The following is a 72,089-nucleotide window of genomic DNA, read 5'->3' as shown; positions in this document are numbered from 1 at the left end:
AGTGTCTATCAATTAATTCTCTGAGTCCTTACATATTGGCAACTGAGATCCTTTATAGCAAAGAAACACATAGCCAAACAGCACTGGCTATAAATTATCGTTCAGTTTGGTCTCCTAAACTAAGTCCCTATCTCATTCTTGGTACCACTTAGGACCAAAAACATTACCTCATCCAATGGTATATATCAAATACACCCCCTCCTGGACAAGATCACAGAGAGATGTGACTGGCACACAGACATTGTGGAGCCACCTAACTGGTTCCCCATTAATCACCCCATCCCTTCACATGGTTTAGGAATAGTTTACAGACACATTCACAGATAAGACTAACCCGACCTCTCCCCTCTCTGGGCCTAAGTAATTTTCCCACATAAGCACGCTTATGAAAATGAATAAAACATCTTATTTATAAATGTTACCTAAATAGTTATCTTGTGGTGAAGGAGAGTCGGACCAAAATGCAGCGTGGTTAGTTCGATACATCTTTAATGAAGAAAAAACAAACACGAACAATACAAAAACAACAAACGGAATGTGAAAACCTATACAGCCTATCTGTTGACTACAAACACAGAGACAGGAACAATCACCCACGACATACTCAAAGAATATGACTGCCTAAATATGGTTCCCAATCAGAGACAACGATAATTTACATTTACATTTACATTTAAGTCATTTAGCAGACGCTCTTATCCAGAGCGACTTACAAATTGGTGCATTCACCTTATGACATCCAGTGGAACAACCACTTTACAATGGTGCATCTAAATATTTTAAGGGGGGGGGGGGTGAGAAGGATTACTTTATCCTATCCTAGGTATTCCTTAAAGAGGTGGGGTTTCAGGTGTCTCCGGAAGGTGGTGATTGACTCCGCTGTCCTGGCATCGTGAGGGAGTTTGTTCCACCATTGGGGAGCCAGAGCAGCGAACAGTTTTGACTGGGCTGAGCGGGAACTGTACTTCCTCAGTGGTAGGGAGGTGAGCAGGCCAGAGGTGGATGAACGCAGTGCCCTTATTTGGGTGTAGGGCCTGATCAGAGCCTGGAGGTACTGAGGTACCGTTCCCCTCACAGCTCCGTAGGCAAGCACCTGACTCTGATTGAGAACCGCCTCAGGCATCCATAGAATATGCTAGACACCCCACAAAATCCCCATGACAAAAAACGCACCACAAATACCCATGTCACACCCTGGCCTGACCAAATAAATGAAGACAAACATACATTACTTCGACCAGGGCGTGACAGAACCCCCCCCCTAAGGTGCGAACTCCCGGACGCACATCAAAACAATAGGGAGGGTCCGGGTGGGCGTCTGTCCATGGTGGCGGCTCCGGCTCGGGACATGGACCCCACTCCATTAATGTCTTAGTTCCTCCCCCTCGCATCCTAGGATAGTCCACCCTCGCCGCCGACCATGGCCTAGTAGTCCTCACCCAGAACCCCACTGGACTGAGGGGCAGCTCGGGACTGAGGGGAAGTTCGGGACTGAGGGGAAGCTCGGCACTGAGGGGAAGCTCGGCACTGAGGGGAAGCTCGGCACTGAGGGGAAGCTCGGCACTGAGGGGAAGCTCAGCACTGAGAGGAAGCTCAGCACTGAGAGGAAGATCATGGCTGACTGGCGGATCCTGGCTGACTGGCGGATCCTGGCTGACTGGTGATTCTAGCTGCTCTGGCTGCTCCATGCAGACTGGCAGCTCTGGCTGCTCCATGCAGACTGGCAGCTCTATGCAGACTGGCAGCTCTGGCTGCTCCATGCAAACTGGCAGCTCTGGCTGCTCTATGCAGACTGGCAGCTCCATGCAGACTGGCAGCTCTGGCTGCTCCATGCAGACTGGCAGCTCTATGCAGACTGGCAGCTCTGGCTGCTCCATGCAAACTGGCAGCTCTGGCTGCTCTATACAGACTGGCAGCTCTATGCAGACTGGCAGCTCTGGCTGCTCCATGCAAACTGGCAGCTCTGGCTGCTCTATGCAGACTGGCTGCTCCATGCAGACTGGCTGCTCCATGCAGACTGACAGCTCTGGCTGCTCCATGCAGACTGACAGCTCAGGCTGCTCCATGCAGACTGACAGCTCAGGCTGCTCCATGCAGACTGACAGCTCAGGCTGCTCCATGCAGGCTGGCAGCTCAGGCTGCTCCATGCAGGCTGGCAGCTCTGGCTGCTCCATGCAGGCTGGCAGCTCTGGCTGCACTGAACAGGCAGGAGACTCCAGCAGCGCTGTAGAGGAGGAAGGCTCTGGCTGCGCTGAACAGGCGGGAGACTCCGGCAGCACAGGAGAGGAGGAAGGCTCTGGCTGCGCTAAACAGGCGGGAGACTCCAGCAGCGCTGTAGAGGAGGAAGGCTCTGGCTGCGCTGAACAGGCGGGAGGCTCCGGCAGCGCTGTAGAGGAGGAAGGCTCTGGCTGCGCTAAACTAGCAGGAGACTCCAGCAGCGCTGGAGAGGAGGAAGGCTCTGGCTGCGCTAAACAGGCGAGGTGCACTGAAGGCCTGGTGCGTGGTGCTGGCACTGGTGGTACTGGACCGAGGACACGCACAGGAAGCCTGGTGCGGGGAGCTGCCACCGGAGGACTGGTGTGTGAAGGTGGCACAGGATGGACCGGACCGTGAAGGCGTACTGGAGAGCCTGAGAGCATGACTGGCACAGGACATGCAAGTCTAGGTAGGTACACAGGAGGCCTAGTGTATGAGGCTGGCACAATTTTCACCAGCCGACTAACACGCACCTCAGGACGAGTATGGAGCTCTGACCCAGGTGCCATTAAATCCCCGACACGCTCCGTCGGGCGAATATCGTATTTAAAGCACCAAACTAGCAACTCCCTCATAACTCTCTACTCCACTTTCCCCATTAACTCCTTCACAGTCTCTGCTTCACTCACCTCCAACACCGGCTCTGGTTCTGGTCTCCTCCTTGGCTCCTCACGATAAACAGGGGGAGTTGGCTCAGGTCTGAACCCTGACTCTGCCACACTCTCCCTGAGCCCCTCCCCCAATAAATTTTTGGGGCTGACTCTCGATCTTCCGTCCGCGCCGCCATGCTTGCTTCGCCAACTCCATTCTCCGATAACCTGCTTCGCACTGCTCCAGCGAATCCCAGGCGGGCTCCGGCACTCTCTCTGGGTCGACCGCCCACCTGTCTATTTCCTCCCAATCAGTGTAGTCCCGATATTGTTGCTCCTGCTCCGCTGTTGCTTCTCCTCATACCAGCGCCTTTCAGCTCTCTCCGCCTCCAGTTCTTCTTTGGGGCGGCGATATTCTTCAGGCTGATCCCAGGGTCCTTCTCCGAACAATTCATCCTCCCATGTCCATTCCTCTCTTTGTTGCTTCTGCTGTCGTTGCCTGTCACCACGCTGCTTGGTCCTGGTGTGGTGGGTGATTCTGTAACGGTTCTCTTGTGGTGAAGGAGAGTCGGACCAAAATGCAGCGTGGTTAGTTCGATACATCTTTAATGAAGAAAAAACAAACACGAACAATACAAAAACAACAAACGGAATGTGAAAGCTATACAGCCTATCTGGTGATTACAAACACAGAGACAGGAACAATCACCCACGACATACTCAAAGAATATGGCTGCCTAAATATGGTTCCCAATCAGAGACAACGATAATCACCTGACTCTGATTGAGAACCGCTTCAGGCAGCCATAGACTATGCTAGACACCCCACAAAAACCCCATGACAAAAACACACCACAAATACCCATGTCACACCCTGGCCTGACCAAATAAATGAAGACAAACATACATTACTTCGACCAGGGCGTGACAGTTGTTGTCTGTGTCACACTGCTTTGATTTATCTTGGCCAGGTCGCAGTTGCAAATGAGAACTTGTTCTCAACTAGCCTACCTGGTTAAATAAAGGTGAAATAAAAAAAATAAACCTGTACATACAAAATGTACACACATTTTTTTATATATATTTAAAAGATAAAAGGTATCAAAGGAACAGTTACTAAATACCTCAATTTATTTCAGCATTAATGCAGTGTTTCAACTCACACTAACGCTGTCAATGTCTGCCACCATGGTTCGACATCTGCACAAAAACACCCAGGACCACAGACGGACTATATAAAATGCTTACTTGGAGGTGATGGTTGAGTGCACTGCTCGTTACCTGGACAGTAATGTAATCAGGGAAAATAATGAGGGGATCATATTGGCTTTAGTTTGTTTTATGAACTAAGATTAACTCTGGGAGAGAAAATACGAAGGAGACATGGGGTTAGAGGGTAAATGTTTAGTTACTATTCACCTCTCTCTGTCCTCTTGTATGAGCTCTCTATATTCCTCTCTCTCTCTCTATTTTCCCACCTTTAAAATTTGAATTTTTCATCTGTAGTGTTATGCAGGTGAGTGAGGACCCAAAAGTGACTTAACAGAAACTGAGTTTATTAATGTCCAAACAGGGAAAACATAATCCTCAATCTTTACAGGAGATGTCCAAACAGGGAAAACATAAATCCTCTAGTTGTAGAGGAGAATTGCAGGACTAGCGGCAACAGACTGCAGGTCCCTTCAGGTAGGCGCGGGCCGTAGAGGACAGAGACACCTGCTCACACGCAGCATCTGATGAAAAGGCAAAACACGACAGGACGGAACAAGGGCAAAGCAAACAAGAATCCGACAAGGACAGAAGCAGAAACAGAGAGAGAAATAGAGACCTAATCAGAGGGCAAAATAGGGGACAGGTGTGAGAGAGTAAACGAGGTCGTTAGGAGAATGAGGAACAGCTGGGAGCAGGAACGGAACGATAGAGAGAGAGAGGGATAGAGAGAGAGAAAGAAACCTAATACGACCAGCAGGGGGAAACGAAGAGAAGAGAAAGCACAGGGACAAGACATGACAATACAATACATGACATGTAGGGTGCACTCTTAGAAAAGAAGCTGCTATATAGAACATAAAATAGTTCTACCTGGAACCAAAAATGGTTCTACCTAGATCCAAAAAAGGTTATCCTAGGGGCACAGCCAAAGAACTCTTTCGGAACCCTTTTTTAAATAAGAGTGTAGTAATGGAACGTTCAACCATGTATTGCCCTGACCAAAAGAAGTCCTTCTGCCCAGATGTTTGTCCTCCGCTGCCATCTTACCTGGAGGAGAGCCTGGTCGGCCCTCCTGAAGACCACCTCCAGGTATCGATGACAAGCAGATCGCCATCGGACCCCGGCTCCCCGGTATCATCTCGGGCAGAAGGATGGCTGTCCACCCGGGATCTGCCCTGGGTGGAGTCTTGCAAACTGTCGGTCCTTTCCCCATCTCCAAGATCATTATCCAAAGAACTCTTTTGGAGTCCTTTTTTTCTAAGAGTGTAGTAACAGAGTGGTAATGGAACGTTCAACCATGTATTTCGCTGACCAAAAGGGTTTTTAACTAATCTCTTGCTTTCTCAATTACAGCCACACAAACCACAAAATAAGTCATCTGTGCAGTATATGACGCACACACCCACCCACAAATAGAAACACCCCTTACAGGGAGGTTTCCTAGAAACACAATTATAACACACACACACACACACACACACACACACACACACACACACACACACACACACACACACACACACACACACACACACACACACACACACACACACACACACACACACACACACACACACACACACACACACACACACACACACACACACACACACACAGATGTGTATTTGCTGACTCCCTCGTCTTCTACACAATGGAAAAGACACCAAAAGACAAAATACAAGCCAGGATAGCTCTGCTCTTTACAGGCATAGTATGCAAAGTTCCCTCCCCCAAGCCACAAGTCTTACTCAGCTATTTATATGAGTGTTGGAGAGGGCTGTGTATTATGTATTGATGTTGGATGACTAAGGATGTGTCCCAAATGGCCCCTTATTCATTTTAGTATCAGGTATCAAGGTAAGACCCAGATGTAGGCCGCGTCGAAGTAACAATGTTTATCACAACAACAGGGGCAAAGGTACACAACGACAGGGAGGCTCAGGGTCAGGTCAGGCAGAGGTCGGTGTTCCAGAGGTAGGGCAAAGGTACGGGACGGCAGGCAGGGTCAGGGTCAGGCAGAGTAGTCAGGCAGGTGGGTACAGGATCAGGACAGGCAAGAGTCAAAAACCAGGAGGATGAGAAAAGAGAGACTAGGGTAAAGCAGGAGCTGACACAAAAACGCTGGTGGGCTTGACAAACAAGACGAACTGGCAACAGACAAACAGAGAACACAGGTATAAAAACACAGGGACTAATAGGGAAGATGGGCGACACCTGGAAGGGGGTGGAGACGATTACAAAGACAGGTGAAACCGATCAGGGTGTGACACATTATAGTGCAATACTTTTGACTAGGGCCCATAGGGCTCTGGTCGAATGTAGTACACTATATGGAGAATAGGGTGCCATTTGGGACAGACTTTGGAGAGCATGTCCACCCTCCGCCCCATACTAAGTGGATAAGCCAGACAGACAGACAGACAGACAGACAGACAGACAGACAGACAGACAGACAGACAGACAGACAGACAGACAGACAGACAGACAGACAGACAGACAGACAGACAGACAGACAGACAGACAGACAGACAGACAGACAGACAGACAGACAGACAGACAGACAGACAGACCATTACACAGTCATACCCCACCCCACCCATCTTCCCTCAAACCACGGTCCACACACTGGCAACCCCCAAAACTAATCATGTGTCATCAGTGACTCTACACACAGCCTCATACTTACCACCAGCCCACAGTCTGCTCTGAGAAATGTATGTATATATTTGTGTGTAGTGTGTATGTTAAGATAACTTTTCAAGTACAGTTGAAGTCGGAGGTTTTACATCCCCTAAGCCAAATGCATTTAAACTCAGTTTTTCACAATTCCTGACATTTAATCATAGTAAAAAATCCCTGTCTTGGGTCAGTTAGGATCAACACTTTATTTTAAGAATGTGAAATGTCTGAATATTAGAGAAAATTATTTATTTCAGCTTTTATTTGGGTCAAATGTTTTGACTAGTCTTAAACATGCTTTCCACAATAAGTTGTGTGAATTTCTGGCCCATTCCTCCTGACAGAGCTGGTGTAACTGAGTTGTAAGCCTCCTTGCTCGCACACGCTTTTTCAGTTCTGCCACCTCTATGTGAAATGTACCAGCCGCTCCTGAGGCAAAGCACCACCACAACATGATGCTGCCACCCCCGTGTTTCACGCTTGGGATGGTGTTCTTCAGCTTGCAAGACTCCCCCTTTTTCCTCCAAACATAACGATGGTCATTATGGCCAAACAGTTCTATTTTTGTTTAATCAGACCAGAGGACATTTCTCCAAAAGTACGATCTTTGTCCCCATGTGCAGCTGCAAACTGTAGACTGGCTTTTTTTATGGTGGTTTTGGAGCAGTGGCTTCTTCTTCCTTGCTGAGCGGCCTTTCAAGGTTATGTTGATATATGGACTAATTTTACTGTGGATATAGATACTTTTGTACTTGTTTCCTCCAGCATCTTCACAAGGTCCTTTGGTGTCATTCTGGGATTTGCACCTTTCGCACCAAAGTACATTCATCTCTAGGAGACAGAATGTGTCTCCTTCCTGAGCAGAATGACGGCTGCGTGGTCCCATACTATTGTTTGTACAGATGAACGTGGTACCTTTAGGCGTTTGGAAATTGCTCCCAAGGATGAGCCAGACTTGTGGAGGTCTACAATTTATTTTCTGAGGTCTTGGCTGATTTCTTTTGATTTTCCCATGATGTCAAGCAAAGAGGCACTGAGTTTGAAGGTAGGCCTTGAAATACATCCACAGGAACACCTCCAATTGACTCAAATGATGTCAATTAGCCTATCAGAAGTTTCTAAAGCCATGGCATAAATTTCTGAAATTTTCCAATCTGTTTAAAGGCACAGTCAGCTTCGTGTATGTTAACTTCTGACCCACTGAATTTGTGATATAGTGAATTATAAGTGAAATAATCTGTCTTAAACCATTTTTGGGAAAAATGACTTCCCAAAACTATAGTTTGTTATTCACAAAAAATGTATGGCGTGGTTGAAAAATTAGTTTTAATGACTCCAACCTAAGTGTAAAGTTAAAAGTTACATTGTATCTATTAACAAAACTGGAGGCTTTCATTTGGATGAAAGAAATCGAATATTTAGGATGGGACTATTGGTAGCAATTGTAAATCCCACCAAAAATGATTTGTTCGATTAAGCTTATAGCTTAAGCCTCGCCCAAGTGGGTCTCAATCCAACTGATTTAGTCTAGGTAAAAAAAAACAATAATACTTATCTTGGTTTGAAATAAAAGATTTATTGGTTGTGGAAGCATAACGCAATACAATACAAAGATAAGTAATGTGTGCCGTCTGAACAAGTATTTGTTCATATAGTCCATTCATTCACAACAAGAGGCCAGTCTTTACGGGGTACTAAGCACAAACCATACCTGTGTATGCTAACTCCACAAGGTTATGGCTTAAGCCATGCCTGCTTCTCTAATCATGTATCTAATCATGTGTGTGTGTGTGTGTGTGTGTGTGTGTGTGTGTGTGTGTGTGTGTGTGTGTGTGTGTGTGTGTGTGTGTGTGTGTGTGTGTGTGTGTGTGTGTGTGTGTGTGTGTGTGTGTGTGTGTGTGTGTGTGTGTGTGTGTGTGTGTGTGTGTGTGTGAAGGCAACCTAAACAGTGATCTATGTCAAATAATGTATGAGAAATGTCTATGTAAAACGTATGTATGTGTAGCAGAAAAGCTGTAAAAAACAAACAAGATATGTGTCCTCGGAAGATGGGAGTAGTTGATGGGTTAATAAAACATTTAAAAAACTGATCTCACCAGATGTTTCTTCAGTTTGGGGATGAGTTTGGAGAGAATTTGATCGTGGTGCGCCTGGAAGCGCTGCAGTTTGGGAAACACAGGAATAAGGAAACCTTAGAGGGAGAAGGGGAGGGGAAGTGTATGATTCGACTGCTTTATTGACTTGAGGCGCAGTCACCTTTCTGTGAAATACAACATGTCCTCTCTGTGGCAGGTCATAATGCCATGACTGTTTGGACAGACTAAAACAGCAGTATGGATAGAAGGGAGACATAGGGACCAATCCTACCCTGAGATACACATATGCAACCCAAACTTTACTGAGACCCCCTTTTGACACATGACTAACCAGATTTACAGCACATTTCTCAAAATTCATTAGCGTGGTTAAGCAGTAGTGGTAAACAACAACAAAACACTTTAATTCTTTAATATTTAAAAAGCGAGAGGGTAGAATAAGAGAAAAAGGCAGAGGACAAAGGAGAGAGTGAGAGAGAGTTAGAGTAAGAGTGAGAGTTAAAGTGCGAGTTAGAGTGGAATGGAAAGGAACCTGTCGGAAATGGACACAGGGCTCAGGGGTCTGCATGTCCTGTCTTGGTGTTGACCTCTGACATCTAGGGTCCTTAGGATCAGAGTCAGTACCAGAGCTGACAGGTGACGGAAGTATCTGGGCCAAAACAAAGCTTCTCTCGCATGGAGAGACCCATGGACCAAACAGACCTGGACTGAAACCGCTATTAAATAACATCTCCATCTGTGTTCATCAAACTATAAAACAGATGATTTTCCAACAAGGCACTTTTCTAGGCTTAAGTATCTGTTGCAATCTCTCAGAGTGAGACATCTGTGTGATTTACATTTCCTGACATCCAGAGGTTGAAGTACGTGTCTTCAAATAAACGAATCACTAGAAGATTGTTAATCGCCGTTTTAATAGAGGCTCCAACTGAAATTACAACACGTTACATTTACACACCAATCCTACCTTGTGTCTTTCTCAAAAAACACCACACATAGTGACTTCATATCCATTTGCCTTACAAAAGCACCGTAAGGATGTTTCAATTGTGTCACAGACACGAGGCAAAACGATGGGCTTGTAATCAATCACATAACAGTAGGGCTAAGACTAGCCTGCTGGCCTTACGGGGTCAATGGGAACATTCGCCTGAGCTATTCAGGAGGGATATCACACCTGGCACAAATGATTGTCTCGTTCTATTTTTCCTGCTGAGGGGTGCCCTATACCTGCTCCCAGAGGGGAGTAATTCAAAGTCCAGGTACGGGGGGTGGCTTGGGTCGAAAATTATTTTTTGAGGGCCCTGACCTTAAAGATCTCAACCAGGCCTGTCTGTTTGACTCCAAGTACGTTGATTGCTGTGGTAATAATCCTTCTCAGCATGTTTCTCTGGCTGACAGTGACATTGCCAAACCAACAAACAATACAAAAAGTTCAAATACTCTCAATAAAATATTTGTAGAACAGAGTCAGTATAGTACAGTCTATATTAAAAGAACCCAACTGTTGTAGAAAGTACAGTCTGTTGGCTCTTTTTGTAGATCAGGTCTGTACATTTACTCCACTGAAGCTTATTGTCCAAAAAAACACCCAGATATTGATATTCCTCTACGATTTCTATATTCTGACCTCTGATAGATGTTGCAGAGGTCGGCGTTGTACGCTTCCTGAAGTCTATGCACATCTCTTTGGTCTTGTTGGTATTGAGGACCAAGTGTTATTCCTCACACCACTCCACAAAGTCATACATACAGGTGCATGGCAACTTCCTGGCTGCGGAGAGGTCGTCTGACCTCTGACCTCCTCGCATAGCGTCTAAATAACCCTGTGTCGTCTCTGTCTGTCTGGTTTGTATTAACATTAAAGTTATTACACATCAAATCAAATCAAATCAAATTTTATTTGTCACATACACATGGTTAGCAGATGTTAATGCGAGTGTAGCGAAATGCTTGTGCTTCTAGTTCCGACAATGCAGTGATAACCAACAAGTAATCTAACTAACAATTCCAAAACTACTGTCTTATACACAGTGTAAGGGGATAAGGAACATGTACATAAGGATATATGAATGAGTGATGGTACAGAGCAGCATACAGTAGATGGTATCGAGTACAGTATATACATATGAGATGAGTATGTAGACAAAGTAAACAAAGTGGCATAGTTAAAGTGGCTAGTGATACATGTGTTACATAAGGATGCAGTCGATGTTGTAGAGTACAGTATATACATATGTATATGAGATGAATAATGTAGGGTAAGTAACATTATATAAGGTAGCATTGTTTAAAGTGGCTAGTGATATATTTACATCATTTCCCATCAATTCCCATTATTAAAATGGCTGGAGTTGGGTCAGTGTCAATGACAGTGTGTTGGCAGCAGCCACTCAATGTTAGTGGTGGCTATTTAACAGTCTGATGGCCTTGAGATAGAAGCTGTTTTTCAGTCTCTCGGTCCCAGCTTTGATGCACCTGTACTGACCTCGCCTTCTGGATGATAGCGGGGTGAACAGGCAGTTGAGACAAACTCCGAATGAGTCAACTGTGTGCAACTAAGAGACTGCTGGTTTTTCACACATTGTCCTTGTTTTGGGCAAAAACATTTATATATTTGACTCATCCGGGAAACCAGCTTGATAAAGTATAATATTGGATAACATCGTCCATATCCACGGACGCACAGGGTCCAGACATCCTGAGCCCTATTCAACACAAACCATTGACCGGGTTTCCAGGTTAGTCAAAAATACATGTTTAATCCTGCCCAAACCAGAAGCCGTGTGAATGTATAAATGGATGCGCTGCACTCTGTAAGGAAATGAGGCATTATAATAACTAGGAAGTCGAAAAACAGTTTTCCCCGGGCATTAGGCAAAAAAACAAACATTTTCCCCCGCCCAAAACAGAGACTGTGTGTGTGAAACACAAGCATTTGACTTTCTCTTCACGCTGTGGACCGAGGATGTAGCTTCCCAGTTAACACAAGCCAGGACCGTACTCAAAGAGAGTAGTCAATACTATAAAGGGATAACCTCTACTCTGGAATTACAACGAGGCATACAAGATGATACATCTAGAGATGCTATGGTGCAAGAGGCAGTACGAGCCTGCTGCTACAGAGATCTGAGAGGTGGCGAAGGAGGAGGATGAGATATCAAGCTGTGTGTGTATGGATAGCGCAGAGAAAGAGAGTATGCTGAGAACGGGATTCTCTTGTGAGAGGAAGCACCTTCTCTAGTTTGACAGTGAGAATCTACCATGTCGGATTTATTGTCACAAAGTTTATGGGTTAGGTACTGTCCTTTGGCATGGTCGTTTGATCATATTAAGTGTAGGTTGGGATGTATCTAAAATTGACAGGGGGACTAGAGAGACAGAAAGAGAGAATACTAGACATCAATCTCCCTCCATCCTCTCCTAGATCTGTTCATGACTGTAGTAACAGCACCTGCCAACCTACCAATATCACAGTAACATTAAACCTGACTTTCTCCCATAAAAGAGCAATAATCAACACCCAATGTGTGTTTTAATTAACAGTTCTTTCAAGCTTTGGCACAGCCCAGAGAGCCATAAACCCATGCCCCAGTATGAATGAAGAATGCGGGCCTCTAGCCGTGTATGTAGTGTTTACAGTAGTGGTTCCCAACCATGGGTACTAGGACCCCTGGGGGTAGCTATCCAGGGTGTATCACATCCGGCCGTAATTGGGAGTCCCATTGGGCGGCACACAATTGGCCCAGTGTCGTTCGGGTTTGGCCGGGGTAGGCCGACATTGTAAATAAGAATTTGTTCTTAACTGACTTGCCTAGTTAAATAAAAAAAATATGACAATATGAGATGACTCATGAGACCATAGGCTTACTGGTCAAATGCTTATGAGGGGGTATTTACTTACTTACTGGCTTTATTGTCCCAATGGGGAAGTTTTGTTGCAGTGTCATGTACATGTTTAAAGTGGCGTTTAAATACAAAACAAAACTGACAATACAACTTTCATAACAGTTCCATACCAATAAAAAAACTTTTTTTTTAAGAAAAAAAGACTAGCCTGCTGAGTCAATAGGAACATTAGCCAGAGCTCTTTTGGAGGGATATCACACCTGGCACAAATTATTGTCTAGTTCTGTTTTTCCTGCTGAGGGGTGCCCTATACCTGCGCCCAGAGGGGAGTAGTTCAAAGTCCGGGTACTTGGGTCTAAAATGATTTTGTGAGCCTTGCGGAGGGCCCTGACCTTAAAGATCTCATCCAGGCCTGTCTGTTTGACTCCAAGTACCTTGCTTGCTGTGGTGATAATCCTTCTCAGCATATTTCTCTGGCTGACAGTGACATTGCCAAACCAACAAACAATACAAAAAGTTGAAATACTCTCAAAATATTTGTAGAACAGAGTCAGTATAGTACAGTCTATATTAAAAGAACCCAACTGTTGTAGAAAGTACAGTCTCTGTTGGCTCTTTTTGTAGATCAGGTCTGTACATTTACTCCACTGAAGCTTATTGTCCAAGAGGACACCCAGGTATTTGTATTCCTCTACAATCTCTATATTCTGACCTCTGATAGATGTTGCAGAGGTAGGTGTTGTACACTTCCTGAAAACTATGCACATCTCTTTGGTCTTGTTGGTATTGAGGACCAAGTGTGATTCCACACACCACTCTACAAAGTCATCTAGGACCGGGCCATGATGTTCCTCGTCATCATGCAACAGGCTGATCAAGGCAGTGTCATCAGCGAACTTAAACAAGGTGTCTGTCAGGATGGGAACTAGTACAACTATTAGTGTACAAGATGTACAGGAGTGGGGAAAAAACACATCCCTGCGGAGAGCCTGTGTTGTATTGCATATGTCCAACACACGGGGACCTATTTTGACTCGCTATAGCGAGCAAGCATTTTAGCCAGGTAGCCCAGAACAACAAAAACTAAAAGCGTGTACTGTATGACCGTTTCGGCATCATGAAAGAGAGGAAGATGTCCTTGGCGTTTCTCTACAAGTAGGGTGAGTCAACGTGTTTTTTCTACTTACACACACACACACACAACACAAATCAGTACCATGGACAGCAAAATTATATTTAGTTTACGTTGATTGGACTAACTTGTTTTTGGAATCTTTCAGACTAATAAGCATAGGTGGTTTAATGATGTTGAAATGTTGAAGATGAAATGGTCCTGGAATAGAGGAGGCAGCACCTATTCTCTTTGCTACTTTTGGTAACTCCACAGTGTTCTAAATCAATAGTTGTTTAGTAGTCTGAAAATGATGGAAATGTTAACTTGATTGACCATGCTGTAGTTTATGTAACCAGTGGTGTAAAGTACTTAGGTAAAAATACTTTAAAGTACTACTTAAGTAGATTATTAGGGTATCTGAAAATAATGTAATTTTTACTCCATACACAACTGTTTGTTACATGCAATATGCTCTCCAGTTTTGTGATGAAACAAAGGTGTGGTTGTCTTCTTATTGTCTCAGCTTTTGGCCTCTATATCACTGTGGCAATGCATATGAACTAACAGGTTATGGAGCCAAAAACGGAATTATCACAACACATACAGTTGAAGTTGAAGTCGGAAGTTTACATACACTTAGGTTGGAGTCATTAAAACTAGTTTTTCAACCACTCCACACATTCCTCGTTGACACACCATACTTTTGGCAAGTCGGTTAGAACATCTAAGTCATTTTTCAAACAATTGTTTACAGACAGATTATTTCACTTATAATTTGAGGGGTTCTAAATGCTTTAATATTTAATAATTTCCTAATTCATATTCATTATACAAAACCATAAGCAAATAGGTAAACTATGAACTATTTAGTCATATCATAGTTTACCTATTTGCTTATGGTTTTGCCTACACCTAGTGACCTGCTTTTTAAATTATATGAACAAAAAATATTCAATTTGATTTGGAATAAAGCCAGACACAATTAAAAGGGCCTATTTGTATAACGAATATGAATTAGGAAATTATTAAATATTAAAGCATTTAGAACCCCTCGACAACATTCCGCTGAAAAGGCAGCGCAAAATATTTTTTTTTGCGCGAAAAGTTTTTTTTTAAATATGTAACTTTTACACATGAAGGATAAACCTCTTGTTAATTGACCCATCGTGTCCGATTGAAAAAATGCTTTACAGCGAATGCACAACATATTAGGTAATAGCCAAGTCAAAAAAACACACAGCCATTTTCCCAGCCATAGATAGGAGTCACAAAAAGCAGAAATATAGATAAAATGAATCACTAACCTTTGATGATCCTCATCAGATGACACTCATAGGACATCATGTTCCACAATACACATATTTTTGTTCGATAATGTGCATATTTATATAAAAAAATCTCAGTTTACATTGGCGCCTTACGTGCAGTAATGTTTTGATTCCAAAACATCCGGAATACTCATAATAAACATTGATAAAAGATACAAGTGTTATTCACATAATTAAAGATAGAGTTCACCTTAATGCAACCGCTGTGTCAGATTTAAAAAAAACTTCACGGAAAAATCATAATCTGAGAATGGCGCTCAGAGCCCAATCCAGTCAGAGAAATATCAGCCATTTTGGAGTCAACAGAAGTTAGAAATAACACACCTTTGATGATCTTCATCAGAAGGCACTCCCAGGAATCCCAGCTCGACAATAAATGACTGATTTGTCCAATTAAGTTCCCTAAAGTCCATCATTTATGTCCAAATAGCCACTTGTTGTTAGCGTGTTTAGCCCAGTAATCCATCTTCATGAGGCGCAGGCACTTCATCCAGACAAAAACTTGAAAAGTACCGTTACAGTCCTTTATAAACATGTCAAACGATGTATGGAATCAATCGTTAGGATCAATAATGTTCCAACCGGAGAATTCCTTTGTCTTGGAACGAGAGGTAACTCGAACGAGAGGTAACTCTGTCGGGCGCGCGCATCATGAGACCGAGGCTCTCTACCAGACCACTGACTCAGAGGTCTCATGAGCTCCTCCTTTATAGTAGAATCCTCAAACCAGTTTCTAAAGACGGTTGACATCTAGTGGAAGCCCTAGGAAGTGCAACCTCATCCATATCTCAATGTGTATTTGATAGGCCAAGCTTTGAAAAACTACAAACCTCAGATGTCCCACTTCCTGGTTGGATTTTTATCAAGTTTTCGCCTGCCATATGAGTTCTGTTATACTCACAGACATCATTCAAACAGTGTTTTCTATCCAATACTAATAATAATATGCATATCTTAGCATCTGGGACAGAGTAGGAGGCAGTTCACTCTGGGCACGCTATTCATCCAGAAGTGAAAATGCCTATCCCAAAAAGTTTATGAAGGAAAGAAATTACACAAATTAACTGTTAAGAAGGCACCCCTGTTAATTTAAATGCATTCCAGGTGACTACCTCATGAAGCTGGTTGAGAGAATGCCAAGAGTGCAAAGTTGTCATCAAGACAAAGGCTGGCTACTTGAAGAATCTCAAAAAGAAAATATATTTTGATTTGTTTAACACCAGTTTGGATACTACACGATTCCATATGAGTTATTTCATAGTTTTGATGTCTTCAGTATCATTCTAAAATGTATAAAATAGTTCCAAAAAAATAAACACTTGAATGAGTAGGTAACTTTTGACCGGTAGTGTATGTGTTAATAATATTCTACTATAAAAAAGAGGTTCCCAACCAGGGTTACTAGGACCCCTGTTGGTACTTAGCATATCACATGTGGTACTTGAGAAGACTCATGAAACCATAGGCCTACTGGTAAAATGCACATGAGGGGGAACTTCAGGGGTACTCCGGGCAGAGCAAAATTTAATTGGTGGTACAGCAACTGAAAAAGTTTGGGAACCACAAAACGAAAACACTCCTGCATACCATCACATGTAGGTTGATTTGAAGATCGTACTCAACACAGATGTAACATTTTGGTTCTCGACAAAGAGACAAAGAGGGAAACAATAACCATTTAGAAAACGTGCTGTATTTGACAAATCATTATTGAACAGTCTCAGGGGATCATAGCATAGATTACACACTAATTATAACCACATATGTTTGGCTTTGACTGTCAACACCTTACAAAATAAGGCATATCAATGTACAAACATGAATTTAGAACTCATACAAAACCTTTCTTCCTTAGCCTGTTTTTCTGTGGATAAAGAGCAAAGTGCAAGACATTACCATTGAAATTGCTGTAGACCTATGCAGGTAAATAAACACTGGGCTTCTGCAGTGGAGCACTCGGTCCATTTATTTAACAACACTCTTATGATTGATGATTATAATATTTCGGCTTATGATGAAACTTTATCTTCGTTTAACCAACCAACGTGCCAGTGGACAAATTAAATGCTATACGCAAATTGATCACTAGATGTCAGTAAAGTAAGAAAATCAATTGGTGCTCTAGTACAATCGACCACTAACCATTTTGAAAAATGTTAAGGGCTACTTCAACATCATAATTAGGCTATTTACTACTACAGCATCTCTATAGCCAGTATTTAAAACTTCAGTGTGTTTCTTCTACAACACAATGAGTACAAATATCAACACATGCTCTTCTTACAAATACAAATAATCTTTATAATATATTACAGCAAAGATCCAATATTCTGAAAATACATTTTGCTAGGTCAATAATAAGCCAAGAAAACACAAAACATGTTTTCATTTTAAGCTTAAACATAACAAAAATAGAAAATGAGATTTAAATATGAATTATTATTGCTAAATGACAAGTCACACATATCCCCAATTGCCTTCACCTATGCTGTTTTTGTTGTTGTTGTGGATGACCAGTACAAAATCCATCTACACTAGGCATTCAGCTAAAATATCAAACATTTGGCCTCAAGTGACCTCAATTAATGGACTAAGAAATGCGTCCCCCTGCAGCCTTGTGAAGTACTGAACACCTGGTATACTGATATTAGGCTGGGATTCAATCCTGTTGCAGATTTGGACAATGCACAAATTAAAGTTCATTTCAGATTTCAATGTGGCACCGTCATAGGATGCCACCTTTCCAACAAGTCAGTTCATCACATTTCTGCCCTGCTAGAGCTGCCCCAGTCAACTGTAAGTGCTGTTATTGTGAAGTGGAAACATCTATGAACAACTACGTCTCAGTCGTGATGTGGTAGGCCACACAAGCTCACAGAACAGGACTGCCAAGTGCTGAAGTGTATAGCGCGTAAAAAATATTTAATATATCAAACACTCAATACCGAGTTCCAAACTGCCTCTGGAAGCAACATCAGCACAATAACTGTTCATCAGGAGCTTCATGAAACGGGTTTCCATGGCCGAGCAGCCGCACACATGCCTAAAATCACCACGTGCAATGCCAAGCGTTGGCTGTGGTGTGAAACTTGCCACCATTGGACTCTGGAACAGTGGAAATGCATTATCTGGAGTGATGAATCACGCTTCACCATCCGGCAGTCTGACGGACTAATCTGGTTTTGGCGGATGCCAGGAGAAATCTTACCTGCCCAAATGCATAGTGCCAACTGTAAAGTTTGGTGGAGGAGGATTAATGTTTCGGCCTATATTTCATGGTTTGTGCTCGGCCCCTTAGTTCCAGTGAAGGGAAATCATAACGCTACAGCATACAATGACATTCTAGATGATTCTGTGCTTCCAACGATGTGGCAACAGTTTGGGGGAGACCCTTTCCTGTTTCAGCATGACAATAACCCTTCGAAAAAAGTGAGGTCCATACAGAAATGGTTTGTCAAGATCGGTGTGGAAGAATTTGACTGGCCTGCACAGAGCCCTGACCTCAAACCCATCAAACATCTCTGGGTTGAATTGGAACACTGACTGCGAGCCATGGCTAACCGCCAAACATCAGTGCTCTTATGGCTGAAGGGAAGCAAGTCCCCGCAGCAATGTTCCAACATACACTGCTCAAAAAAATAAAGGGAACACTAAAATAACACATCCTAGACCTGAATGAATGAAATATTCTTAATGAATACTTTTTTCATTACATGATCAATGGAAATCAAATTTATCAACCCATGGAGGTCTGGATTTGGAGTTACACTCAAAATTAAAGTGGAAAACCACACTACAGGCTGATCCAACTTTGATGTAATGTCCTTAAAACAAGTCAAAATTAGGCTCAGTAGTGTGTGTGGCCTCCACGTACCTGTATGACCTCCCTACAACGCCTGGGCATGCTCCTGATGAGGTGGTGGATGGTCTCCTGAGGGATCTCCTCCCAGACCTGGACTAAAGCATCCGCCAACTCCTGGTCAGTCTGTGGTGCAAAGTGGCGTTGGTGGATGGAGCGAGACATGATGTCCCAGATGTGCTCAATTGGATTCAGGTCTGGGGAACGGGCGGGCCAGTCCATAGCATCAATGCCTTCCTCTTGCAGGAACTGCTGACACACTCCAGCCACATGAGGTCTAGCATTGTCTTGCATTAGGAGGAACCCAGGGCCAACCGTACCAGCATATGATCTCACAAGGGGTCTGAGGATCTCATCTCGGTACCTGGAGGGCTGTGCGGCCCCCCAAAGAAATGCCACCCCACACCATGAATGACTCACCGCCAAACTGGTCATGCTGGAGGATGTTGCAGGCAGCAGAACATTCTCCTCGGCATCTCCAGACTCTGTCACGTCTGTCACGTGCTCAGTGTGAACCTGCTTTCATCTGTGAAGAGCACAGGGCACCAGTGGCGAATTTGCCAATCTTGGTGTTCTCTGGCAAATGCCAAACGTCCTGCACGGTGTTGGGCTGTAAGTACAACCCCCACCTGTGGATGTCGGGCCCTCATACCACCCTCATGGAGTCTGTTTCTGACCGTTTGAGCAGACACATGCACATTTGTGGCCTGCTGGAGGTCATTTTGCAGGGCTCCTCCTTGCACAAAGGCGCAGGTAGCGGTCCTGCTGCTGGGTTGTTGCCCTCCTACGGCCTCCTCCACGTCTCCTGATGTACTGGCCTGTCTCCTGGTAGCGCCTCCATGCTCTGGACACTACGCTGACAGACACAGCAAACCTTCTTGCCATAGCTCGCATTGATGTCCCATCCTGGATGAGCTGCACTACCTGAGCCACTTGTGTGGGTTGTAGACTCCATCTCATGCTACCACTAGAGTGAAAGCACCGCCAGCATTCAAAAGTGACCAAAACATCAGCCAGGAAGCATAGGAACTGAGAAGTGGTCCGTGGTCCCCACCTGCAGAACCACTCCTTTATTTGGGGTGTCTTGCTAATTGCCTATAATTTCCACCTGTTGTCTATTCCATTTGCACAACAGCATGTGAAATGTATTGTCAATCATTGTTGCTTCCTAAGTGGACAGTTTGATTTCACAGAAGTGTGATTGACTTGGAGTTACATTGTGTTGTTTAAGTGTTCCCTTTATTTTTTTGAGCAGTGTATATTGGAAAGCCTTCCCAGAAGAGTGGAGGCTGTTTTAGCAGCAAAGGGGGGACCAACTCCATATTTATTTAATGCCCATGATTTTGGAATGAGGTGGTCGACAAGCAGGTGTCCACATACAAATATAAAACTATACTAAAATAAGACTATATTAGAAAATATTTTACAGAGGCTATCTAAGCAAACATTATGTCCATTGTTAAAATATTACAAAACTACTCAAATTAAGTAAGCTGTAATGCTTTCACTATGATGGGACAGAATGTGGCACTGTCCCTTGGAACTCCACTATGGCAGCTTCTCCTACAACATGACACAATTTTTCTGCAATGTCTGTTTTGTAGACAACATGGGGGGACTTAGAATGCTTTGCAATGCTCTAGAATCTAACTGGCCCTTCTGGCTCTCCTTTGTCTCCTGTCTGGGCCCTGTGTTTAGGCAGAGCCAAGGCCTGCTCCAGAAGCCTGGCCAGGTACCCATCCTCCGCTCTCTCCCCCACCCCCACCGATAGGCTCTCACTCTCACATAGGCCGCCGGGAAGCCTGGGCTAAGGTTGCTGACTGAGTCCGGGGGACCCTGCAGGGTGGCTGTGGAGGGCTAAGGGATAAAGGGGCAACTGGGGGAGTCAGGGTCGGCTCCTCCATGGGGATTTGTGGAGGTGTGTTTGTACCCTGTTGAACTACGGCCTGTGTCTCTGGTAAAGCCACTGGACCAGATGAGCTCTTAACACTTATTTCTTTGTGGAGTGGCATAAGAATGGCAGGCTGTCCCATAACATTGTGCTCATTGCTCCCTGGTGGCTCATAAGGTGGTGGCCCAGCCCCAGCCTGGGGAAGCCCATCGGGGGTCACTTGAGCTTGGATGGTGTGGATGAGAATGGGGTCTGGAGATGGAAGAGGGACTTCCTCATCTTCCTCTTCCTCCCTATTTAGAGCTTCCTTGTCCTTCCTCGCCTCCTTAGAGGGGCTGTTGTCTTGGGAGATGACATCTGGCTGGTGGGTGATGATGTGGAGACCCAGAGGCCCTGCTCCTGGTCGTTTGGTTCCCGGGTCAGAGGTGACTCCCCTGGGGGGCTTGAGAGGGGTGAGCAGAACAGGTAGCTCCAAACCCAGGACCTTCCGTGGCAGTTCCTCTGGCTTGGCTAGAAATAAAACACAGGAACATTAAAACTGAGGTAAATTATAGGAACTATGCTTTGCTTTACAGTTCTGTTTCAGTTGGTAATTAAGTGTTTACCTGGTTTATGCTTAAACATTAAATGGTAATTAAGGGTACCATCTTTCAAAAATACCCCACAACTAACTGACCAGTATCAAATGGTCATTATATGACCTAATTTCTTTCCACAAGGGAAAGCTCAGTCACAAGCCCTCATGAGATGATTGACCTCTGCATTTTCTACTGATGTTAAATTGTTAGCCTTGTCCAACAGCACATAAATCAGCTAAGCAGTGTGCTACCTGGGGGTGGAAGGTCCAGCTTCATCTTCCGTAGTTCCGCCATGGAGGCCTGCAGCTGATCGATGATGACGTCATCGCTGTAGAGGAACGACAGGCCGATCTTGTCCTGAAGGAACTCTCTCAGGTCCTCCAGATTCATCTTCAGGAGACGCTCTGATGACACACAGATACAGCAAACAGGACAGGAGTCAACATCATTGGAATTATAGCTGCTCTAACAGAGACACAAGCAATATTGTATTAGCAAAGACTTATGTAATGAGTAGCTAATAGCTAATAGGCTAAAGTAGCTAAAAGGCTACTTGTTCAAGGTAGATGCACTCCTTACTCTTAAATATTCTAAGGATTGTGTAGGACATGGCGGTAAGGATTGTCTCTCCTTCCAGAATGTAGATGTCCCACAGACGTAGAGTCAGGGTGAACGGGGTCTATGAAGAGAGGGGAAAAAAGATCTGACTTCCAAGAAACATCATTTCCCATTCAAAAAGCGGTAAAACTATTCTTGAAATCAGAAGTCATGAGTTCACACACTATACATTAGTAAGATTGTTTTCCTGTGGTGGGCCCCAGCGGGACTGAGAAGCGCTGACAGCAGCTTGTCTCTCTCCAAACTACCAGAGCCACAGGATTGTGTGTATGAACAGAGTCGAGGACACACTGAGTAGTTATTAAGCCTCGTGATTATGCATATGTTATGTTCCCTTTATACGCAGTTAACAATGCTGATAAATAAGTAAGTAAGTAAGTTCACCCTGCTTGGAGTTGTAATCATGTGAAATTAATGAACGTCCATGAATACAATTGCAATTCTGCTATTTGAAGTTATTATTGTTGGTGAATATGGGGCTCACAGCATCAATTATTTGTCTACTTTCTCCTCTGCTGAAAGTTATAATATGCCAATCGTTTGTCAGCAATCCCAGATCCCATATTGTACCTTTAAGAAGAAGAGTTCTTGGTTGTCACGGGCCAATAAAAAGGAAGAATGATTTAAATCGTCTAAAAATGGCAACGGTCCTTTAAAACACACTTTCTCTCACCCTGTCAATGAAACACTGCAGGAACCATTTAGTGCTGTAGATCCCACAGGACATCTGTTCCCTGTCCTAGAGAGAGAGAGGGAGGGAGGGATGGAGGGAGAGAAAAAAAAGAGAGAGGGGATGGAGGAAGAAAGAGGGAGAGAAAGGAGAAAGAGATGGAAGACGGGTAGAAAGAACGACGATCAGTTCTACACAGTAACACGCATTTCAATGTAACTATATGCAATTACTGTAATAATCTCACTATTATGAAACATAATGCCATTACGTAGTGTGTGTGTGTGTGTGTGTTTTTGTGTGTGAAGGCAACCTAAACAGTGATCTACGTCAAATAATGTATGAAAAATGCCTATGTAAAATGTCTATGTAAAACGTATGTGTGTGTAGCAGAAAAGCTGTAAAAAACAAACAAGATAAGTGTCCTCGGAAGAGGGGGGGGGGGGTAGTCGATGGGTTAATAAAACATTTTAAAAAATGATCTAACCAGATGTTTCTTCAGTTTGGGGATGAGTTTGGAGAGAATTTGATCGTGGTGCGCCTGGAAGCGCTGCAGTTTGGGAAACCCAGGAATGAAGAAACCTTAGAGAGAGGAGAGGGGAAGTGTATGATTCGACTGCTTTATTAACTTGTGTAAACACACAGGTACATCTTGTGGCTAGAACTCCATAACAGAATGTGCTGACTAGTCAATTCCATATCTTTATTAAGATTTGATTACATATTCATATATTATTCCACTGGTAATGTAGCTGATTCCTATCATTGATTGTTCGGACCACCATGCATGACATATCTGATTGGTTGAATCAATGTTTACAGGGTATCTTATTGGTCAGCTCACCGTGCATGGCATGCTTCTGATTGGTCAGTAGCTGTGACAGGGCCCAGAAGGCGTCTTCCTCATTCATGTACATCAGCAGCAAGGCGGCGACCTGGCTCATGCCCTGGCAGTAACTCACCTCCTATAGGGTCAGAGGTTAGAGGTCCAACAAAGTAACATTGATCACCAGGCTAAATTTGTCCTGATGTAGGTTTCGTCCCCTTAAAGTTGGAGGCAGCTCAGTTGTCACTAGTTTTAGTGTTAAAAAGCAGTTAATTTCTGAACATTCGGCTGAATCCTGATGCAAACATTACATAAATATTGACATTATTTATGACTGAGGGAAGATTAAAACAAACTCACCGTGTTGTAGACCGAATAGGCAGACAGGACATGAAATAAAGACTGCTGCCTTTGTAGACGCAGAGAAGAGAGAGGGAGGTCAGTCATTCAGAGACAGAGAAGGGTAATTGCTATGGTTCAGGCAACTTTCACATCAAATCACATTTATTTATATAGCCCTTCGTACATCAGCTGATATCTCAAAGTGCTGTACAGAAACCCAGCCTAAAACCCCAAACAGCAAACAATGCAGGTGTAGAAGCACGTTGTTAACACATCATACCTTTATATACTGTACATATGTAGGATCTGAATTTGATCACTCTTTTGTTGCTGAGAATGTCCCTGCACCACAGTAAAGGCATATGAGCTTTGTGATTTAAATAAATTAACTGAAAAGATGAGGGGGGGTGCACGATCTCGAATGTTAAGTCCCAAGTTTTTTGCTCGCCTGAGTTACAATATCTCATGATAAGCTGCAGACCATACTATTTAGTAATGCAGTTTTCATCTATATTTTTCATAGCTGTCTATTTACTAATAAGTTGTGTATTTATTCCTTGTGTTATAATTATTTTCTATAATTTAAAAAAATATTTCTCTCTACATTGTTGGGAAGGGCCCGTAAGTAAGCATTTCGCTGTTAGTCTACACCTGTTGTTTCTAAAGCCTGTGACAAATTTACATTTTTATTTTATTTGTTTGGAATGACGATGAAAAAATAACATCACATTTCTAATTAGACTGCGTGCCTGTGGGTGATTCTCAACATGGAATTACACGTCCTTTTTTTACCTCAGATTGGTGATGTTAGTATATAAGTTTATGGTCAACACGATGACACAATTGCTTAAAACAGATCAATATCTTCGGTTTTGTACTGTTGATTTGGTCAAACACGCTGGGGGTCGCAGGACTTAAGAGGGCAGCTATTATTTTCTTTCTCAATCAAAGTCTCTTAATAAAAGTCACGGGCCACACATCAATACACGGACTTGACAGTCAAACTATCTCGTCAATAGCACTGTTGATAACCTATGGCGGGTCGTGATTCTTTGAACTTGTGGTTTGTTCCCTTTTGCAGCCCCCAGAAATCAATATAATGTCAAAGCATCTATAGGTTAATTCAAGATTCCGTGTGGCCTTTGCATAGTGTTTAAGTTTTAGGAATATATATGTACCGTAATTTCCGGACTATAAGCCGCTACTTTTTTCCCACGCTTTGAACCTCGCGGTTTATACAATGACGAGGCAAATTTATGGATTTTTCCCGCTTTCACAAGATTCATGCCGCCAGAAAACTGAGCACCGTCACATAATGTGACGTAAATCGAGCGCGCTCAAACTTCCCATCATTCTGATTACCGTAGTCATTTTGTCACCCTCATCATGGCAAAGACACGGAGAAATGCATATGATGCATCTTTCAAGTTGAAGGCGATCGATCTGGCTGTTGGAAAAGGAAATAGAGCTGTTGCACGGGAGCTTGGCCTTAATGAGTCAATGATAAGACGTTGGAAACAGCAGCGTGAGGAACTGACTCAGTGCAAAAAGACGACAGAAGCTTTCAGAGGGAAGAAAAGCAGATGGCCCGAACTAGAAAATGAGCTTGAAGACTGGGTCAACACACAGAGAGCAGACGGCCTGAACTAGAACATGAGCTTGAAGACTGGGTCAACACACAGAGAGCAGACGGCCTGAACTAGAACATGAGCTTGAAGACTGGGTCAACACACAGAGAGCAGAGCAACTAGAACATGAGCTTGAAGACTGGGTCAACACACAGAGAGCAGACGGCCTGAACTAGAACATGAGCTTGAAGCTGGGTCAAACACAGAGAGCTAGAAAATGAGCTTGAAGACTGGGTCAACACACAGAGAGCAGACGGCCTGAACTAGAACATGAGCTTGAAGACTGGGTCAACACACAGAGAGCAGACGGCCCGAACTAGAACATGAGCTTGAAGACTGGGTCAACACACAGAGAGCAGACGGCCCGAACTAGAAAATGAGCTTGAAGACTGGGTCAACACACAGAGAGCAGACGGCCGAGGTGTTTCAACTGAGCAGATCCGACTGAAAGCCAAAACAATCGCCACCGCAATTAATTTTGAGGATTTTAGAGGTGGACCATCGTGGTGTCTAAGATTTATGAGACGTAAGGGCCTGTCCATCAGGGTACGGACGAGTCTGTGTCAGCAGCTCCCTCCCGTCTACGAGGAAAAAGTTTCAAACTTCCGCAAATTCACTGATGCAAAGATAGAGGAGCATTCCATCGGCCCGCACGAGGTTCCTCTGACGTTTGACCTGCCTCTCACTCGGACTGTCAACAGGAAAGGCAAATCATCCGTCACGCTGAAAACAACTTAGCATGAAAAAACGCACTTCACCTGTGTTCTGAGCTGCACGGCATCGGGAGAAAAGCTTCCACCGATGTTGATTTTTAAACGCATGACGATGCCAACAGAAAAATTCCCGAGAGGAATTGTTATGAAAGTCAACAAGAAAGGATGGATGACGGAAGGCCTAATGCATGAATGACATACGGAGTGTTTACGGCAAGCGACCAGGAGGATTCTTTCACAAGAACAAGGCTTTGCTCGTGTTGGACAGCATGAGGGCCCACATACCGGTAACAGATTCTGTGAAAGAAGCCATCAAGAGGACAAACTCAATTCCAGCTGTGATTCCTGGGGGCACAACAAAGTATTTGCAGCCACTGGACATCAGTGTATTTAAGGTGGCGCTCCGTGTTCAGTGGGAGGCTTGGATGACAAGTGGGGAGAAATCCTTCACTAAAACGGGCCGCATGCGAAGAGCCACTTATGGTCAAGCCTGCCAGTGGGTCCTGACAGCGTGGAGCATTGTCAAAAAATCCACTATCATCAACGGGTTTCGAAAGGCTGGACTGCTGCGTGTTGTTGAGGGCAGTTCAGCGGGGAATTTGCCTCCGGATGAAAGTGACGAGAGCGACAATGAAAACGATCCAACATCGGATGAAGCAATTCTGAGGCTATTCAACTCCGACACCGAAGGAGATGACTTCAGTGGTTTCAGTGCACAGGAGGAGGAAGATAGTGACCAATGACTTTACTGGTAGGCTACTGTTTAATTTTTGTTACAAGCCGTGTTTCGTTAAAGCCTATTCATTTTTGTTACAAGCTGTGTTTCGTTTAAAGGCTGTGTAAAGTTAATTTGTTTCAATGTACCGGTAGGCACCTGCGGCTTATAGACATGTGCGGCTTATTTATGTACAAAATACATTTTTTTTTTTAAATCAGTTGGTGCGGTTTATATTCAGGTGTGCTTAATAGTCCAGCAATTACGGTAACTTTCAACATTCATTTCCATGGTAATTGCACGTAACTAGTGCTTTAGACTGCCTACTACTTGTGATGCTAATCTTCATAGTTATCGTAGTGAGAGTATGATGTAAAAAAAACTAACTAGCCAATGTTTGCAATGATGAGAAAAAATAATTGTTTTTCTGACTGCCTGTCTGTGTCTTGCTTGTGATATATATATATATATATATATATATATATATATATATATATATATATATATATATACATTATGTATCCAAAGTATGTAGACACCCCTTCAAATGAGTGAATTTGGCTATTTCAGCCACACCCGTTGCCGACAGGTATATAAAATCGAGCACACAGCCATGTAATCTGCATAAACAAACATTGGCAGTAGAATGGCTTTGCTGAAGAGCTCAGTGGCTTTCAACGTGTCACCGTCATAGGATGCCACCTATCCAACATGCCAGTTCATCAAATTTCTGCCCTGCAAGAGCTGTAAGTGCTGTTATTGTGAAGTGTAAACTTCTAGGAGCAACAACAGCTCAGCTGCAAAGTGGTAAGCCACACAAGCTCACCGAATGGGACCGCCGAGTGATGAAGAGCGTAGCGCATAAAAAAATAGTCTGTCCTCGGTTGCAGCACTCACTACCGACTTCCAAACTGCCTCTGAAAGCAATGTCAAGAGCTTCATGAAACGGGTTTCCATGGCCGAGCAGCCGCACACAAACAAGCCTAAGATCACCAAGCGTCGGCTGGAGTAGTGTAAAGCTCGCCACCATTGGACTCTGGAGCAGTGGAAACACATTCTCTGGAGTGATGAATCGCGCTTCAACATCTGGCAGTCCGACAAAATAATCTGGGTTTGACGGAGTGGAACGCCTTCCCAGAAGAGTGGAGGCTGTTGTAGCAGCAAAGCGGTGACCAACTCCATATTAATGCCCATGATTTTGGAATGAGATGTTCAACGAGCAGTTGTCCACATACTTTTGGTCACGTAGTGTACTCGACTAAATACATGGAATAGACTGCCTCTGTGTTGTGCTTATGTTTGCAATACTGTTACAACAGACAACAAAGACTGTATGAACATGTTGATAATGTATTTTTTGTACAGCATGAAGTTTCCCCCTCCATATCAATGAGGGGGAAGCAGCAGCGAACAGTGAGAGCTAAGTAGGCAGCAGCTACGTAAAAATCTATGTATAAATAGCACCACGAGTTCCAGAATATCCGAAACCTGAGCCACTCTAATATTAAATAGACTGGGAGATCTGATCTTAGATCAGCACTGAGACATTCAGTGGCAAGAAAAAGTATGTGAACCCTTTGGAAATACTTGGATTTCTGCATGAATTGGTCATAAAATTTGATCTGATCTTCATCTAAATCACAACAATAGACAAACAGTCTGCTTAAACTAATAACACAAACAGTTGTACATTTTGATGTCTCTATTGAACACACCGTGTAAACATTCACAGTGCAGGGTGGGAAAAGTATGTGAACCCTTGGATTTAATAACTGGTTGACCCTCCTTTGGCAGCAATAACCTACACCAAAAGTTTTCTGTAGTTGCAGATCAGACGGTCAGGAGGAATTTTGGACCATTCCTCTTTGAAAAACTGTTTCAGTTCAGCAAAATTCTTGGGATGTCTAGTGTGAATCGCTCTCTTGAGTTCATGCCACAGCATCTCAATCGGGTTGAGGTCAGCACTATGACTGTGCCACTCCAGAAGGCATATTTTCTTCTGTTGAAGCAATTCTGTTGTTGATTTACTTCTGTGTTCTGAGTCATTGTTCTGTTGCATCACTCAACTTCTGTTGAGCTTCAAATGGCGGACAGATAGCCTTACATTCTCCTGCAAAATGTATTTTTCCATTGATGATAGCAAGCTGTCCGGGCCCTAAGGCAGCAAAACAGCTCCAAACCATGATGCTCCCTTCACCATACTTTATAGTTGGGATGAGGTTTTGATGATGGTGTGCCTTTTTCTCCACACAACTCAACTCTAGTTTCATCTGTCCACAGAATATTTCACAAGTAGTGCTGTGGAACATCCAGATGCTCTTTTACGAACTTCAGACATGCAGCAATGTTTTCTTTGGACATCAGTGGCTTCTTCCGTGGTGTCCTCCCATGAACACCATTCTTGTTTAATTTTTTACGTCGTAGACGTATCGTAGACTTGTCAACAGAGATGTCAGCATGTTCCAGAGATTTCTTTAAGCATTTAGCTGACACTTGAAGATTCTTCTCAAGCTCATTGAGCATTCTGTGCTATGCTCTTGCAGTCATCTTTGCCACTCCTAGGGAGAGTAGCAACAGTGCTGAACTTTCTTCATTTATAGACAATTTGTCTTACCGTGGACTGATGATCGTCAAGGCATTTAGAGCTACTTTTGTAACCCTTTCCAGCTTTACGCACGTCAACAATTCTTAATCTTAGGTCTTCTGAGATCTCTTTTGTTTGAGGCATGGTTCACACCAGGCAATGCTTCTTGTGAATAGCAAACAAACATTTTGTGAGTGTTTTTTATAGGGCAGGGCAGCTCTAACCAACATCTCCAATCTCGTCTCAATGATTGTACTCCAGGTTAGCAGACTCTAAGGGTTTACATACTTTTTCCAACCTACACTGTGAATGTTTAAATGACGTTTCAATATAGACAAGACTATTTTGTCTGTTGTTGTGACTTAGATGAAGATCAGATCAGATTATGACCAATTTACGCAGAAATCCAGATCATTCCAAAGGGTCTCATACTTTTTCTTGCCACTGTACATGAACAGCCACACTTATGGTAGAATACAGCTGCCAACTTACTTGACTCCGAATCGATCCATGAACATGATGTGGTTTCTAAATGTCCTGTTCACGTCCAGATCTATCTGTTTGATTTCCTGGGAGAAGATTCTGGCTTGTTCCTTCATCCTCTGGAAAAGTCAATTAAAAAAAATATATACTTTAAATCCCTTGCACACTTCAAACATATTAGAAATTAGTGAACAGCAACAGTACACCGTCGTGGTAAAAAAATCTTTCACAAAATATTTTTTTCTTCTCAAAATCATAGATTCTATAGCATATAGGCAATATATCAAACGCCATAATCCCCTGTCAGTAAACCTCTGTTATTGTGTGATGTGCGTGTGATCTTTGTATCTCCATCTCAATGCCATTTGCCTGTTTTCATCCTACATACAGTAACATAATCCTCTCTCTTTTTGGAGCCGCAACCAACAATCAATCAAAAACTATGTCAAATCAAATCAAGTTTATTTGTCACCTGCGCCGAATACAAAAGGTGTAAACCTTACAGTGAAATGCTTACTAACAGGCTCTAACCAATAGTGCAAAAAAGGTATTAGGTGAACAATAGGTAAGTAAAGAAATAAAAAACAGTAAAAATACAGTGAAAAATAAGAGTAGCGAGGCTATATACAGACACTGGTTAGTCGGGCTGATTGAGTTAGTATATTAAACATGTAGATATGGTTAAAGTGGCTATGCATATATGATAGCAGTAGTGTTGGGGGAGGCACACAATGCAAATAGTCTGGGTAGCCATTCGATTACCTGTTCAGGAGTCTTATGGCTTGTGGGTAAAAACTGTTGAGAAGCCTTTTTGTCCGAGACTTGGCACTCCGGTACTGCTTGCCATGCGGTAGTAGAGAGAACAGTCTATGACTGGGGCGGCTGGGGTCTTTGGCAATTTTTAGGGCCTTCCTCTGACAATGCCTGGTGTAGAGGTCCTGGATGGCAGGCAGCTTATTCCCAGTGATGTACTGGGCCGTAAGCACTACCCTCTGTAGTGCCTTGCAGTTGGAGGCTGAGCAATAGCCATACCAGACAGTGATGCAACCAGTCAGGATGCCAAATCTTTTTAGTTTCCTGAGGGGGAATAGGCTTTGTCATACCCTCTTCATGACTGTCTTGGTGTGTTTGAACCATTCTAGTTTGTCAGTGATGTGGACAGCAAGGAACTTGAAGCTCTCAACCTGCTCCACTACAGCCCTGTCGATGAGAATGGGGGCGTGTTCGGTCCTCCTTTTCCTGTAGTGCACAATCATCTCCTTGGTCTTGGATAAGTTGAGATATAGGTTGTTATCCTGGCACCACCCGGCCAGGTCTCTGACCTCCTCCCTATAGGCTGACTCATAGTTGTCGGTAATCAGGCCTATCACTGTTGTGTCGTCTGCAAACTTAATGATGGTTTTGGAGTCGTGCATGTCAATGCAGTCGCGGGTGAACTGAGCACGCACTCCTGAGGGAATCCATTGTTGAGGATCAGCGTAGCAGATGTGTTGCTACCTACCCTCACCACCTGGGGGCGGCCCGTCAGGAAGTCCAGGATCCAGTTGCAGAGGGATGTGTTTAGTCCCAGGATCCTTAGCTTAGTGATGAGATTTGAGGGTGTTGAACGCTGAGCTGTAGTCAATGAATAGCATTCTCACATAGGTGTTCCTTTTGTCAAGGTGGGAAAGGGCAGTGTAGAGTGCAATAGAGATCGCATCATCTGTGGATCTGTTGGGGCGGTATGCAAATTGGAGTGGGTCTAGGGTTTCTGGGATACAAAGCATTATGTTTGGGGCAATCCAACACAACACATCGCTGAGTACCACTCTTCATATTTCCAAGCATGGCGGTAGCAGCATCATGTTATGGGTATGCTTGTCATTGGCAAGGCACCAATTTGTAAGTCGCTCTGGATAAGAGCGTCTGCTAAATGACTTAAATGTAAATGTAAATGTCTAGGGATTTTTTTGTTTTGGATAAAAATAAAAGGAATATAGATAAGCACAGGCAAAGCCCTAGAGGAAAACCTGGTTCAGTCTGCTTTTCAACAGACAATGGCAGACAAATCCACATTTGAGCAGGACAATAACCTAAATCGCAAGGCCAAATATACACTGGAGATACTTACCAAGACAACATTGAATGTTCCCGAGTGGCCTAGTTACAGTTTTGACTTAAATCGTCTTGAAAATCCATGGCAAGACGTGTACTGTACTGTACACCAATGATCAACAACCAACCTGACAGAGCTTGAAGAATAAAAAATAAATAATGAATGGGCAAATATTGTACAGAGACTTGCCCAGAAAGTGATACTAAGATGTATTGATCAGGGGGCTGAATACTTACGTATCTAATCAAAATATCTCAGTGTTTTATGTTCCGTTAATACTTTGACATTACAGAGAATTTTGTGTACATCGTTGACAAAAAAAAGACAATTAAATACATTTTAATCCCACACTGTAACAGGACAAAATGTGGAAAAAGTCAAGGGGTGTGAAGACATTTCTGAAGACAATCACAGGTATAGGGTATTCAGTAATGTTGAAAAATTTTCTTTTCATGAACTCTGCCCATGTAGTGAACCTGATTACTGATAGCGTAGCCTAGCACAATGACATCACTTTCCTGGGACCTGAAGTAGCAGCCTCCTTCAAATCGTAACATGGTTTAGTGGTCCTGAGTGACCACTGGCTTTAGACTGCAATGTGCTGGTTGGAGCAGGGTCTCAAATCCCACTGTTTAGAGTAGATGCTTGATGAACCAACAGTGTGTGTATGTGTGCGTGTGTGCGTGTGTGCGTGCGTGTTAGATACTGGGTACTCTCTTACCTCATACTTCCCCTCGTTCTCATTCTTCACCTTCTCCACATCTAGCATCAGGGCCCAGGCCTGGCCTCTCAGCTGTAGTGGGATACCCTTATACACACGCTTTACCATCTGAGAGGAAAGCAGTGGTACCCACAGGGGAGACAGGGGTTACACAGGGGAGACAGGGGTTAGACAGGGGGAGACAGCGGTTAGACAGGGGGAGTCAGGGGATGAACAAATGGGGGGGGGGTTGAGGCAGGAGTGTAAATGTTGAGTGAGCATTTCAGGCTAATATAAACATTTATAAACACAAGGAAAGGGTGTGTGTGTGTGTGTGTGTGTGTGTGTGTGTGTGTGTGTGTGTGTGTGTGTGTGTGTGTGTGTGTGTGTGTGTGTGTGTGTGTGTGTGTGTGTGTGTGTGTGTGTGTGTGTGTGTGTGTGTGTGTGTGTGTGTGTGTGTGTGTGTGTGTGTGTGTGAGAGAGAGACTCTCACCCTGTCACTGATCCTGTATTTATCCCATTTCTTCACCATCTTCAGCCATTTCTCAACCCTTTCAATTTCCAGGTTATTTTTCTGTCAGGGCGAAACAGAAAATACATTGTAAACTAGGTGAAATGTACATGAACAAGGCGCATTTACGCTATACAGTATAGTACAGTAATAAACACAGTACTTACAATGTTTCTTCTAAAACTACAACCAAATTAACTCCCTTCGTGGGATCATATAAAATATCACTTGACTTGAGAACCTGGTGTCCTGACCCCACTGCAATGACGGGGCATGTGCTGGTTTGTACTGCATTGACATTGAAAATTGATGAGAGTTTATCCAATTCTGCACAATGTTAAATGTGATATTAATTGAATCAATCACAACCACATGACTGGTTCTTTGGTGAGAGGAAGTGTAGCTCCCATTCCAGGAGTGAGTGAGATGCCTAAGGATCGGCTTCGCCTTAGATGGACGTGGCCCTAAGTTAGCGGGAGGGCGGCATGGATTGGCTAATACACACACACAGAGCACGCACTAAGCATTGACACACACACACACACACACACACACACACACACACACACACACACACACACACACACACACACACACACACACACACACACACACACACACACACACACACACACACACACACACACACACACACACACACACACACACACACACACACACACACACACACACACACACACACACACACACGCACACAACAGCTGCACAAGGAACATTACAACATTACACCAAAAGGTTAGTTAGTGGCTTCAATATACCGCATAACGCAAACTGTAGTGTGTCTCTTTGACCCTTTTGATGCATATGTTGCATTTCCTCCCCTTACCTTCTCCTCATGTGCACTAGGGGTTGGCAGCTCCTTGTCACTGTGTGGGGGGGGATGGACAACATCAGTCAGATTCTGCCAGTAAAGTAATGTGTACAATACTGTACACACAAACCCAGTTTGACTTACTGCAGAAATCCGAAACGGTCGGTGACTCTGTAAATACTGTAGTCTGCATCCTCCCAGGAGTCAATCACCGCCCCCTCCTGTCTGCCCTGGAATAACACACAGACAAATCAGAAACAGCACACAGCCAAGGGAAAACATGCAGTAAGTTGGCCTGTTGCTTTTAAATAGTTAATTCATGTCAGACTTTGGACCACTGGGAAAAAACACAACACATGTTGTTCTCTAGAGAACAATGCATTTGATTTTAGTACAAGCGCATCACATCGCTGTGCCTGTCTCAAAGATGATACAAATGGATGCATTGTGTCTATCTATGCTGTGTTAAATCGCGGCCATTCGAACAGAAAAATACCATTGCCATATGTACATTGTGGCGCAGATATTGCCCAAGGGGCGGAGGACAATTTTCTCTCAGGAAAAGTCAATGGACTACATAGATGTGGCTAACTATTAGAAAGCATAGAAAACAATCAGAAAGCAGGTTGTGGGCAAAGAGAGACAGGGTCTATACATTCAGCCTACAGAAACCACAGAAACCAAACCATGCCACCACAGACGAACGATCACAGCGATGGCTCCCTGAGGGTAGACTGCAAATAAATTGTGTCAAGTGTGAGAAAGTGAGGGCTAAAAAGTGTGAGAAAGTGAGGGCTAAAAAATAGGTCCTGGCGGATGTCATTTGGGGTGGAGAACGCAGAGAGAGGAAAGGGGGAGATGGATATAGTTAAACAGTGAAAGGGAGATGAGAAGGAATGTGTGGAAAGCGAGAGAGAGAGAGGGAGAGAGAGACACATGGTCAGAGAACATGCTTGGACTTTGTAATGTTCATCCATGCATACACTACCGTTCAAAAGTTTGGCGTCACTTAGAAATGTCATTGTTTTTAAAAGAAAAACACGTTTTTTTTGGTCGATAAATACAACATCAAATTGCTCAGAAATACAGTGTAGACATTGCAAATGTTGTAAATTACTATTGTAGCTGGAAACGGCAGATTTCTTATTGAATATCTACATAGGCGCACAGAGGCCCATTATCAGCAACCATCACTCCTTTGTTCCAATGGCACGTTGCATTAGCTAATCCAAGTTCATAATTTTAAAAGGCTAATTAGACTAGTTAAGTATCTGGAGCATCATTGTTTGTGGGTTCGATTATAGACTCAAAATAGCCAGAAATAAATATCTTCTGAAACTCTTGAATCTATTCTTTTTCTGAGAAATTGCCAAGAAACTGAAGATCTCGTACAACGCTGTGTACTACTCCCTTCACAGAACAGCGCAAACTCCGCACTAACCAGAATAGAAAGAGAAGTGGGAGACCCCGGTGCACAACTGAGCAAGAGGACACGTACACGTGTCTAGTTTGAGAAACAGATGCCTCACTGGCAGCTTCATTAAATAGTACCCACAAAACATCAGTCTCAACGTCAACAGTGAAGAGGTGACTCCGGGATGCTGGCCTTCTAGGCAGAGTTGCAAAGAAATAGCCATATTTCAGACTGGCCAATAAAAAGACAAATATGGGCAAAATAACACAGACACTGGACAGAGGAAGATTGGAAAAAAGTGTTATGGACAGATAAATCTAAGTTTCAGGTGTTTGGATCACAAAGAACATTCGTGAGACGCAGAAAAAATGAAAATATGCTGGAGGAATGCTTGACGCCATCTGTCAAGCATGGTGGAGGCAATGTGATGTCTGGGGTGCTTTGGTGGTGGTAAAGTGGGAGATTTGTACAGGATAAAAGGGATCATAAAGAAGGAAGGCTCTCACTCCATTTTGCAACGCCATGCCATACCCTGTGGACGGCGCTTAATTGGAGCCAATTTCCTCCAACAACAGGACAATGACCCAAAGCACAGCTCCAAACTATGCAATAACTATTTAGGGAAGAAGCAGTCAGCTGGTATTCTGTCTAGAATGGAGTGGCCAGCACAGTCACCGGATCTCAACCCTACTGAGCTGTTATGGGAGTAGCTTGACCGAATGGTACGTAAGAAGTGCCCATCAAGCCAATCCAACTTGCTTCGGGAAGCACAGGGTGAAATATTTACACATTACCTCAACAAATTGACAACTAGAATGCCAAATGTAATTGCTGCAAATGACGGATTATTTGACGAAAGCAAAGTTTGAAGGACACAATTATTATTTAATTAAAAATCATTATTTATAACCCTTGTCAACGTCTTGACTATATTTCTTATTCATCTTGCATCTCATTTCATGTATGTTTTCATGGAAAACAAGGACATTTCTAAGTGACCCCAAACATTTGAACGGCAGTGTACCTAGGTCTGGCCTGGTGGACCCATGACTGTTTCTGCAATCAACAACACCATCAGAGTACCGGCCAGTCGGAAAAAAATTTAAGGGACAATGTGGACCACCCATACTTTCAATGTAGCAACTGTTTGCTTGCAGAGGAAGACAGGAGAGAATTGGCTACTCTTAGCAAACTAGTACCGAAACTAGAATCCACGCTCGTTTACTTTTTCTTTCTCTTCTACATTTACATTTTACATTTAAGTCATTTAGCAGACGCTCTTGGAGAAAGCAGGATGTCACTCTGAATGTTTGAAGGAGTACGGGACTATAAAAATAATCATCTTGGCTCCTGGACTCTGTCCATGCATTTCAAGGCTGCATTGAGACAATGACTTATCAAAGACCCAAGACCAGCTCAATCGCTACCACTGTGTCGCTGAGTTGTCATAATGCTGCAGCAAATGTAAGTAACTTACTTCATGTCCCCCTAACTGCCCTGAATGCCTCTGTTGATCCTACATATATTGTATGCAGTAATCATGTGCCTATGAACTAGAGTTATGCTGTTAGTACTGAGGCGGTGTGCCCTAGTAGGAAGTTCACTGTGTACAGCTCACCCTGCACTATCAGCTCAAATATAAATAACATGAGCATGTCTACTTCTGATAAGCTTCCAAATAAAGCAATAAAAACAATCAAGTATCCTATAAAAGTGCTAAGAATAGCCACATTAACATATGTAGCCTCAGAAACAAGGTTCCTGAAGTCAATAACTTGCTAGTAACAGATGACGTTCATATTCTGACTGATCTGATCTCCAAACTCACTTAGATAATAACTTTGATGATACAGTGGTAGCAATACATGGTTATAACATCTACAGAAAAGACAGAAATGCCAATGGGGGTGGTGTTGCAGTCTATATTCAGAACCACATTCCTGTAAAGCTTAGAGTCTCTCAGGTTAAATACTAAAGTAAAATGACAACTTGGATGGATAATTACTGGGGATAATAGCAGACAATATTGCCACATCTTCAATCTAAGCCTTAAAGAAAGTGTGTGCCCTCAAGGCTCGAGGGAAGCAAAAGTAATTCTACGAGCCAAGAATAGTAAAGCCCACTTCACTAGCTCAAATAGCCAACCAATCAGCCCGTTGGTAAACATAGTAACATTTAAAAAAAATGTGTAACCAGATACAATGCTATTTTACAGAAAACAAATTGACACCAGACTTTCAGCACACTTATAAGGAAGGACATTCAACAAGCACAGCACTTACACAAATTATGATCAAAAGGTTTTGTTAGACTTCAGTGCAGCTTTTGACATTATCAATCAGTCTGCTGCTGAAAAAAGTATGTTACGGTTTTACATCCCCCTGCTATATTGTGAATAAAGAGTTAACTGTCTAACAGAACACAGAGGGTGTTATTTATTGGAAGCCTCTCCAACATAATCCAGGTAGAATAAGGAATTCCATAGGGCAGCTGTCTAGGCCCTTTACTTTTTTCAATCTTTACTTTGATTAAAGCCAATGTGTCTACTACAGCAACTGAAATGACTAACACTCAACAAAGAGCTGCAGTTAGTTTCAGAATGTGTGACAAGGAATAAGTTAGTTCTAAATATTTTCAAAACTAAAATAATTGTTTTTGGGACACATCATTCACTAAACCCTAAACCTCAACTAAATCCTGTAATAAATCATGTGGAAATTTAGCAAATTCAGGTGACTAAACTGCTTGGCAAAACCCTGGATTTTAAACTGTCATGGTCAAAACATGTTGATACAGTAGCTCAAATGGTGAGAAGTCTATCCATAATAAAGTGCTGCTCTGTTCTTAACAGCACTATCAACAAGGCAGGTCCTACAGGCCCTAGTTTTGTCACACCTGGACTACTGTTCAGTCATGTGGTCAGGTGCCACATTTTTTGCAGTAATGCTGCAATTAGTTGGTTGTAATTTTTGGTAAAGCAGAGATTTCCATATGTTTTAGTTAGCTGCATGTATGACATTAGTCCACCAGTCGTTTTTATGATGTAATTTACAAAGATTATACCTTTTAAAACATGTTATGTTTTTTTTAATCAATTAGTATATTTCAGTTTAACCAGAGTATTTGTTGTATTATTCGTTCTGTATTTTCTGGTGGATTAAATTGAAATTGTAACCAACTTTCTATGGCTTGTTTTAAAAATAGCGATAATTGGGAGATGTTTTCCTTATAACTGAAAGTGAGAAGTTGCAATCTGAATAAAGGGAAAAAAGGCCTTTCTTGAACATAGGCGGAGATATTCTTACTAATTTGATAGAGAACCAGTTCGGATTTAAATATAACTTTTGTATGACTGAAGCCTTTCGTGAGAGGTCTAAATGCTTTAAAATTTCATAATTTCTGCCCTCCGAATTAATATTCATTATAGTTAAATTTTGTCTGGCTTGCCGTTCCAAATAAAATGGAATATTTTTTTGTCATATCATTTAAAAACTGTTTGCTAGGTGTTGGCAAGACCATAAGCAAATAAGCAAACTCATGTCGGAAGACATGAAGTGCTTTGAAAATCTGGTCATGGCTCACATCAACAGCATCCTCCCAGAAACCCTAGACCCACTCCAATTTGCATACTTCCCCAACAGATCAACAAATCTCAATCTGACTACACACTGCCCTTTGCCACCTGGACAAAAGGAACACCTATGTGAGAATGCTGTTCATTGACTACAGCTCAGCGTTCAACACCATAGTGCCCACAAAGCTCATAACTAAGCTAAGAACCCTGGGACTAAACACCTCCCTCTTCAACTGGATCCTGGACTTTCTGATGGGCCGCACCCCAGGTGGTAAGGATAGGCAACAGTACGTCTGCCACGCTAATCCTCAAAACTGGGGCCCCTCAGGGGTGTGTACTTAGTCCCCTCCTGTACTCCCTGTTCACCCACGACTGCGTGGCCAAACACGACTCCAACACCATCATTAAGCTTGTTGACAACACAACAGTGGTAGGCCTGATCACCGACAACGATGAGACATCCTATAGGGAAGAGTTCAGAGAACTGGCAGTGTGGTGCCAGGACAACAACCTCTCCCTCAATGTGAGCAAGACAAAGGAGCTGAACGTGGACTACAGGAAAAGGAGGGCCGAACAGCCCCCTATTACCATCGACTGGGCTGTAGTGGAGCGGGTCGAGAGTTTCAAGTTCCTTGGTTTCCACATCATCAATGAACTATCATGGTCCAAACATACCAAGACAATTGTGAAGAGGGCACAAAAAAAAACATTTTCCACCTCAGGAGACTGAAAAGATTTTGCATGGGTCCCCAGATCCTCAAAAGGTTCTACAGCTACTCCATCGAGAGCATCCTGACCGGTTGCATCACCGCCGGGTATGGTAACTGCTATGCATCTGACCATAAGGCGCTACAGAGGGTAGTGCGTATGGCCCAGTACATGATTGGGGCCAAGCTTCCTGCCATCCAGGACCTATATAATAGGCGGAGTCAGAGGACAGCCCACAAAATTGTCAGAGACTCCAGTCACCCAAGTCATAAACTGTTTTCTCTGCTACCGCATGGCAAGTGGGACCGGAGCGCCAAGTCTAGGACCAAAAGGCTCCTTAATAGCTTCTACCCCCAAACCATAAGACTGCTGAATAATTAATCAAATGTCCACTGGACTATTTACATTGACTGCTCCCTCCCCTCCATTTGTTATGTACACTGCTGCTACTCACTGTTTATTATCTATTTATAGTCACTTCATTCCTACCTACATTTACAAATTACCTCAACTAACCTGTACCCCCCCTCCCGCACACTCGGTACCGGTACCCCCTGATATAGACTCGTTATTGTTATATTATTGTGTAACTTTTTCTAATTATTTACTTTAGATCTGGATGAATGAAATATTCTTATTAAATACTTTTTTCTTTACATAGTTGAATGTGCTGACAACAAAATCTCACAAAAATGATCAATGGAAATCAAATTGATCAACCCATGGAGAACTGGATTTGGAGTCACACTCAAAATTAAAGTGGAAAACCACACTACAGGCTGATCCAACTTTGATGTAATGTCCTTAATACAAGTCAAAATGAGGCTCAGTAGTGTGTGTGGCCTCCACGTGCCTGTATGACCTCCCTACAACACCTGGGCATGCTCCTGATGAGGTGGCGGATGGTCTCCTGAGGGATCTCCCCCCAGACCTGGACTAAAGCATCCGCCAACTCCTGGACCGTCTGTGGTGCAACGTGGCATTGGTGGATGGAGCGAAACATGATGTCCCAGATGTGCTCAATTGGATTCAGGTCTGGGGAACTGGCGGGCCAGTCCAAAGCATCAATGCCTTCCTCTTGCAGGAACTGCTGACACACTCCACCACATGAGGTCTAGCATTGTCTTGCATTAGGAGGAACCCAGGGCCAACAAGGGGTCTGAGGAACCCAGGGCCAACAAGGGGTCTCACAAGGGGTCTGAGGATCTCATCTCGGCACCTAATGGCAGTCAGTTTACCTCTGGCGAGCACATGGAGGGCTGTGCGGCCACCCAAAGAAATGCCACCCCACACCATGCCTGACCCACCGTCAAACCGGTCATGCTGGAGGATGTTGCAGGCAGCAGAATGTTCTCCACGGCGTCTCCAGACTGTCACGTCTGTCACATGTGCTCAGTGTGAACCTGCTTTCATCTGTGAAGAGCACAGCGTGCCAGTGGCGAATTTGCCAATCTTGGTGTTCTCTGGCAAATGCCAAATGTCCTGCACGGTGTTGGGCTGTAAGCACAACCCCCACCGGTGGACGTCGGGTCAATCAGTGTTGCTTCCTAAGTGGACAGTTTTATTTCACAGAAGTGTGATTGACTTGGAGTTACATTGTGTTGTTTAAGTGTTCCCTTTATTTTTTTGAGCAGTGTATATAAACTGTAGTCGTACTTTCTTAAAATACTTTTCAAAGTCGGCTATAAATAGCCTGGTTTCCAAATTTTTCAGAGTGTTCTATCGTTTCCAGTACTTGCCTTATATTATCTCCAATGTATCACCCATGTAAACAACCTGTCTAATTAGAATGAATAATGTCTGACAATTCCTTTTCAATTCTATGCGCTATACATTTTGCTAGAATTTTTGCACCACAACACTGAAGTGTAAGGGGGGCCTCCAATTTTTTTAAACGGACTGGATCTTTATATTTCCCACTTGTATCCTGTTTCAGTAATAATGAAATCAGACATTCTTGGTGAGTGTCTGATAATCTACCATTTATATAGGAGTGATTAAAACATGCTAATAACGGTCCTCTGAGTATATCAACAAAGGTTTGGTTTACCTCAACTGTTATGCCATCCAGCCCTGAAGTTTTCCCGGACTTAAAGGCTTTAATTGCATCAAGAAGTTCCTCCACTTTCATTTCACCATCACAAGTCTTTCTGTACGGCTGTTAATGTTACATAATTTTTTTTTAACAATCCATACCATTTGCTTTGGTTAGAGGAGATGGAGGAGACTGAAATGAAAACATACTCTTAAAGTACTTTGCTTCCACTTTCAAAATATAATTTGGTGAATCATGGGTAACTCCGTCATTTGTAACAAGTTTCAGTCAATTATTTCTGGTAGCATTTCTATGTTGAAGATTTAAAAATAATTTGGTGCATTTTTCCACATATTCCATCCAGTTTGCTTTATTAATATAATATATTCCACTTTAACTTTCTTGAATAAGTTCCTCCATTTCTTTTTGTTTTTCCTCTAACTTATGCTTATATGGTATTTTCTTTATTGCTATCTATCTGTTCTGTTAGACCTTCTATATCCTTTGTTAGTATGGACTCCTTTGACCTAAATTGCTTTTGTTTTAGAGATGAGTTGTCACGTTCGTCGTAATGATGAGACCAAGGCGCAGCATGATAAGAATACATTCTTCTTTATTTAAACGAAAAACACTAAACAAACTAACAAAATGTGCCGCTATGATAAACCGAGTGCTGACATGCAACTACACATAGACAATAACCCACAAAACCAAAATGGCAACCTAAATAGGATCCCCAATCAGAGACAACGATAAACAGCTGCCTCTGATTGGGAACCAATTCAGGCCACCATAGACCTACATTTACCTAGACAAACCACAACCCCATAGATATACAAAAAAACCTAGACAAGACATAAAACATACATACCACCCTCGTCACACCCTGACCTAACCAAAATAATAAAGAAAACAAAGATAACTAAGGTCAGGGCGTGACATGAGTACTGAATTGCATGGCCTCTAATGCCACATTTAAATGTGTCCCATACAATAAGCAGATATGCTGTACCTATGTTAGGTTGAAAAAATGCAGTTTAAAATGCATCCTCTAGATAAAAACAAGTTATTATCCAATAGGCTTTGATTGAATTTCCAATATCTTCGCCACATGGAAATTCAGTAAGGGTAATGTATATGCCAATTTTCTGATGATCCGACAGCATTCTATCCCCTATCAACACTTTTTTCACTTTTGGTGCCAACGAGAATGACACAAGAAAGAAGTCAAGACGACTAGCTTGATTGAGCCTCCGCCATATATATATCATTAGGATATTTAAGACTCCGTATATTCACTAGTTCCAATGTATTCATGACATTCATGACGTCCTGAAGAGCATGAGGGTGATATTTTGCCATGTGATTTCCTTTACGGTCCATTGAGGAATTTAAAACAGTATTATAATCTCCCACCATAATAATAGAGTATTGTATTGCTTGCAGGTGTGATCATTTATTATAAACTCAGCAAAAAAAGAAACGCCCTTTTTCTTTTCCTGTCTTTCAAAGATCATTTGTAAAAATCCAAATAACTACATAGAACTTTATTGCAAAGTGTTTAAACACTGTTTCTCATGCCTGTTCAATGAACCATGAACAATTAATGAACATGCACCTGTGGAACGCTCTTTAAGACACAAACAGCTTACACTAAAGAGGTCTTTATACTGACTCTGAAAAATATCAAAAGAAAGATGCCCAGGGTCCCTGCTCATCTGCGTGAATGTGCCTTAGGCATGCTGCAAGGAGGCATGAGGACTGCAGATGTGGCCAGGGCAAAAAATTGCAATGTCCGTACTGTGAGATGCCTAAGACAGCGCTACAGGGAGACAGGACGGACAGCTGATCGTCCTCGCAGTGGCAGACCACGTGTAACAACGCCTGCACAGGATTGGTACATCAGAACATCACACCTGCGGGACAGGTACAGGATGGCAACAACAACTGCCAGAGTTACACCAGGAACACACAATCCCTCCATCAGTGTGTCACAGCATCATCGGACTGAGCTTGTTGTCATTGCAGGCAACCTCAACGATGTGCGTTTCAGGGAAGACATGCTCCTCCCTCAAGTGGTACCCTTCCTGCAGGCTCCTCCTGACATGACCCTCCAGCATGACAATGCCACCACCAGCCATACTGATTGTTGTGTGCGTGATTTCCTGCAAGACAGGAATGTCAGTGTTCTGCCATGGTCAGCGAAGAACCCGGATCTCAATCCCATTGAGTACGTCTGGGACCGGTTGGATCGGAGTGTGAGGGCTAGGGCAATTCCCCCCCAGAAATGTCTGGGAACTTGCAGGTGCCTTGGTGGAAGAGTGGTGTAACATCTCACTGCAAGAACTGACAAATTTGGTTCAGTCCATGAGGAGGAGATGCACTGCAGTACTTAATGCAGCTGGTGGCCACACCAGATACTGACTGTTACTTTGGATTTTGATCCCCCCCCACCACCCCCCTGTTTATTCAGGGAGATATTATTCCATTTCTGTTAGTCACATGTCTGTGGAACTTGTTCAGGTTATGTCTCAGTTGTTGGATCTTGTTATGTTCATACAAATATTTACACGTTAAGTTTGCTGAAAATAAATGCAGTTGACAGTCAGAGGATGTTTCTTTTTTTGCCGAGTTTATATACAGTATTTACAAAGAAGCATGGATCATCATTATTTGAGCCATATCTGTTGATGGTCCAATAACATATTTTAGATCATCCCTCTACCTTGCTGTTTGGACAGTATCAAAATAACTGTTAATTAATATCATCACCCCTTCTGAGTTTCTTTGCCCATGGGAGAAGTATACAGTTGAAGTCGGAAGTTTACATACACCTTTGCCAAATACATTTAAATTCAGTTTTTCACAACGACATTTAATCCTAGTAAAAATGCCCTGTCGTAGATCAGTTGGGATCACCACTTTATTTTAAGAATGTGAAATGTCAGAATAATAGCAGAAAGAATGATTTATTTCAGCTTTTATTTCTTTTATCACATTCTCGGTGGGCCAGACGTTTAGTATTTGGTAGCATTTCCTTTAAATTGTTTAACTTGGGTCAAACTTTTCGGGTAGCGTTCTACAAGCTTCCCACAATAAGTTGGGTGAATTTTGGTCCATTCCTCCTGACAGAGCTGGTGTAACTGAGTCAGGTTTGTAAGCCTCCTTGCTCGCACACGTTTTTTCAGTTCTTGCCCACAAATTTTCTGTAGGATTGAGGTCAGGGTTTTGTGATGGCCACTTCAATACCTTGATTTTGTTGTCCTTAAGCCATTTTGCCACAACTTTGGAAGTAAGCTTGGGGTCATTGTTCATTTGGAAGACCCATTTTGACCAAGCTTTAACTTCGTGACTGTCTTGGGATGTTGCTTCAATATATCCACGTAATTTTCATTCTCACGATGCCATCTATTTGGTGAAATGCACCAGTCACTCCTGCAGCAAAGCATCCCCACAACATGGTGCTGCCACCCCCATGCTACACGGTTGGGATGGTGTTTTTCGGCTCGCAAGCCCCGTTTTCCTCCAAACATAACAATGGTCATTATGGCCAAACAGTTCTATTTTTGTTTTGATCAGACCAGAGGGCATTTCTCCAAAAAAGTACGATCTCTGCACCCATGTGCAGTTGCAAACCGTAGTCTGGCTTTTTTTATGGAGATTTTGGAGCAGTGGCTTCTTCCTTGCTGAGCAGCCTTTCAGGTTATGTTGATATAGGACTCGTTTCACTACACCCAAGGTAGAACCAGGACTACAATTTTTTTTCTGAGGTCTTGGCTGATTTCTTTTGATTTTCCCACGATGTCAAGCAAAGAGGCACTGAGTTTAAAGGTAGACCTTGAAATACATCCACAGTTACACCTCCAATTGACTCAAATTTTGTCAATTAGCCTATCAGAAGCTTATAAAGTCATGACATAATTTTTGTCATGTTTTGTCATTAATTATCATGTCTTGTCCCTGTGCTTCCCCTTCTATTCGTTCCCTCTGCTGGTCTTGTTAGGTTCTTTCCCTCTTTCTATCCCTCTCTCTCCCCCTCCCTCTCTCACTCTCTCGCTCTCTCTTCTCTCTATCGTTCCGTTCCTGCTCCCAGCTGTTCCTATTCCCCTAATCAATCATTTAGTCTTTCCACACCTGTTCCCGATCCTTTTCCCTGATTAGAGTCCCTATTTCTCTCCTTGTTTTCCGTTCCTGCCCCGTCGGATCCTTATCTATAATTCACCGTGCTGTGTCTATGTTTTGCCCTGTCGTGTCGTGTTTCCCTCAGATGCTGCGTGGTGAGCAGGTGTCTGAGTCTGCTAGGTTCAAGTGCCTTCCCGAGGCAACCTGCAGTTCTCGATCAAGTCTCCAGTCTGTTCTTACGAGTAGTATTATGCTTTTTGTTTTGTAAAGTTTCTTACTGGATTAAAAACTCTGTTTTCGCCAAGTCGCTTTTGGGTCCTCATTCACCTGCACAACAGAAGGATCCGACCAAGGAATGGACCCAGCGACTTCAGACGCTCGTAACACTGCCGTCGAGATCCAAGGAGCCATGCTCGGCAGACACGAGCAGGAATTGTCTGCTGCTCGCCATGCCGTGGAGAACCTGGCCGCTCAGGTTTCCGACCTCTCTGGACAGTTCCAGAGTCTTCGTCTCGTGCCACCTGTTACTTCCTGGCCTGCCGAGCCTCCAGAACCTAGGGTTAATAACCCACCTTGCTACTCCGGGCAGCCCACTGAGTGCCGCTCCTTTCTCACGCAGTGTGAGATTGTGTTCTCTCTCAACCCAACACATACTCTAGAGAGAGAGCTCGGGTTGCTTACGTCATTTCACTCCTTACTGGCCGGGCTCGAGAATGGGGCACAGCTATCTGGGAGGCAAGGGCTGATTGCTCTAACAAGTACCAGAACTTTAAAGAGGAGATGATTCGGGTTTTTGACCGTTCAGTTTTTGGTAGGGAGGCTTCTAGGGCCCTGGCTTCCCTATGCCAAGGTGATCGATCCATAACGGATTACTCTATAGAGTTTCGTACTCTTGCTGCCTCTAGTGACTGGAACGAGCCGGCGCTGCTCGCTCGTTTTCTGGAGGGACTCCACACAGTGGTCAAGGATGAGATTCTCTCTCGGGAGGTTCCTTCCAGTGTGGACTCTTTGATTGCTCTCGCCATCCGCATAGAACGACGGGTAGATCTTCGTCACCAGGCTCGTGGAAGAGAGCTCGCATCAACGGTGTTTCCCTGCTCCGCATCGCAACCATCTCCCTCCTCTGGCTCTGAGACTGAGCCCATGCAGCTGGGAGGGATTCGCATCTCGACTAAGGAGAGGGAACGGAGGATCACCAACCGCCTGTGCCTCTATTGCGGATTTGATGGACATTTTGTTAATTCATGTCCAGTAAGAGGCCAGAGCCCATCAGTAAGCGGAGGGCTACTGGTGAGCGCTACTACTCAGGTCTCTTCATCTAGATCCTGTACTACTATGTCGGTCCATCTACGCTGGACCGGTTCGGTGCTACATGCAGTGCCTTGATTGACTCTGGGGCTGAGGGTTGTTTCATGGACGAAGCATGGGTCCGGAAACATAACATTCCTTTCAGACAGTTAGACAAGCCTACGCCCATGTTTGCCTTAGATGGTAGTCATCTTCCCAGTATCAGATTTGAGACACTACCTTTAACTCTCACAGTATCTGGTAACCACAGTGAGACTATTTCTTTTTTGATTTTTCGTTCACCTTTTACACCTGTTGTTTTGGGTCATCCCTGGCTAGTATGTCATAATCCTTCTATTAATTGGTCTTGTAATTCTATCCTATCCTGGAACGTATCTTGTCATGTGAAGTGCTTAATGTCTGCCATCCCTCCCATTTCTTCTGTCCCCACTTCTCAGGAGGAACCTGGCGATTTGACAGGAGTGCCGGAGGAATATCATGATCTGCGCACGGTCTTCAGTCGGTCCCGAGCCAACTCCCTTCCTCCTCACCGGTCGTATGATTGTAGTATTGATCTCCTTCCGGGGACCACTCCTCCTCGGGGTAGACTATACTCTCTGTCGGCTCCCGAACGTAAGGCTCTCGAGGATTATTTATCTGTGTCTCTTGACGCTGGTACCATAGTGCCTTCTTCCTCTCCGGCCGGGGCGGGGTTCTTTTTTGTTAAGAAGAAGGACGGTACTCTGCTCCCCTGCGTGGATTATCGAGGGCTGAATGACATAACGGTTAAGAATCGTTATCCGCTTCCCCTTATGTCATCAGTCTTCGAGATTCTGCAGGGAGCCAGGTGCTTTACTAAGTTGGACCTTCGTAACGCTTACCATCTCGTGCGCATCAGAGAGGGGGACGAGTGGAAAACGGCGTTTAACACTCCGTTAGGGCATTTTGAGTACCGGGTTCTGCCGTTTGGTCTCGCCAATGCGCCAGCTGTTTTTCAGGCATTAGTGAATGATGTTCTGAGAGACATGCTGAACATCTTTGTTTTTGTCTATCTTGACGATATCCTGATTTTTTCACCGTCACTCGAGATTCATGTTCAGCACGTTCGGCGTGTTCTACAGCGCCTTTTAGAGAATTGTCTCTACGTAAAGGCTGAGAAGTGCTCTTTTCATGTCTCCTCCGTTACTTTTCTCGGTTCCGTTATTTCCGCTGAAGGCATTCAGATGGATTCCGCTAAGGTCCAAGCTGTCAGTGATTGGCCCGTTCCAAGGTCACGTGTCGAGTTGCAGCGCTTTTTAGGTTTCGCTAATTTCTATCGGCGTTTCATTCGTAATTTCGGTCAAGTTGCTGCCCCTCTCACAGCTCTTACTTCTGTCAAGACGTGTTTTAAGTGGTCCGGTTCCGCCCAGGGAGCTTTTGATCTTCTAAAAGAACGTTTTACGTCCGCTCCTATCCTCGTTACTCCTGACGTCACTAGACAATTCATTGTCGAGGTTGACGCTTCAGAGGTAGGCGTGGGAGCCATTCTATCCCAGCGCTTCCAGTCTGACGATAAGGTTCATCCTTGCGCTTATTTTTCTCATCGCCTGTCGCCATCTGAGCGCAACTATGATGTGGGTAACCGTGAACTGCTCGCCATCCGCTTAGCCCTAGGCGAATGGCGACAGTGGTTGGAGGGCGACCGTTCCTTTTGTCGTTTGGACAGACCATAAGAACCTTGAGTACATCCGTTCTGCCAAACGACTTAATGCCCGTCAAGCTCGTTGGGCGTTGTTTTTCGCTCGTTTCGAGTTTGTGATTTCTTACCGTCCGGGTAGCAAGAACACCAAGCCTGATGCCTTATCCCGTCTGTTTAGTTCTTCTGTGGCTTCTACTGATCCCGAGGGGATTCTTCCTTATGGGCGTGTTGTCGGGTTGACAGTCTGGGGAATTGAAAGACAGGTTAAGCAAGCATTCACGCACACTGCGTCGCGCGCTTGTCCTAGTAACCTCCTTTTCGTTCCTGTTTCCACTCGTCTGGCTGTTCTTCAGTGGGCTCACTCTGCCAAGTTAGCTGGTCATCCCGGTGTTCGAGGCACTCTTGCGTCTATTCGCCAGCGCTTTTGGTGGCCGACTCAGGAGCGTGACACGCGCCGTTTCGTGGCTGCTTGTTCGGACTGCGCGCAGACTAAGTCGGGTAACTCTCCTCCTGACGGTCGTCTCAGACCGCTCCCCATTCCTTCTCGACCATGGTCTCACATCGCCCTAGACTTCATTACCGGTCTGCCTTTGTCTGCGGGGAAGACTGTGATTCTTACGGTTGTCGATAGGTTCTCTAAGGCGGCACATTTCATTCCCCTCGCTAAACTTCCTTCCGCTAAGGAGACGGCACAAATCATTATCGAGAATGTGTTCAGAATTCATGGCCTCCCGTTAGACGCCGTTTCAGACAGAGGCCCGCAATTCACGTCACAGTTTTGGAGGGAGTTCTGTCGTTTGATTGGTGCATCCGACAGTCTCTCTTCCGGGTTTCATCCCCAGTCTAACGGTCAAGCAGAGAGGGCCAATCAGACGATTGGTCGCATACTACGCAGCCTTTCTTTCAGAAACCCTGCGTCTTGGGCAGAACAGCTCCCCTGGGCAGAATACGCTCACAACTCGCTTCCTTCGTCTGCTACCGGGTTATCTCCGTTTCTGAGTAGTCTGGGTTACCAGCCTCCTCTGTTCTCATCCCAGCTTGCCGAGTCCAGCGTTCCCTCCGCTCAAGCGTTTGTCCAACGTTGTGAGCGCACCTGGAGGAGGGTGAGGTCTGCACTTTGCCGCTACAGGGCACAGACTGTGAGAGCCGCCAATAAACGCAGGATTAAGAGTCCAAGGTATTGTTGCGGCCAGAGAGTGTGGCTTTCCACTCGCAACCTTCCTCTTACGACAGCTTCTCGTAAGTTGACTCCGCGGTTCATTGGTCCGTTCCGTGTCTCCCAGGTCGTCAATCCTGTCGCTGTGCGACTTGCTTCTTCCGCGACATCTTCGTCGCGTCCATCCTGTCTTCCATGTCTCCTGTGTCAAGCCCTTTCTTCGCACCCCGTTCGTCTTCCCTCCCCCTCCCGTCCTTGTCGAGAACGCACCTATTTACAAGGTACGTAAGATCATGGGCATGCGTTCTCGGGGACGGGGTCACCAATACTTAGTGGATTGGGAGGGTTACGGTCCTGAGGAGAGGAGTTGGGTTCCGTCTCGGGACGTGCTGGACCGTTCGCTTATTGATGATTTCCTCCGTTGCCGCCAGGGTTCCTCCTCGAGTGCGCCAGGAGGCGCTCGGTGAGTGGGGGGGTACTGTCATGTTTTGTCATTAATTATCATGTCTTGTCCCTGTGCTTCCCCTTCTATTCGTTCCCTCTGCTGGTCTTGTTAGGTTCTTTCCCTCTTTCTATCCCTCTCTCTCCCCCTCCCTCTCTCACTCTCTCGCTCTCTCTTCTCTCTATCGTTCCGTTCCTGCTCCCAGCTGTTCCTATTCCCCTAATCAATCATTTAGTCTTTCCACACCTGTTCCCGATCCTTTTCCCTGATTAGAGTCCCTATTTCTCTCCTTGTTTTCCGTTCCTGCCCCGTCGGATCCTTATCTATAATTCACCGTGCTGTGTCTATGTTTTGCCCTGTCGTGTCGTGTTTCCCTCAGATGCTGCGTGGTGAGCAGGTGTCTGAGTCTGCTAGGTTCAAGTGCCTTCCCGAGGCAACCTGCAGTTCTCGATCAAGTCTCCAGTCTGTTCTTACGAGTAGTATTATGCTTTTTGTTTTGTAAAGTTTCTTACTGGATTAAAAACTCTGTTTTCGCCAAGTCGCTTTTGGGTCCTCATTCACCTGCACAACATTTTATGTAATTTTCCAAGCTGTTTAAAGACACATTCAACATAGTGTATGTAAACTTCTGACCCACTAGAATTGTGATACAGTGAGTTATAAGTGAAATATTCTGTCTGTAAACAATTGTTGGAAAGATTACTTGTGTCCTGCACAAAGTAGCTGTCCTTACCGACTTGCCAAAACTATAGTTTGTTAACAATACATTTGTGGAGTGGTTTAAAAACAAATGTTAATGACTCCAACGTAAGTGTATGCAAACGTACAACTGTATTTCACCCTCCCCAGTCCATTTTCCACTCACATTCATCTAAAATGTTGAATGACTTTATATTCCCTCTCTTTGAGCCTGGTAAATATTGTTCTTCTTTTCTTATTATCTGCTAAGCCATTTCAATTCTAACTGGCCCTACTTATTTCACAATTTCACCATAATGAGATACAAGTTTCAAATCTATTCATCATCAACACTTTTCGTGTGCACATCTCAGTGCAAGAGGCGTCAATGCAGTCCCTGGTTCGAATCCTGGCTGCATCACATCTGGCCGTGATTGGGAGTCCCATAGGGCGGCGCACAATTGGCCTAGCGTTATCCGGGTTTGGCCGTCATTGCAAATAAGAATTTGTTCTTAACTGACTTGCTTAGTTAAATAAAGGTTAAATATATATATATATATTTATTCAATGTATTAAAAAGTACCATAGTGATTGAGTGGCTGTACCATGATATTTACATTTGCTACTAAGTAACCCTCCAATTGTTCCCCACTACTCCACCCGCCAAAGCCCCTACCGAGTTGGGTTGTCATCCCAGTGACCGGCAGACCATCCCCGTCCCCCGGATCCCTAGGCCCCTGATAAGCCAGGACCCATCATTCGAAAAGAGCACACAGTGCCACTCACAGAACAGAAGCAGATTAACAGCTAAAAGTATTTCCATCGCTCTCCCCTCAATTTGCTTTATATATATATATAGCTATTACGGAAAATATATATATATATTCAAATATCTTGTGTATCTTTAATTTCCATCATTTACAATGAATATGCGTAATAATGTCAGCATTTTGTGCAAAGGATTGTTACCTATAACCAGGATTGCCATTGCATAACATTTTTCTCAAGCAATTATTATTTTAGCAAACAAATATTGTGATTCATCCTATATTGTCCCTAACATCCTTACCCCTTTGCAACAGATGTGATGAATTGATAGAAACTACTGCACTGCTGGAGCTATGAACACAAGCATTTCGCTACACTCACAATAACATTTGCTAAATATGCGTATGTGACCAATAACATTTTATTTTATTTACATTTTGTTCAAGCTGTTTTCTAGTGACATTTATTTGGATACATCCATAACAATGAGCTAATGAGGCGCAATTTCACCTGGCATAGAAAATGTGCTCTCTCGTCAGGACGCTGCTGTTCAGAGGAGCTAGCCAACAACACAGCTAACACAATCACTTCATACTGAAACTGGAAAAATACTGCAAACTAGCTGTTATTGTTTCATTTGACCGGTTTTTCATTTATATTTATTTGTATACATATATCCATAAAACTAATGCTGATTCATGATTTCGACTGGATGAGAAAAGCTGCCTGTGCCTGTCTCATCCTGACTTCCAACTCCTGACAAGTTCATTACTATGCGACAGCTGGAGATCGAACTTGAATACTGAAACAATGTTGCAAATGTCAGAGAGACAGACAGCGAGGTTTATACAAATCTCTTCTGTTGAAAAATAAATGTTAGTCTAAAAGAAATGTAAGATAAAGTCTACATGTTTTTTATAGTGGAGATAAAGTTTATAAATTGCCTGGCTGGGCTGATGAGACAGTGGATTGTGCAGTCAGATGGAACAGAGTAAATAGGCATTTTAAAGTCATAGATTTAACTTATGGAATAGACACCGGCTGGAATGCAGTTTTAATCAATCAGCATTCAAGATTACACCCACCCATTGTATAATTAAGCTTTAAGGCATGAGGGGGTGTGGTATATGGCCAATATACCTTGGCTAAGGTTGTTCATGGAGTGAAGTGCCTGGACACACCATTAGCCGTGTGATATTAACCATATACCACAAACCTCGGAGGTGCCATATTGCTATTATAAAATGGTTACCAATGTAATTAGACCAGTAAAAATAAATGTTTTGTCATACCCGTGGTATATGGTCTGATATTCCACGGCTGTCAGCCAATCAGCATTCAGGGCTTGAACCACCCAGTTTATAAAAGTCATAACCTTGTTTGGCAAGACAACATCAAAGGGCAGCCAAGTTGTTGTTTTTGCCAAACAGAAACAGAAATGGCAACCTGACTAAGCCATCTGTACCTTACATTAAACAGAACACCCACGGTGAATTGCACTAAAGACATGGTGTCTGTACTGTCACCACCTGAGGTCTGAGACCGTGTGTGCTTCTTCTGTTCAGAAGTCAAATACCACAGTAGAATCCTACAGACAGACAGAAATCAGCTGATTTCAGTTATGCTTCAGTAGCTGAGAGAGACCATGGTGTAATTGATTGCTATGGTCTAGCTGTGGCCATTGTCACAGGTGTTGCTAAGGCCAGACAGGGTCTCCTCTACAGATGTCCGATCTTAATATGATCACCCTATTGCAGGATAACTTTCCTGCAATGCAACATATGTTTTAGTGTATTTAGGGTTTAAAAAAGGCTTCTAAAGTTTGTATTTCGTCTTTGAAATATCAGACTTAATTTTCTCTTATGTATGTATCAACCCTACAAAAATGTCCTCGTAACTTATACATTTTTTTTGTGGCTGCAGGATTATTTTCCTTCTGTAGCAAACTGGCTCAAATGCAGATCCTATGTACAGTATGTTCTCATGTCTTGTTGCCTGTGAGCTAAATTTAACTCTGTCTCATTCCTACTCGCTCTCTCTTGCTATTTCGAGTGTCAACTCTATCTCATTCGCTGTAGTTCTCCCTCCCTCGCTCTCCCTCCCTCTTGCACTTTCCGCTCTCCCTCCCTCTTGCACTTTCCAGTGTCAGTGTGTCTGCTGACACACATTCGAAGAGGGGACACTGTCAGACAGATATTGCTAGGGTAATTTGGATCGCTTGAAGGTCATGACCTCCAGTTTGTACTAAACAGACTGCATAATCTATCATTTTATAAATAACAACATACATGCACATATAGGCCTATGTAATCACTCGTACAGTATGATTGTCTTTGCCTGGCAACTGTCACTGTTTTAGCTGCATATGTGTGTCTAAATCTCCTCCATATTATATTATATAATCATTTTCTGTTACACAACAAACCACAAGCATGCTATTAGGCTTCTTCATCAACCCACACACACATTGCTTAGCAACACACATACACACATTCAAATTCGGCTTCTCTTTCTTCTCCCTCTTAGAGCGACGGTCACTCTTTTTAACAACACGCTCAAAGAAGTGCGAACTCTTCCTCCTGTGTGAACCAGATGGACAACACGCAGACAGAGAGGACATGTGGTACAGTCAGACGGGATAACTCCGTGACATGTACGGGAAGATGGAATGCATTTAAGAGTACAAATTCAGGCCAAAGTGAATTAACATCTGATCATCAAGGACGTGCATTACAAACTGCACTCGCGTCGACACAACAACAGCTCTGCTGTTTGGTTTTGACTGGTGTGGTTGATCTATTTCCTTGTTTATGGAGGTGATGGAGGTGGTGCAGTCTACCTACATAAGCAGACCAGTCTTAGACTAACTTATTCATGGATACATCAATGGCAGGCCTGGGGCAAAACAGCGCTATTGCTATGCTATGCAATGCTATGTGACTAAAATGACTCTTACTGGAACTTTGTAATCACTGATGTCTGTGAGCTTTCAAACCTTATCTAGTTCTCTAACTGGAGAGGCTTTTGTTGGACAGGGCGCTTGGGTCATTTTGGGCATCGGGTAATTGAGAAATAACTACGGTGGAAGTGCACATGGCACTTTTAGAGCTTTGAAAACAGTTTACAGCATCCTAAAACCCTCTGAACAGTGTATTGGTTGAACGCCACCCACCGTATCATATTTCAAGATGATGTCAGCGCGTTCCTCTGCTATCCACGTCTCAATGTCTTTCTTCATGTCAATATCTGAAAAGGAAAATGAAAAAAACAAACCGTGTCAAATCCGAGATGCTTTGTTTTGCATGGTTGTGGGCAATATAACAGACATGCTCTTAATTTTACAGCATGCCAGCAAGCCAACCCCAGATGTCGGTCTAACTGACTACTGGATACCCATGGGTGACGAATTTAAAACAAGAAGGTGGCTATGTCTGTAAAAAGAGGAGGTGATGTTGTTTTTGTCCATTCAGTTGGTAAATTCACTCTATTGTTGATCATAAGCCTGTAACCGTCTCCTGCCACTGTGCCTACAGAGCCCTGACCAGCATGTGTTCGCTCCTCAGCTCAGTGTTGACACAGTGTCACACTACGGCTGAATGCACTTCACATGCCTTCCGTAGTGGGATAGTTTAAAACGTGGTGGGCCACCGTGTGTGTCTATTGAGGAGGATAATAAAAAACCTAGCAAAACTTGCAGATTTGAATGGGTGGAAGGGAAACAGAACACAGTTTTGAGAAGCAGAGAGCCATGTGGATGTACAGTATGTTGGCAGTGTGTGAGGAGGACGTCAGGGTGTCTGTCTGTTCGGTGGACCTGTAATTACAAGCCCCCTGGGAACCAAGAGTCCTGCCAGTTGCCAGTGTTTGGCTGACAGCACCTGCTGTTGGGAGCTGGCTTTTAAACGTGAAAGTGTGAAATACGTCGCTGAGGGAAAGAGAAGAACGTAGAACGTTTACATTCTGTCAGGATATGTTATTGTTAGCCATCGGGGATCCTATGGGAGAAGAGATAGTCTGGTGCAAGGCAACAGCCGTGAGTTGAGGAGGAGTGAGCAATTTGGGGTCGAGGTCAGGTCAGATGAAGTGAGGAAGGACAGATGTCACGAAGTTTCTGTCTAGCAACAGAGATGCATTGGCTGTTTAGAGGTGTAGGAGAAGCCTCAGCATAGGAGAAAGGGTTAAATACCAGTGCTTGTGTGAATACGTTTTTTGTTTAATCAGCTGTATGACCCAATGGGTGAATAAACGTGGATTGAGCTTTATTAAGCGTCCATGAGTTATTTTTACTCTGTTTATTTAGAACCACTAACCCCACCTTCCTGCTCCCTTCCCCTCTCTCTCTCTCTTCACCCTCCTACACAGGAATCTACCTCACACACACAGACATCTGTGCACAATGAAATGATGTAACGCTAATCCTCCAAAAAGTATGAAGGCAACCGGTTCAAGGGTCCTCAACTGTACGTTGTGTAGGCTTGTTTGAGAACATGGATGGCCAGTGTAGGCCTACAGAAGTCTGCTTTGGTTCGAGAGGTGAATGTTGATTTCACCGCCCTCCCAACCCGTTTACAAAGCTTTCTGCCCTCACGGAGTTCACCTGTTCACACGTGGCAGAGTGTAGCATGTTTATGCCTATGCCTCTGTGGTGCTACACACCACAAGCGCAGGTTTTTGACTCAATCCATCATGTGAACAGACCACATCAGTGGGATCCCTACAGTACAAGAATGTGAATACTGTGCTCTCCAAAACAAAACAGCGGGATGGGCCTAATCCCAGTTAATCCACACTTTCTATGGGCTGCATCATTACCAGTGTCCTAGTTGCACAGATCAGTCATAATCTGGACCACAGCAGGACACATCTCATCACTATCCTTGAGGCCAGGATTACACAACCAATAGTTGTTGTTTTCCAACTAGATTGAAAGGCAGCTTCGGTAAAAAAGGAAATGTAATTCCATGACTATGGTATCTCTTAGTTTAGGTTGTGTGACTGGCTTTCAGCCACCGAGTGGAGACGTTTCCATCACGCTGTTTGCAACTACATGCAACAGGAGCATGGCACAAGTCTAATGAAAGATAACTTTATTGTTTATGGTATTCATTTTGAGGGGGCACATGTTGGACATATGTAGACCCTGCACACATCCCTCAAGCACCGGCAGTCAGGCACCGGCAGTCAGGCACCGGCAGTCAGGCACCGGCAGTCAGGCACCGGCAGTCAGGCACAGGCAGCTAGAACAGGGTCGGAGACAGTGTGGGGAGGCAACCTCTCAATGTGAGCAAGACAAAGGAGCTGATTGTGGACGAAAGGAAACGCAGCGCCCGAACAGGCCCCCATTAACATCGGGGCTGAAGTGGAGCGGGTCGAGAGTTTCATGTTCCTTGGTGTCCACATCACCCAACAAACTATCACGGTGCAGACACACCAAGACTGTTGTGAAGAGGGCACGACAACACATTTTCCCCCTCAAGGAGACTGAAAAGATTTGGCATGTGTCCGCAGATTCTCAAAACGTTATACAGCTGCACCATCGACAGCATCCTGACCGGTTGCATCACCACCTGGTTGTGGCAATTCCTTGGCATCTGGCCATAAGGTGCTACAGGGAGTACGTCACTGGGGCCGGTGCCAGAGGAAGGCCCAAAAAATGGTCAAAGACTCCAGTCACCCAGGTCATAGGCTTGGGGGTGGAAGCTGTTAAGGAGCCTCTTGCTACTAGACTTGGCGCTCTGTGCGGTAGCAGAGAGCGCCAAAGACGCTTGGCGCTCTCTTCTACCGCACAGAGCGCCAAGCCTAGTACCAAGAGGCTCCTTAACAGCTTCTACCCCCAAGCCATAAGTCTGCTGAACAATTCATCAAATGGCCACCCAGACTACTTACTTTAAAATATTTACTAAATAAACTAAAGTAAAAAAAGATATATACTGTATGTATATAAAATAGCACAATAAATGTTATTGTTACCTACATTTATTGTGCTATTTTATATACATACAGTATATATTTTTTTAAACTTTAGTTTATTTAGTAAATATTTTATTAACTATATTTCTTGAACTGCATTGTTGGCTAAGGGCTTGTAAGTAAGCATTTCACGGTATTTGGTCCATGTGACAAATGACATTTGATTTGATTTGTTCCAGCCTGGCCCTAAAACACCCAATTGAGCTAACCGTGGTCTAACCTGAGGATCAGAATTGTTTCAATCAGGTTTGTCAAAACTGGGCTGGAACAAAACCCTGCACAAACACACACACACACACACACACACACACACACACACACACACACACACACACACACACACACACACACACACACACACACACACACACACACACACACACACACACACACACACTGGGCCGTTGGAGCCAACTTAAAGGGGCAGTGCAGTTAATATAATAATAATAATATATGCCATTTAGCAGACGCTTTTATCCAAAGCGACTTACAGTCATGTGTGCATACATTCTACGTATGGGTGGTCCCGGGATCGAACCCACTACCCTGGCGTTACAAGCACCATGCTCTACCAACTGAGCTACAGAAGGACCATAGTTAAACATGATTTTTATTACACAATGTCATTTTTGTGTAAGATCAGTTTAAAAAAATACCTGGCATATCAGCCTGTTCAGGTGGGATGGAACTTTTGGACCAGATCATGACATCACAATGTGATCTGATTATATAGACCAATGACTGTGCATCTGGGTAAGGGGTGAGCTCAAGACCATCCTATCAGTCAATCAGGGCTGTGTATGTAAATATCTTAACATTTGTTTCCTAATGCCCACACGATCAGACTGAGCATTTCAATTAAGTTCAGGCAAATAAATTATAATTTTTTAAATATATTTTGGAGTTATTTTCATTCATATAAAACACACACAGTGATTTATTAGAAATACAGTAATGATTTAAAAAATACAATTACAAAGAGTGCTTTAGGGTAACACAGACAAGACTGAATGTCTAGAACGTGAATGTAGCCTAGACCAACTGAATAATTCAGTGAGGTAGAGGATGAAGCACATGTCTGCCAGACAGATGGTGGTCACTCATTGGCACAAATAAAACACAGCAGGGGAGATGACTGAAGTCTACGGCTGAAGTCTACACAGTACACCTGGAACTTCACGGTCAGCAGATACTGATGTCTGTCCAACCAGTGACCACAAGGAGAAAGACATTTGACCCTCCTGGCCTCCACTGTGTGGCCTAACATTTGGTTGGTTTTCTTTAATGGGTAAAAAGAAACGTGACAACACACCCCTCCTAACCAAAGGAACAGAGGTCTCAGTTCGGGACACATCAATATCAATATGGTTGGCTACTGATGGTCAGTAACAGCTTCACCTCTTTACCTCTGATCTTACTTTCAGAACAACAAACTCAGACGAGGGAACACAGGCGACGGTGAACCTCGCCATTATAAAGCGCTGCATGTGCTGCATACTATTCCAAGCATCTGGCTGAAACTGCCATGTGGTCAGTGGTCTGAAATCATAGCAGGCATATGGAGTTACTGAGAATGTCGCTGTTAGCAGGGCAGAGGCCGGAAGAGAGACCAGAGAGGGTTTAAGTAGCTGGTTGTGCCCCAACTGATTGACTATACATCTGGTCCAGAGGAAGTTGACCCACACACACACATACATAGATACAAAGGGAATGAGTCACGAACAGATGAACATGGACAGGAACACAAGCACATGCATGAAAAAAATAACACATAACTAATTGTGCATGACCACAACGATTGATAGCGCATATATAATATTGTGAAACAATAAAGATACTCTTTTCCAGGACTTAAAACCAAAAAAGGAAGGAAATAAGTGTTCCTGTGTATTTCACGTCGGGCAACCTATGCAAATCCATCTATTGAATCTTCTCCTAAACGGGAAATCAAGTTACTGTGGTGTTTGTTTATAACCATATTCGCCATGCTACAGAGAAAGGCTACATTGAAATCAAGGGGATTTTGCTTGTTGTGGATCAAATGTAATGACATTTATAGCTTATAATTAAAATTAATGGGGTGTTTTCAGCAGAGAATGACGAAATAGACTGTTCTGAAAAAGAAGATTAATGCAAACCTTCCATCATTCATAGGGTAAATTACAAGAAAATAGTAACTATAACTATACTTATAATGTATTTGCTATATGATCACTGTGTCAGAATTTAACTGCAAGGTTGTGGAGACGCAAAACTATAGCCTATTCAAAAGCAATACAGGCAACGCACAAAAGGCTAAACCAAACCGCACGAGTAGGTGTTGTGGCATTCATCAGCATTTTAATTGCCTATAACGTAGCTTTATGCCAGCAGGAGAATTCTACACGAGAAAACAATAAATGAAATATATAGATTATTTACCTTTTATTGTGGATATCTCTCTGCGCTATCCCTGCAGTATAAATATTATAATTCCCTCTTCTCATTATCCCGTCGCTCCTGGAATTTTAGATCCACGGGAGTTGTCACCCAAATCGCGGAATCGCAACAATAGCCGCGACGTCTACAGTGGGTACATACTGGAGCACACGGGCTACCTACTTCTAACGGGATAGTGGTTCATTTGTCACTGAACAGTCTGTGGTGGGTGCACTGAGCAGGCGCAGCAGCGTGGCATGCGTGACAGAAATATGCATGCTGTATGATGATGACTTGAAAAGGTACAATCCTCCTGCGTTACAGTCCTATTTTTACGGATCGACTCACCTCATGTACACTGCAGTGGAGGCTGATGTGAAGTATATTATGTGCTTTTGGCGCCCTCTCCTGGCTGTACTGCAGCTTTACACCAACCAAGGTGTCGTATTGTACTCCGGTGTCGAACTGAGCCCTCTAGCATGTTCTTCAGGGCTACAAAACAAGACTTTATATTATTATATTTGCGTGAATAAAGACTATAAGCATACACCCAGAGTGTTTATTAGCATCAACGATCACTATATATACCTTGTATTTTAGTCCATGGCATAATATGGCATGATGTTCAGCATACCACCGGAGTACAAAACAAGCAAGTGAGAATGATTTTATATTTTGAAAAATAAACATAAAAAAAACAAATGATTATAATTGCACACCTGGCAGGGGTACTACATAAGAATTGGTCAATGACTGATAAGGCAACCTGGTCTCAGAGCATTTCGTATTACTCTGTATGTAAAGCCGAGTCCCTCCATTAAGTATGATATGTATTAAATTTGTGGATGTCCATCACCCATTTTGTATGATATGTTTTGTATGATATGCACAAGCGTCATTATCGCGGGCACCCCATCCCTGTTTACATCCCTGTTAGTAAGCACATTTCCTTTACCAAGATAATCCATCCACCTGACAGGTGTGGCATATCAAGAAGCTGATCACTACACAGGTGCACCAGGTGCTGGGGACAATAAAAGCCACTCTAAAATGTGCCGTTTTGTCACATAACACAATGCCACAGATGTCTCAAGTTGAGGGAGCGTGCAATTGGCATGCTGAATGCAGGGATGTCCACCAGAGCTGAATGCTCTACCATAAGCCATCTCCAACGTCGTTTTAGAGAAATTGGCAGTATGTCCAACGACCGCAGACCACGTGTATGGCGTCATGTGGGCAAGCGATTTGCTGATGTCAACAATGTGAATAGAGTGCCCTATGGTGGCAGTGGGGTTATGGTATGGGCAGGCATAAGCTATGGACTATAAACACAATTGCATATTATCAATGACAATTTGAATGCACAGATATACCGTGATGAGATCCTGAGGTTCCTTGTCATGCCATTCATCCACCACCATCACCTCACGTTTCAGCATTGATAAGCGTGATGTTTCAAGGATCTGCACACAATTCCTGGAAGCTGAAAATGTCACAGTTCTTCCATGACCTGCATACTCACGAGACATGACACCCATTGAGCATGTTTGGGATCGATGTGTATGACAGAGTGTTCAAATGGGACAACATTGGGACAACATTCCACAGGCCAAAATCAACAGCAGAGCTGTTGTGAAGTTGTGGAGGAAGTGAGTTTGTGTTTATACAAGACCTACCGCCCCCACTTTCTGTCAACCAGTCATGTCAATGCGGAGCTATATGGAGCCCTCTGCATTGTTGAAGCAAATTTATGCTTGCTCTGGCTATGCATCCGGAGACTCCATATGGAGGGTTTGAGCAATTGCGGAGCTTCCGGGGGCTTGCGGAGGCCATATGGAGCTCCGTACCGCATCGCCGTGCGCCTCAATTTTTATTTGGACATGATTGGTTGACGGTAGGTGGGGGCGGGAGGTCCTGTATAAACACAAACTCACTTCCGTGACAACTTCCTTCACAACAGCTCTGCTCCTTTATTTTAAAGTATGAATTCTCTGACATCTGCGGAGGCCGTATTGCAGTAACTGCTGAATGGCCACTGTCGAAGTCAGATTGACCATGCAGAGCATTTCACAACATTTGGGAGACACATCGCAATGTGGTACGGAGCTCGATTTGGCCTCCCGAGTCTCCGCAATTGCATCACACCCTCTGTTACGGAGCCTCCGGACGCATTGCTGGAGCAAGCATGAATTGGCTATAAGAAAGAGGTTCCCGTAGCCATGGCCTTTTAAATAAGGGTTGGATACAATGCAAAATCGAGCTTGCTTACACCAATCCAGTCATGTCAGATCGACTTCAAGGAAGAGAAGAAGAGAGGCTACGTTTAAGAGTAATGGAACAGAGCCCATGATCACTCACTTGAAGTCAGTCTCCTGCTTTGTGTTTCATATTAGGAAGGGAACATCATTGTAGTCACCTCTTTCCTCCACGTGACCGTCCACCACCAAGCTCCCCTTCGTTGGCAGGTGTACGAGGTTATCTGGCCTCCATGACGGTTACTCCTTCCATGGAATGGCCTGGCAGGGACAGAGAAAGAGAGCGAGATAGTGACAGTTACTCTCTATTCTATTGTATCAACGTACGTTGTACGGTGCACAATTGCCATCTGGTGGAAAGATAATGCCATGAAAAGAATACAGGTAACTGCCTAAATAATAGAAACACAAGTCATTTTGGGATACAATGGCATTTTCTCAATTACACTTGCCCAACTCCTGCATCCTCTCTCCTCTGTCCACTCTCATCCTCTTTTTGAAACAGGTCAAAGGGAATCGAAGAGCGACGGCGAAGAGAGTTGAACGTCTACGAAAATCAGCTTGTGTGAAATGAGAGGCTGCTTCTCTGCTCACGCATCCTCAAGCAAATTACGTTTACACGGGGTGGATCCCAAAATAAATGTGTAAAGATTTGATTAAAACAAACTAAGTTAGTTGTGCAAGACATTTTATAGATGAAAGGATAAGTATCGTATCGTTTGTAAATGTGCGCACGCTTTTTTCCTCAGACAATTTTTTCCTCAGACAATACAACAGCTTATTCAAATGGGGTGTGGCAGACAGCAAAACTCTTATGCGATAGGATACACTTGTGCTTCCTCACCAAAAGAAGGCTATCAAGGAGGGGAGGACTGTCTTCCGTTTGCCTACTAACGAATTGACACACTTATGACACACTTATGGGAGATTCTGGAGTGGCGCCTGAGATAGTGTTTTTCACTACCATTACAGTTTTTCTCATTTGGTTTAGTGCTTCCGGTTTGGAGCGAGTGGTCGCATCCCACTTCGCTCCCGCAGGTAGTATAACTTTTTCATTACATTTCATTATATTTCATTATAGCACAACGGTTTGATTTGTCTAATCTTAGCAATTTCTTCTCAGCTAGCTACATAGCCGTCTTTGTATCAAAGATAATTGCGTAATTATCGTATTTCGCCGTCCTAATGTAGTCTTCACTAGCCAGCTAGCTAACGTCCACTGATTAGCTGCACTGGAATAACTATTACACTCAACTGAACGACTTGATTAGTGTAGTGTTAGCTAGCTACATAGCTGTCTTTGCTGTCTTCGTATCTTCGTATCCAAGATAATTGTGTTGTTTAGGTTTAGAGTGTGTAGTCTTAGAGTGATTATCTTAATTTACCGAGGTTAGCTAGCCAGCTATCTGTCGTCCTTAACGTAGGAGACTCTGCTAGCTAGCCAACAGCTAGCCAACGCTAGCCAACGTCTACTGAATAGAACTCAACAACCCGGTCGCATTCACAGGTAGTATCACATTTTCATTTCATTACAGTACAACGGTTTGATTTGTTTGATCGTAGCTAGCTACATAGCTAGCTACATAGCCGTCTTTGTATCAAAGATAATTGTGTAGTCTAGAGCGATTTTCTAGGTTAGCTAGCCAGCTATTGTCGTTCTTTTAACGCAACGTAACGTAAACAACACTACTAGCTAGCCAGCTAGCCCCCGAATAGCAGCACTGCAGAAACTATTACACTCAACGGAACGACTTGATTAGTGTAGTGTCAACAACGCACCCACTGCCAGCTAGCCTACTTCAGCAGTACTATATCATTTTTAATCATTTTAGTCAATAAGATTCTTGCTACGTAGCTTAACTTTCTGAACATTTGAGACGTGTAGTCCACTTGTCATTCCAATCTCCTTTGCATTAGCGTAGCCTCTTCTGTAGCCTGTCAACTATGTGTCTGTTTATCCCTGTTCTCTCCTCTCTGCACAGACCATACAAACGCTGCACACCGCGTGGCCGCAGCCACCCTAATCTGGTGGTCCCAGCGCGCACGACCCACGTGGAGTTCCAGGTCTCCGGTAGCCTCTGGAACTGCCGATCTGCGGTCAACAAGGCAGAGTTCATCTCAGCCTATGCCTCCCTCCAGTCCCTCGACTTCTTGGCACTAACGGAAACATGGATCACCACAGACAACACTGCTACTCCTACTGCTCTCTCTTCGTCCGCCCACGTGTTCTCGCACACCCCGAGAGCTTCTGGTCAGCGGGGTGGTGGCACCGGGATCCTCATCTCTCCCAAGTGGTCATTCTCTCTTTCTCCCCTTACCCATCTGTCTATCGCCTCCTTTGAATTCCATGCTGTCACAGTTACCAGCCCTTTCAAGCTTAACATCCTTATCATTTATCGCCCTCCAGGTTCCCTCGGAGAGTTCATCAATGAGCTTGATGCCTTGATAAGCTCCTTTCCTGAGGATGGCTCACCTCTCACAGTTCTGGGCGACTTTAACCTCCCCACGTCTACCTTTGACTCATTCCTCTCTGCCTCCTTCTTTCCACTCCTCTCCTCTTTTGACCTCACCCTCTCACCTTCCCCCCCTACTCACAAGGCAGGCAATACGCTCGACCTCATCTTTACTAGATGCTGTTCTTCCACTAACCTCATTGCAACTCCCCTCCAAGTCTCTGACCACTACCTTGTATCCTTTTCCCTCTCGCTCTCATCCAACACCTCCCACACTGCCCCTACTCGGATGGTATCGCGCCGTCCCAACCTTCGCTCTCTCTCCCCCGCTACTCTCTCCTCTTCCACCCTATCATCTCTTCCCTCCGCTCAAACCTTCTCCAACCTATCTCCTGATTCTGCCTCCTCAACCCTCCTCTCTACCCTCTCTGCATCCTTTGACTCTCTATGTCCCCTATCCTCCAGGCCGGCTCGGTCCTCCCATCCCGCTCCGTGGCTCGATGACTCATTGCGAGCTCACAGAACAGGGCTCCGGGCAGCCGAGCGGAAATGGAGGAAAACTCGCCTCCCTGCGGACCTGGCATCCTTTCACTCCCTCCTCTCTACATTTTCCTCCTCTGTCTCTGCTGCTAAAGCCACTTTCTACCACGCTAAATTCCAAGCATCTGCCTCTAACCCTAGGAAGCTCTTTGCCACCTTCTCCTCCCTCCTGAATCCTCCTCCCCCTCCCCCTCCCCCTCCTCCCTCTCTGCAGACGACTTCGTCAACCATTTTGAAAAGAAGGTCGACGACATCCGATCCTCGTTTGCTAAGTCAAACGACACCGCTGGTTCTGCTCACACTGCCCTACCCTGTGCTCTGACCTCTTTCTCCCCTCTCTCTCCAGATGAAATCTCGCGTCTTGTGACGGCCGGCCGCCCAACAACCTGCCCGCTTGACCCTATCCCCTCCCCTCTTCTCCAGACAATTTCCGGAGACCTTCTCCCTTACCTCACCTCGCTCATCAACTCATCCCTGACCACTGGCTACGTCCCTTCCGTCTTCAAGAGAGCGAGAGTTGCACCCCTTCTGAAAAAACCTACACTCGATCCCTCCGATGTCAACAATTACAGACCAGTATCCCTTCTTTCTTATCTCTCCAAAACTCTTGAACGTGCCGTCCTTGGCTAGCTCTCCCTCTATCTCTCTCTGAATGACCTTCTTGATCCAAATCAGTCAGGTTTCAAGACTAGTCATTCAACTGAGACTGCTCTCCTCTGTATCACGGAGGCGCTCCGCACTGCTAAAGCTAACTCTCTCTCCTCTGCTCTCATCCTTCTAGATCTATCGGCTGCCTTCGATACTGTGAACCATCAGATCCTCCTCTCCACCCTCTCTGAGTTGGGCATCTCCGGCGCGGCCCACGCTTGGATTGCGTCCTACCTGACAGGTCGCTCCTACCAGGTGGCGTGGCGAGAATCTGTCTCCTCACCACGCGCTCTCACCACTGGTGTCCCCCAGGGCTCTGTTCTAGGCCCTCTCCTATTCTCGCTATACACCAAGTCACTTGGCTCTGTCATAACCTCACATGGTCTCTCCTATCATTGCTATGCAGATGACACACAACTAATCTTCTCCTTTCCCCCTTCTGATGACCAGGTGGCGAATCGCATCTCTGCATGTCTGGCAGACATATCAGTGTGGATGACGGATCACCACATCAAGCTGAACCTCGGCAAGACGGAGCTGCTCTTCCTCCCGGGGAAGGACTGCCCGTTCCATGATCTCGCCATCACGGTTGACAACTCCATTGTGTCCTCCTCCCAGAGCGCTAAGAACCTTGGCGTGATCCTGGACAACACCCTGTCGTTCTCAACCAACATCAAGGCGGTGGCCCGTTCCTGTAGGTTCATGCTCTACAACATCCGCAGAGTACGACCCTGCCTCACACAGGAAGCAGCGCAGGTCCTAATCCAGGCACTTGTCATCTCCCGTCTGGATTACTGCAACTCGCTGTTGGCTGGGCTCCCTGCCTGTGCCATTAAACCCCTTCAACTCATCCAGAACGCCGCAGCCTGTCTGGTGTTCAACCTTCCCAAGTTCTCTCACGTCACCCCGCTCCTCCGTTCTCTCCACTGGCTTCCAGTTGAAGCTCGCATCCGCTACAAGACCATGGTGCTTGCCTACGGAGCTGTGAGGGGAACGGCACCTCAGTACCTCCAGGCTCTGATCAGGCCCTACACCCAAACAAGGGCACTGCGTTCATCCACCTCTGGCCTGCTCGCCTCCCTACCACTGAGGAAGTACAGCTCCCGCTCAGCCCAGTCAAAACTGTTCGCTGCTCTGGCCCCCCAATGGTGGAACAAACTCCCTCACGACGCCAGGACAGCGGAGTCAATCACCACCTTCCGGAGACACCTGAAACCCCACCTCTTTAAGGAATACCTAGGATAGGATAAGTATTCCCTCTCACCCCCCCTTTAAGATTTAGATGCACTATTGTAAAGTGACTGTTCCACTGGATGTCATAAGGTGAATGCACCAATTTGTAAGTCGCTCTGGATAAGAGCGTCTGCTAAATGACTTAAATGTAATGTAAAAATTCGCTTTGGTGCATTTCTTAGATCAAAAGTGCAATTCTTGATACTACTTGTACAAATTCCAAATCATCTAGTCACTTGTGCACATCAATAAAGCAAGTTCTTATTCCTTTGAACAAATTGCAATTGATAATGTACAAGTGTCAGCTTTTTTCCACATTATCAATTGCTCATGTCATGTTGATCAAAATATAGTAGATGGTTCTCTGTTGAATAGTCTTACCCCTCAAAACATCAAGACATTAGTTCCTTGTATAAGCCATTACAAGCAAAATTGTTGAACTATTTGTCATATACTGTCAAGCATAGTTTTACACATTTCTATTAGACCTTTTGTACAAAAACGTGAATTGATGAATCGTGCAGGTGAAATTGACCCTCACTCATGAAGGAATGTAACGTGTTAGTTCAACCAACAATCAACCAGTTGTCTAAATTGCTCAAAGGTGCATCTCATGAAGAATCAATTGGCAAGCAAATATAGACAGACCACAACACAGAGTTGCAATTTTCCAATAATAGATGGACCAGGAAACGAACAGGGTCAACAGCCAAGAGGAGGAAGAAGAGGAGCAAGGATGCGTGGTGGAAGGCAAAACAGAGGAAGAGGCAGAAGAGGACATAGGCACATATCTGATGACATAAGGGCCACTATTGTAGACCATGTTGTCAATCATGGCCTTACAATGGCTAAGGTGGGTTGAAGGGTGCAGCCGAATATTGGGAGATCAACTGTATCCTCAATAGTTCAAACGTTTCGAAGAGAGAACAGGTATGTCCACCAATGTACGGTACACTGTTACTGTATATAAGTAGTATACTGTATACTTCCTACAATGCTTCATATTACAGTAGTCCACTTGTATTTCACAGCATATAGAAATATACTCTATACACATACATACTGCTCCTTACATGCACCCACCTGTATGTTTTACAGTAAAATGTGTGTTCGCATAGTTTTTGTCTATGTGAAAGTGTGCGATATATCACTGCATTTTTCCTCAGATAGGACTGCAAGATTACCTCAAACCGGTGGCAGAGGACGCCTTTTCACACCTCAACAGGAGGAGGCTATTTGCATCATGGTCCGAGCAAACAATGCCATGAGACTCAGGGAAATACAAAGGACCATTATAGAAGAAAACGATGTCTTTGAAAACATCCATACGGTTAGCATCTCAACCATCGACAGGGTGCTGCATAGAAACCAGATGAGTATGAAACAGCTGTACCGTGTACCATTCCAAAGGAATGAGGACCGAGTTAAGGAGCTACGGTACCCGTATGCACAGGTAAAACATATATCTATGTAACTACTTTACAGCAACATTTTATAGTGATACATAGTACAGTAAGCATAAACTGCATACATTTCCATTGCTGTGGAAGGAACATGCAATATATGTACATTTTATGTCACTCTTCCTTACCAAAACAAATTCAACTGTGTGTTCTGGGATATAGCGTATATTGGAGTTGGAATCAAGTGAACCCTCTCACAACTTTGTATACGTGGATGAGGCTGGCTTCAACCTGACCAAATGCAAAAGCCGGGGCCGGAATATCATCGTTCACAGCTACTGTGGATTTGCCAGGCCAACGGGGAGAAAATATCACCATGTGTGCTGCTATTTCGGAGCATGGTGTCCTAACCCATATCCCCCTTATAGGGCCATACAACACCCAGCATCTACTCAACTTTTTAGAGACTCTACAGGGCTCTCATCCCTGATGATGAGAGGGGTCTGTTTAGTGATCATTTGCCAAAGTATGTGGCCATTTGTGATAATGTGAGTTTCCATCGATCAAACATCATAAGGCAATGGTTTGTGACCCACCCAAGGATGCTCATAGAATTCCTCCCACCTTATTCACCATTCCTTAACCCAATTGAGGAGTTATTTTCAGCATGGAGGTGGAAGGTGTACGATCGTCAGCCACACACACAGATGACCCTGCTGGCTGCAATGGATGCAGCATGTGAGGACATCACAGTAGACGCCTGCAGAGGATCGATAAGGCATTCCACAAATTTCTTTCCATGTTGCATTGGAACGGAAAATATCCGGTGTGATGTGGATGAGAGTATGTGGGCTGACAGACAGGAACGTCTGAATGTGTAGAGACAGCACAACAGTGCTGCGGGCAAAGTTGTGCCTTAGGGGTGGTTTCCTGTGTTTCTTTCTAATTTAGTTTTTTTTTCCTTTGTGTCCCTTGGGTTGTCCAGTCTCTTTCAATCAATAACCCACATACAGTAATATGTAAATAGTACTGTTGAAATTGAAATATGCCATAGAAGTGCAGCCTTGTGCATTTTCAATACAGTAACTGTCATCCAAACTGTAGCCTAAGTTTACATCAGGTAATACTGTCAAAGTACACAGTTACATTGACAACATGCCTAAACATTTTGAAGACCTTGTTCGTGAACAATGATTCTGTCATGTTTTGTCATTGGTTATCATGTCTTGTCTCTGTGCTTCCCTTCTATTCGTTTCCCTCTGCTGGTCTTATTAGGTTCTTTCCCTCTTTCTATCCCTCTCTTCCCCTCCCTCTCTCCCTCTCTCGCTCTCTCTCCTTATCGTTCCATTCCTGCTCCCAGCTGTTCCTCATTTACTCTTTTCACACCTGTCCCCTATTTTGCCCTCTGATTAGAGCCACTATTTCTCCCTCTGTTTTCCGCTTCTGTCCTTGTCGGATCCTTGTATGATGTTCGCTGTTCTGTGTCCTTGTCTCGCCCTGTCGTGTTTTATCTTCTTCAGATGCTGCGTATGAGCAGGTGTCTTAGTCTGCTACGGTCGGTGCCTTCCCTAAGCAACCTGCAGTCTATGGTCGAGTCTCCAGTCAGTCCTCGCAACTACGAGTGGATTTCAGTTCTTCCTGTTTTGTTTTCTCCTTGATATATCCAGGATTATTACTTTTGTCATATACTGGAATAAAGACTCTGTTTTCGTTAAGTCGCTTTTGGGTCCTCATTCACCAGCATAACAGATTCAATGACTTATCATTCTGATGACATTGACATGATCATTGGCATGAATATTCACTTTTGAGAGATGTACTAAGGATTTCTAGTCACTGACTAGCTTTAGAAACATATCTATTGTATACTGAAGTTTGTACAAATTGTTCTGAGAAATGCACTTATTATTTTGCACGTGTTATAGGGATGATGTGAAAAATGCCCCAAAGCGACTGAGAAAAACTGTAATAGAATACCAAACAATGGAATTTCTCATGGAAGAATGATGTCATATCCCTCCAATAGTGTTCCAGACACTTGTAGAATCTATGCCAAGGTGCATTGAAGATGTTCTGGCACCCTATTAAGACACAATGTTAGTGTTTCCTTTATTTTGGCAGTTACCTGTAGGTTGGCACTGTTGACTTTAAAATCACTGTGTGAATCCAGTATACCGATAGCATCTGTCTGGTGGATTGTGTATGTGTGCAAGCTTGTGTGTATGTGCATGTGAGAGTGTGTATATGCATGTGAGAGTGTATATATGTGTGTTTACCAGTTATAGTCACAGCCGTGTATATTCGTGTATATTCCCCCCAAGCGGATACCACGACGGCCCTCAAGGAACTTCACTGGACTTCATGCAAACTGGAAACCACATATCCTGAGGCCGTATTTATTGTAGCTGGTGATTTTAACAAAGCAAAATTGTGGAAAATGCAACCAAAGTTCTATCAACACACTGACTGTAGTACTCACGCTGCTAAAACACTCGGCCACTGTCACTCCAACTTCCGGGATGCCTACAAGGCCCTACCCCGCCATCCCATCGGCAAATCTGATCTCGACTTCATTTTGCTCCTCCCTTCCTATAGGCAGAAACTCAAACAGGAAGTACCCGTGCTAACAACTATTCAACGCTGGTCTGATCAATCAGAATCCACTCTTCAAGATTTTGATCACACAGACTACGATATGTTCCGGGTAGCCTCCGACAATAACATCAAAGTATACGCGGATACAGTGACTGAGTTTATCAGGAAGTGTGTAGGAGATGTTGTACCCACTTGTAACGATCGTCTGTGGTGGAAGAAGGTTAGGACCAAAGCGCAGCGTGGTAAGTATTCATGTTTTTTAATAAAGTAATGAACACTGAACAAAACAATAAACGTGAAGTAATCAAACCGAAACAGTCCCGTGTGGCACCAACACTAACACGGAAAATAAACACCCACAACTCAAAAGTGAAACCAGGCCCCCTAAGTATGATTCTCCATCAGGGACAACGATTGACAGCTGCCTCTGATTGAGAACCATACCAGGCCGAACACAGCAATCCCAAATCAATGGAAATAAATACATAGACAACCCACCCAACTCACGCCCTGACCATACTAAAACAAAGACAGAATAATAAT

General features: G+C 44.0%; 1 protein-coding gene and 1 pseudogene across 2 annotated transcripts; both read right to left on the bottom strand.

Annotated features, from left to right (window-relative positions):
- Positions 1-5,196, bottom strand: part of LOC124034871 — a 20,286-nt pseudogene extending 15,090 nt beyond the window's left edge.
- Positions 5,197-20,258: 15,062 nt separating this feature from the next.
- Positions 20,259-60,634, bottom strand: LOC124035926 (USP6 N-terminal-like protein). Of its 2 annotated transcripts, XM_046349848.1 has the most exons (15): positions 60,423-60,634; positions 55,204-55,277; positions 54,523-54,610; positions 34,314-34,399; positions 34,185-34,224; positions 33,320-33,400; positions 32,848-32,955; positions 30,041-30,150; positions 23,927-23,975; positions 23,585-23,705; positions 23,228-23,322; positions 22,744-22,809; positions 22,032-22,131; positions 21,704-21,856; positions 20,259-21,384 (listed from the first exon to the last, which is right to left on the bottom strand). In XM_046349848.1, exons 2-15 carry the CDS (start codon positions 55,209-55,211, stop codon positions 20,765-20,767), a joined length of 1,725 nt encoding a protein of 574 aa, XP_046205804.1. In that variant the 5' UTR covers positions 55,212-55,277; positions 60,423-60,634; the 3' UTR covers positions 20,259-20,764. The 2 variants fall into 2 exon arrangements, with proteins under 2 accessions (XP_046205804.1, XP_046205806.1); XM_046349850.1 differs by lacking the exon at positions 54,523-54,610.
- Between the last annotated feature and the right edge of the window lie 11,455 nt (positions 60,635-72,089).

Source organism: Oncorhynchus gorbuscha, linkage group LG05, assembly GCF_021184085.1.
Source record: "Oncorhynchus gorbuscha isolate QuinsamMale2020 ecotype Even-year linkage group LG05, OgorEven_v1.0, whole genome shotgun sequence".
Taxonomy (NCBI): Eukaryota; Metazoa; Chordata; class Actinopteri; order Salmoniformes; family Salmonidae; genus Oncorhynchus; species Oncorhynchus gorbuscha.
This window is presented reverse-complemented; position numbering and strand designations above follow the sequence as displayed.

Excerpts from the sequence above, each read along its gene's own strand:
- LOC124035926 (XM_046349848.1), bottom strand. Across the intron at positions 32,956-33,319 it reads AATACAGGATCAGTGACAGG|ATGGTAAAGCGTGTGTATAA; the intron begins GTGAGAGTCTCT and ends CTTTCCTCTCAG. Across the intron at positions 21,857-22,031 it reads AATCCTTAGAATATTTAAGA|AGCGTCTCCTGAAGATGAAT; the intron begins GTAAGGAGTGCA and ends GTGTGTCATCAG.